General features: G+C 42.4%; 3 protein-coding genes across 3 annotated transcripts; all 3 read right to left on the bottom strand.

Moving 5' to 3' along the window:
* Positions 1-18,921: 18,921 nt before the first annotated feature.
* Positions 18,922-25,498, bottom strand: LOC139783941 (uncharacterized). Its single transcript, XM_071723110.1, has 7 exons — positions 25,447-25,498; positions 24,722-25,142; positions 20,973-21,237; positions 20,644-20,928; positions 20,258-20,593; positions 19,832-20,204; positions 18,922-19,745 (listed from the first exon to the last, which is right to left on the bottom strand). The coding sequence occupies exons 1-7, from the start codon at positions 25,496-25,498 to the stop codon at positions 18,922-18,924; spliced, it is 2,556 nt and encodes an 851-aa protein (XP_071579211.1).
* Positions 25,499-50,205: 24,707 nt separating this feature from the next.
* LOC139783940 (uncharacterized) lies at positions 50,206-50,817 on the bottom strand. Its single transcript, XM_071723109.1, has one exon. It carries the CDS (start codon positions 50,815-50,817, stop codon positions 50,206-50,208), a length of 612 nt encoding a protein of 203 aa, XP_071579210.1.
* A 223-nt stretch (positions 50,818-51,040) lies between these two features.
* Positions 51,041-67,106, bottom strand: LOC139783939 (uncharacterized). The gene is made up of 5 exons (XM_071723108.1): positions 66,141-67,106; positions 65,457-65,774; positions 64,412-64,955; positions 63,140-63,784; positions 51,041-51,690 (listed from the first exon to the last, which is right to left on the bottom strand). Exons 1-5 carry the CDS (start codon positions 67,104-67,106, stop codon positions 51,041-51,043), a joined length of 3,123 nt encoding a protein of 1,040 aa, XP_071579209.1.
* Between the last annotated feature and the right edge of the window lie 4,983 nt (positions 67,107-72,089).

The following is a 72,089-nucleotide window of genomic DNA, read 5'->3' as shown; positions in this document are numbered from 1 at the left end:
AGGATCTCTCCCGCGCAATCAGAGCGGCCAAGAAAAAGTCCTGGAAAGAGCTCCTTGCGACTCTAGAGGAGGATCCGTGGGGGCGTCCCTACAAGACGGTCTTGGGAAAGCTAAGGCCATGGACACCCCCTTTGACGGAGTCGTTGGACCCCCAGTTCGTCGAAAGGGTGGTGGAGGTGCTTTTTCCCACCGACAAAGGGGGGGAGGTACTCTTCCCGGAGTCTCCGGAATGGAGCGATGACCTGGGGGTCAGCGAGGAAGAGTTGGCGAGGGTTCTCCGCAGGGTCAGGAAACGCAAGGCTCCTGGCGGAATTCCAGGAAAGGTCTGGACCTTGGCCGCGGGGGGACTGACCGGCAGGCTGCGGCGACTATTCACCGATTGCCTGCGGATCGGCCGGTTCCCCAGTAGATGGAAAGAGGCCAGCCTGGTTCTCCTCCCGAAGCCGGGGAAACCCGCGGAGTCCCCGTCCACGTATCGGCCCGTGTGTCTGCTGGACGAGGTGGGCAAAATATTCGAGAGAATAATTGCCGAGCGCCTCGTCTAGCACCTGTCCCGGAGGGAGGGTAACGGACTGTCCGACGAACAGTTCGGCTTCCGTGCCGGGAGGTCAACGGTTGACGCAATTTTGCACGTTCTCTCCCGCACGGAGGCCATGATTAAGGGGGGAGGGTTAGCGTTGAGGATATCTTTCGATGTCTCCAACGCCTTTAACTCCCTCCCCTGGGAGGTCATAGGGAGAGTGCTTGTACTTCACGGAGTCCCTCCCTACCTTATTAGGATTATAAAGGACTACTTCCGGGACAGGGGGCTGTCCTACACGGATCAGGACGGAGTACTGAGGATTGGGCTCGTTGAGTGCGGTGTTCCGCAGGGGTCAGTACTAGGGCCCCTGCTGTGGATCATCGCGTACGACCTGGTCTTCAGGGTGGCACTCCCCGCCAATTGTTGGCTCTCAGGATACGCGGATGATATATACCTGGGGGTCGGCGGAGTGGGCTGGCAGGAGGTAATCAGGCTGGCCAACGTGGCGGCCGCATGCGTGGTGCGTTCCATAAGGGGGCTGGGACTTAAGGTGGCACCCCAGAAAACGCAGGCGACGTGGTTCTACGATCGCGCTGCGTGGGGGCCAGCGCCGAATGATCTCAGCCTTCGAGTGGAGGGTATTCGGGTCCCGATCACTCCCTCCCTAAAGTACCTAGGGGTATGGTTGGACGAGGGACGGAGCCTCAGCGAGCACGTAGCCCGCGTGGCCCCAAAGGCGACGGCGGTGGCTAATAGCCTCGCTAGGCTGCTGCCGAACATTGGCGGCGCTAGCAGGTACGTGCGTCGCCTCTACGTGGCGACGGTCCATTCGGTCATGCTGTATGCAGCGCCGTAACCGACGTTTTGTGCCCCGGAAAAAATCTCCCGGAAATCAGTTCCCGGAAAAAATCTCTCAAAAAAAAATCTCCCCATCAAAAAATCTCCCCCAGAAAAAATCTTTCCATCAAAAAATTTCCCCCGGAAAAAATCTCCCCAGCAAAAAATTTCCCCCGGAAAAAATCTCCCCAGTAAAAAATACATACCGTTAAACTAGACACATTAGTGTGTACTTTGCAAGGCACACTATGTGTCTAGTTTAATGATAGGCACCCCCCGCAGGGGGGCGGAACCTACTGCCTCCACGCATACACTTTCCACGCAAAACAAGGTGCCACATGGGTTTACAACTTTCCACGCGTGAAAAGCTCACGCATGTACTTTTCAAGGTACACTATGTGTCTAGTTTAATGATAATAAAGTCCCCCGCAGGGGGGGGGGCGGAACCTACCGCCTCCACGCATACACTTTCCACGCAAAACGAGGTGCCACATGGGTTCACAACTTTCCACGCGTGAAAAGCCCACACATGTACTTTGCAAGGCAACATTCCTCAAGAATTTTAACGCATCCAACAAAGCGCAAATAAATTAATAAAGTCGTCGTAACTAAAAACAAAGATTGGATTTTTGGATGGGGAGATTTTTTCCGGGGGGATTTTTCTGGGGGGAATTTTTGGATGGGGAGATTTTTTCCGGGGAGATTTTCCCGGAAGCTCATTTCCGGGAATGATTTTTCCGGGGAAATTACTTCTTAGAAACACGCAGCGCCGATCTGGACGGAGAAGGTGACACAGAGTGACCGCCTTAGGAGGCAACTCGCGGCGGCCCAACGCATTATTGCAAACAGGGCCGCCCGAGCCTATCCGTCTTCCACGTGGGGGCGACCACCCTCGCCGGGATCCCCCCGGTGCATCTGATCGCCGAATCACACGCAAACGTATATAGGCGGACAAGGGCGATCAGGGAGGGGGGGCGTAATCACGCCGAGGGTGCGCACGGTGCTGAGGCTCCAGGCCAAGGAGACCCTCCTTCGTGAGTAGAGTGAGTTTCTCATAAACCCCCAATTGTGGGGAAGGAGGGTTCGGGAGGCCATCCAATCGGTACTTAGGGAGTGGGTGGAGTGTAAGGGAAGAGTCCTTACGTTCCACGCGGCACAGGTGCTCACCGGGCATGGTTGCTTTGGTGAGTACCTGTACCGCATCGGGAAGAAACGTACCACGCGTTGCCACCACTGCCCGGAGGTGGCAGACACAGCGCAGCATACGCTCGAGCACTGCCCGGCGTGGAAGGGGCTGCGTCGTGACCTCGGGGCAAGCGTAGGGCAGGATCGGCCCCTCCCGGCCATCGTAGCTGCGGTGGTCGAGGGAGGAGAGGGAGAGGAAAAATGGCGGGAGTTTGTCTTCTTCTGTGGCACTGTTATGTCACAGAAGAAGGCCGCCGAGAGGATAAGAAGGAGGGAAGCTCCCCCTCCTGACGAAGAGAGTGACGACGACGGGGGGGGGGGCGCCGAGGCCGCGGAGAGGACCGCAACTCAGGCGGCGCCGCGGGCCTGCGCGGACTCGGGGGGGGGGGGGCGGCTGAGCACCGGCTGGGGGAGAACGGATGTCCCCGCATGAAGAAGGGAGGGGATCGGGGGGGGGACATCGGTTCCGGCAGGGAGCCGAGGGGTGTTTCCCTCCTCTATGCAGGCTGACGCCTGCATGGAAATAGAGGAGGGCGTGGATGATCCGGGATCTATGGATCCCTCTTTATCCCGCCCTCGACGTTGAGGTGAGATGCGGTCCGGGAGGGTTGGGGGTTCAGACGAGTTTCCTGCTTGTAGGGTTTCGTCCCTGTGCCCCCCCTCTCGGCACGCGCAGGGGCTGGTGCCCGGAATGTATTCTAGGTTCTGGCCCCTGCCCTCCAATAAAAGGCGCGGCGGGGGTTCCGCTATTTGCGGTTTTCTCTCTCTCTTTGCCGGCTGGGGGGTGGGCGCGTGGACGGGGTTACCACGCGTACACTGCTAACATCAGCACCTCCAGAGGGAGGGGTGGCGGGCTGGAGTTGGTGTCCTTCCAACTCGCCACAACGTTAGAAATGGGAGGGAGGGAGGGAGGGGGTTCACCTTTTTCTTTTTTTCGTGAGGGTGCCCTGTAGGGCGTGACGCGGGGGGACTTCCGGAAGGATCAATGCGTTTCCCGGGGTCCTCCCATTACGCGTCGTGAGGGACACTCGCAGGAGTTTTAGCCGGTAAAAATCCGGCACTCCCCTCGCCTCTCCCCGGAGGCGAGGGGGTTTTCCCCTTCGGGGGTTACTGCGAAAAAAGGGGGGCATTGGCGAGATTGTGACGCCAATGAGTGACTGAGTGACAGTTACGACGGAACGGTGAGTCTTTATTTAGAAAATGTTGAAATGATATAAAAAAAATTTATTAAGATGTACCTACGTGCTATAATAGTATCACAAAGCTATATGCGAAATCTGCTGTACAGAGCAGGGTAGCGATCATGTAACTTTTTCCCTAGAGCGAAAACGTGAAAAGTGAAAAGTTTCATGTAACTATCTCTTTCCATTGATGTTGAATAAAAAGAGATAAACTTTTCACTTTTCACGTTTCCGTCCTAGGGGAAAACATACATGATCGATCCCCAGAAGTGTCATTATTTTTTTAAATCGATTATATTGCAGTTTCCTGATGAATATTGTGTTAAAAAATAAATAAATACTACAGTATCTGTTAATTTGGCGACGAGGTAATTCTTTGTCGGGTAATTTATTGTTCTTGTATTACAAACAACAATCTGGTATTATCATGCTATTGAGATGTGTGGTATCTGCGAATATGGATGTGCGCGCGCACACCATAGGTATGTACATGCGTGCGAAGGTGTGAGTGAGCCGACGGGCCTAATCGAGTGAACGTCGGTAGCGCACGAGCAGTTACGTTCCGGGCGGCTCGTGAACGGGCATCTCTACATGCGATCAATAGGTTTTGGCCTGATAATGTACATATTGTGTGTTATACGATAAAGTATTGTCCCTGGTGAATACCGGTAACCATGTGTGTGTTATTTGCTATAATCCACAACACCACAAGATGTATCGCATGTTCTAACAGTAGCGATGACGGCTATGGACTGGTTAGATACCCGCACAATGAGTCGCTAAGGCAACAATGGATTGCTGCGGTTGGAAGAAGAGAGAACTGTCACCTAGTAATTCTCCAAAATTTTGCGAGGTTAGTAACAATATGCAGTATGCTCTGATTTTGCATTTCGGAAGATGAATAGATGCAATAACGTAATTTATTGTTAGACTCAAGTATATATTTGTGATTTTCTTTCTGTAAGTTCACTTCCAGCCATCGGAAATAGAATTTCGCTGGGCGCAAATAAATAAAACTTGGTGCAGTTTCTTCTCGTTTTTGTACGTGTCCTACAAAACTGTTAAGAAAAAACCAAAAGTACAGGAATGTTCCTTATCAGTGCCATTATTTTTTAACACAATATTCATCAGAAAACTGCAATATAATTGGTTTAAAAAAATAATGACATTTCTGCTTTGTGTAGCAGATTTCACATATAGCTTTTTGATACTATTATAGCACGTAGGTAACATCTTAATAATTTTTTAAATATTATTTTAACATTTACTTAAATAAAGACTTACCGTTCCTTCGTAACTGTCACTCAGTCACTCACGCGCGGATGACCGTGCTGTCATAACGTTACCTACCGGCGCTAAACCCTCTTCTGCATTGGCGTTGCAATCTCGCCAATGTCTCTTTCACTAATTATTGTCAGCCAATCACGGAGTGGCTGGTCACATGACCTGTTGTCGCCTCTCTCTCCTAGAGGCTCTCTAGTCGAGACAGATTACAAGACATTTAAGATTCCTTCAAATATCAAGCTTGCGGATCCAGAATTCCATAAACACTGACACGCTCATAAAAGCAGAGTTTTTTTGACTGACTAGAATCGGGAAAAGTCGAAATAATTGAAAGCTCGGAAATAATTGTCCGATATTACAGAACACAAGGTTTGGTTGGATAGTTGCCGGATTGTATACGGACGCACCTATTGCATCGCTACCGTGCAATTGCAACACAATAACTACGTTGACTTGTTCATTAGATCATTGCGAGACACTCAATCAAAACTTGCAGATTTTGGAAAATCGAGAAAACAACTACGGAGCTAACGCGATACAATCTTGATCGGAAGAAGCACGCGAGAGTGATAAATTCTTCGAGAAAACAACTATGCAAACCGACTACGGTCGATTTGTGGTATGACTTCCGTTTCTCGACGATCCAAAAACGCTAGACGAATCTCAAGAAATCGCGAATAGGCGTTTGATGCAACTAGAGCGGCGTTTTAAGAACGATGAAATATTGCGCGAAAGATATGTAGATTTTATGCGTGATTATCTAGACTGGACATATGTCACCAGTAAACGGACCTGGTCAAGACTAGAGCGTTGGGTAATTTATTTACCTCACCATGGCGTAATTAAGGAATCAAGTACGAGTACGATGGGCGGCAGTGTGGTCTAGTGGTAGAGCGCCAGACTCGTAATCTGAAGAACCAGGTTCGAGTCCACTAGAGCCATGTAAACATGGAATGTTTTTCCGAAAGCTGCGCCCTCCGTGTAAGATAGGCTCTTGTGCGGAGCAAACTGGGCTCCGTCTTTCGGAAAGAGACGTTAAGCCGTTGGTCCAAAGGGTGAAGTGAGAGGAGAAGAGTAGTATTGGATGAGAATTGAATAAAGGGTTGGGAACGTCCCTACAAAACGCCTTGCAACCCTGAGGGGAGTCAATAAACGTATTTATCTTAAGTACGAGTACGAAGCTTCGCTCAGTCTTTGACGCATCGAGTAAAACTAGTTTAGAGAAATCACTCAACAATATTCTTCATGGTTAAAGAAATAAGGTGAGGCAATTTTTGTGACGAGTTTCGTTCTGTTCTGCGCAGCCCAGGCACGGTGGGGGGATCCGCACAGTTTCCGCCATCTTTTTTCGCTAACACGTGGTTACGCAGTGTAGCATATGAGTAAAGCACGCATTGGTAAAAGTTGTTTACATCTAGTGTTATTTGAAAAAAGTGTTACTGTTATTGTGATTGAATAATAAATGTGGATGTATTGAAGGGTAATTCAATATTCAATTTTTCTTGTTTTTTAAGGCAATTATTATACATTATGCATTACAATGTGCTCTTTGCTTCCTGTTTTCTGCTCTTAACCTCTTTGCGATTATCTCGTATTTCGCAATTCCATCGCGTAACGTGATGTTTCTTGTCTCTTCTGAAGTTCGTCAATTTTTATCTTGGGCGACAGAGAAGAAAAAACATCGCGTTACGCGACGGAATTGCGAAATATGAGATAATCGCAAAGAGGTTAAGAGCAGAAAACAAGAAGCAAAGAGTACATTGTAGATTTGGCTTTAGTTTAACGACAAACATTAGAATTTCATTTCTGATATTTCAGGATTGCAGAAAAAAATGCCACGCTGTCCGATTATAGGGAATCGGAGCGGTACTGAAGGACGGAACAAAGCGACAAATAAAAAGATTAGTTTTTTTTAGCTTTCCAAAGACAGATATTTGCAAAAAATGGCTGAAACACTGTAAAAACCAAAACATCAATACAAAAACAGATCAGTTGGATCACAGTCCGAGAAAAATTATATTTAGAAGTTATTGTTTGCTTTTTTTGTTAACATAATTTTAAAATAAAAAAATATATCAATCAAAGAAAAATGGAGCGTTGAGCTGTAACAAGGTGTTGGTGTTCGTATATTCTATACTTAAGTAAAGAAGTAACGAATTATAATGTACATACTGTACATATACATATATTCCAACTTAATAGACTGCGCGCCGCAAATTTGTCGGACTTGAAACACAGCTATCTTAGTACATTAATACCCTTCCCTCCCCGAAATTAAATCGACACGATTTAATTGTTAAAAAAACTGTGAAGTTTTATTGTGTTGTGAGCGCACAACGTATTCGCGATAAAGAATGGCACCTGGCAACACCGAGGGCCGGATTACCTGGTAATCCGACCCTAGCGACGAGGACCGATGACGCGGAAGCCAGCACGCGTCGCGGCAATGACCATATATGGTCATTCGGGATTTCACCAGTCCGCTAGGACGTTGATCGCGAAGTCAAAATCGCTGACTGCTAAGTCAGCGATGCCGAGGCGATAAAAGCCCGCCCTTCCAAGGAACGGCGGGCAGTCTAGAACGTAAGACTAATCGCGCACGACCGACGTAACCTATTCTATAACGAGCGCCCGCAAGTCAGGGCAGTGAATCAAAGAAGCCATTTGTATTAATTAATTGAAGAGTTTATTAAAGTATCGTTTGAACAAGTGACTGGCCAAGTGATTGTCCCTTCCTCCCGGCGGATCCAGAACAAACTCTGTGCCGATCCCTTGAATCAGAGTCCGGCACAACAATTGCGAAAAATATTACCTCAGCCAGGATTCGAACCTGGAACCTCCCTCATTCCGTGAAGGGCGTCGTACCAATTCGACTACCGAGGCATGTGGTAATATTTATCGCAATAACCGGTTAATAATAATAAACTTGAAGAGACGCATGTTTAAGCCCGCGAATAAATATAATAATAAAGGCTCACAAGATTACAAATCAATCGAAGAAAAAAATATATTATTTTACAGGAAGAGTATGTTCCCTTCATTTTTTGCCAAGTGCCTACAAGGAACAATCTTGGGTACAACAGCAATTGCCTGATTCTTTTTGCCGTCTACGCGTTTGAAGGAAGATGCTGTTCCAACTGAACATTTGGCATTGGAAATTTCCGACGAAAATCGGAGAGTTCAAGATGAAAGGGACACCAATATTGGATTAGCTCACTCAGAAACTCAGGATTCTAGGTCTCCAGAAGAGTCTCAACAAGAAAACCTCAACGAGCAGAGCCAAAAATTGATACTTTTGTTACAGCAAGTAGAAGAATTAAGGAAAACGAATGAACAATTGAGGGAGACTAATGAAGGATTGATGCAAAAGGTAATTACGACAGATAAAAAGCTCAATAAAAAAGACAAAATAATTGAGAAAAAAAGATAAATTGCTTGGAAAGAAAGACAAGAAACTTGGCATGCAAGAAAGAAGAATATCCAAAGCTGAGAGTAAAGAGATGAAATACCAGAGAATATTACAAAGTGTTTTCACACTAGGACAATTGAAAATACTCTCCAATGAAAATATAAAAAAAACAACATGGTGTTCTGATGATATTACATCGGCCATATCTTTATGAAGCATTAGTCCCAAAGCTTATAGGTTCGTTAGGAACAGTATGAAAATCCCTCTACCAGCTATGTCAACCTTGAGAAATTGGGCCCGAAAGTTCGATGTTATGCCAGGTATTTTAAATGACGTCCTAGCCATTATGAAAAACAAAGCCGGAAGCTTAACAGAATTAAAGAGATTGACAGTATTAACTTTTGATGAGGTTTACATCCCCAATGACGTGGCAATTAACAGGAAGGATGAAGAAGTTATTGGGCCTCATAAAACATGTCAATTTATCATAACTAGAGGACTTTTCGGTCGATGGAAACAGCCAGTGTTTTATTATTATAATAAAACAATGGACAAAGAAACTCTGGAGCAAGTGATCAAACAGCTTTTTGTAGAGGAATGTGCGATCTAACCTCGATTCTTTGAACTGACCTAAGTCTGTTCTGTGTGGTATGTTTTCCGTTCTACATAACGCGCTACTCTAAGTTCTTACTGACTTATATTATTATATCTACCACGTTCCGCCACGACGACTGAAACGTAACGTCTTACTCTCACTCAAATTGTAAGCCTTTATTCCAATAAATACAAGCTAATTGTACACTGGCATTAATTATAACCATCAGGTTATGGGCTCAGTACGGTGCTAGTGCGAGAAAATTGGAGCACGATAAAGCAATATCGTAAAAAAGGGAGGTCAGTCTCTCAGCCACGTGTCAATTTCCTTTGCCAGTTTCGTGTCACAAGATGACGACGGAAGACTTTAAGTTACCACCGTTGACCAAGGATACCTATCAGCACTGGAAGTATGAGATGCGTTCATGCCTGAAAAGCATTGGTGCGACAGGAATTGTCGAGGGCACGACTCAGTGCCCAACGGGGTCTAGTGAAAAGGAAATCTGGACGAGGTTAGACGGCAAGGCGCAACGGGTGCTGACTTGTGCATTGTCTGACGACGATCATGCAGCAATTCGAGACTGTGAGACTTCACGGAACGTGTGGCTCAAGATTCAATCGATTTATGAGACGAAAACGAACGAGAATAAATATCTGCTCAACCAAGAATACCATCGGATGCACTTCGAGGAGGGTCAAAGCATCGCCAGCTACTGTGCTCGGCTGGCTGTAATTCGTCAAAAATTGAAGACGGTCGGCGAGGAAATGTCAGACTCAGGTTTGGTTGCAAAATTAATTAATGATTTACCACCGAGGTTTGATAATTTCAGGTCGAGCTATTACATATAAGCTGCGTCTGGTGTAACGCTGACGTTCGACAAATTAAGAGAACAGCTGATGCTAATCGAGGCTAACGTGTCTAGTACTGCAGCCAATAAAGACACAGGTGACGCTTTGGTGACACAGGGCAAAGGTCAGTCAAACAAGAGCTTGAAGAAGCAAGAAAAACGAACCTGTTTTCATTGTAAGAAGGCTGGCCACATCAAGCGTGACTGTCGGAAATGGAAGGCCGAGCAGGCTAAAGAGCAAGAAAAATCCACAGCAGCGGTAGCCTCTGGTCAAGCATTTGTGACAGCAGGCGAACCTTCTCAGGAGAAGATACAAGACAGATGGCTTGCAGACTCTGGAGCAACACACCATATCACCCATCGACGCGAGTGGATGTACAGCTTCGAATCCTTTGAAAAAGGACAGTTTGGAGTTACTGTCGGCAACAATCAGATAATCTATGCACTCGGACGAGGAGATATCGATGTGATTGCATCGATCGATGGTAAAAAGGTACAGCACAAGTTATGTAACGTTTTATTTGTACCTGATATAGGCAGAAATCTACTGAGTGTAGGCGCGGCAGCTGACAACGGTGTCGAGGCTCGACTAAGCAAGACTGGCATCAAGCTGATGTCCGGAAATAAAGCAATCGCTTGTGGTACTCGAATATCGGACGGTCTCTACTCTATGGATTTTGAGACAAGAGTAAATGCATCGGCAAATACAGCCTCTTCTGAAGCAGTCGACGAACAGGTATGGCATGAACGTTTCGGACATGCCAATTACAAAGCGATTCGACAATTGGCTAATGGCTCGGCAGTCGATGGCATGCAAGTGATTGGTAGGTCGAACCCTGACAAGGAAGCTGACCAGTTCTGCGAAGCGTGTGTCTTTGGCAAGCACTGTAGAAAGACGTTCAATGATTCAAACACTCGAGCGGACAAACCAGGTACGCTTATACATTTTGACATATGTGGGCCGATGTCAGTTGAATCATTCGGAAAAGCTAAATACATGGGGCTTTTCGTTGATGATTGTACGGGTATGCTATTCGTATATACAATGAGGTCAAAAGCTGATATCGTAGATTGCATGAAGGATGTCATCGCCGAAGCTAATGCAGCAGGACACAAGATTAGACGTGTACGTTCGGACAACGCCAAGGAGTTCATCGGAAACGACATGAAGAAGGTGCTTCGAGAGCATTCTATTCTACACGAAATGTCAACGGCGTACTGTCCACAGCAAAATGGTCGCGCGGAACGTCAAAACAGAACCGTCGTTGAAATGGCGAGAACCTTATTGGCAGGAGCTGAACTACCTCAAGGATTGTGGGGCGAAGCGGTTCACACGTCTGCACACATTCGGAATCTTATCCCGTTGGAGAGACTAGGTGGCAAAACTCCTATGGAAGCCTGGACCGGAAAAAGGCCAAATGTTTCGTACCTACGTGTCATAGGCAGCAAGGCATATACTCTGGTCAACGAAAGACGATCAAAATTCGAGAAGAAGAGTCAAGAGCTCGTATTAGTAGGTTATGCAACGAAGCAAAAGGCATATCGTGTTTGGCAACGCGGGACTCAGAAGGTTATTGTAAGTCGGGATGTGAAGATTGTCGAGCCGGAACCTAAAAAGCAGGCTGTGATTGTGAAAACAACAGATGTCGAAGAAGATGGATCATCAAGAAGCAACTCGCAAAGTGACATCAAAAGTCAATCAGATGTGTCAACGTCATCAAAGGGAGCTGAACCAGTCGACAACATAAGTGATCGGACGCGCAACAAGCTAAGGGAAACTGAAGTCAACAAGTGTATTGCAAATCGCACACGCAGCCAGGCTACATTAAACATCGCTACAGCTGCAAGTGCCTTTCTAGCTGGAGTCGTTATTCCAAATACAGTTGATGAAGCTAAGTCGGGACCATACAAGGATCAGTGGGAGTCAGCGATGAAAACAGAATTTGACTCGCTAATTAAAAATAACACGTGGACGCTGGTAGACCGTCCGAAAAATCAAAAAGTAATCAAGAATAAGTGGGTCTTTCGAGTAAAAACAAATCCAGACGGTTCGATTGATCGCTTCAAGGCGCGCCTCGTGGCAAAAGGTTGTTCACAAAAGGCTGGAGTCGATTACTCTGAAACATTCTCACCGGTGGCCAGATTCGATTCTATTCGAACACTATTGTCAACTGCAGCGACCAAAGATTACGAAGTTCATCAATTGGATGTCAAAACGGCCTTCTTGTACGGCGACCTTAACGAAACCATTTATATGGAGCAACCAGAAGGTTTCGATGACGGCTCAGGTCGCGTATGTAAAGTAAACAAAAGCCTATATGGGCTCAAGCAGGCACCTAGACAATGGCATGAAAAATTCGATGAATTTATGCAACAATTCGGTTTGAAACCGTCAGATGCTGATCCATGTGTGTACATCAGTGAAGACCTGTTCGTAGGAATGTATGTTGATGATGGCTTGGTGATTGGTCGCTCAAAGTCCAGGATTGATGAATTACTGGAAGCAATACAACGAAACTTTGAGATTACAAGTTCAACCGCGTCCTGCTATCTGGGAATCGAAATCATCCGTGATCGAAAACTTAAGAAGATTAAACTATCTCAAGAGGCTTATACGAGATCTGTGCTCACGAAGTTCGGTATGTTAGACTGCAATGGTGCCACGGTGCCTATCGATCCTGGTGTTAAGTTAAAGCGTAACCTGGATGCTGATGAAAGCGTTGGACCAATTGCAAATGTACCATACAGACAGTTGATTGGTTCCCTGATGTATCTCTCTATCGGAACTAGACCTGATATATCATACACAGTCAACACTTTAAGCAGATTCCTGGAGGCACCATCTGACGAACATTGGGTAGCAGCAAAACAAATACTGAAGTATTTAAAATCAACAATCAACTTGGGGATTGTGTACAATGGCGCCGATGACAATTCCAATCGACTGATTGCATACTCTGATGCAGACTTTGCGTCATGCTTGGATACACGCAAGAGTATCAGTGGAGTTGTACTTATGCTGAACAATGGACCAGTAGCCTGGATGTCTCGGAAGCAAAGCATAGTGGCAACTTCAACAACGGACGCAGAATATATAGCTGCTCATGATGCAGCCAAGGAAGTCGTATGGTTTCGACAATTACTTAAGGACATCGGTGTGGAACAGCATGGCCCTACCACTCTCTACTGTGACAACGCAGCTGCGGAGAAGCTGATTCAAAATCCTATCTTTTATAAAAGATCTAAACATATCGAAGTGAAATATCACTATGTACGGGACTTGTTCAAGCAGGGGATAGTAGACGTTAACCATGTTTCATCTCAAATGCAATTTGCTGACATTTTAACGAAAGCTTTAACTCGCAAAAGGTTTGAAAATAATCGAGAACAGTTAAACATTATGTAATTGACATTTAGCTCGAGTGGGAGTGTAGAGGAATGTGCGATCTAACCTCGATTCTTTGAACTGACCTAAGTCTGTTCTGTGTGGTATGTTTTCCGTTCTACATAACGCGCTACTCTAAGTTCTTACTGACTTATATTATTATATCTACCACGTTCCGCCACGACGACTGAAACGTAACGTCTTACTCTCACTCAAATTGTAAGCCTTTATTCCAATAAATACAAGCTAATTGTACACTGGCATTAATTATAACCATCACTTTTTGAATGTGGATTCACGGTAGTGGCTGCAACATCAGTTCTGGGAACAACAAACGCTATGGAACAAAAGCTATGGAACAAATTGAATATTGGAACAGGCAAAGATGAACATTGTTATTTTGAACACCCAAGTAACAATCAATACCGTATTTTTCTGACGCCTCCTATATGATAACATTGGCACAAAATCACTTTGTGGATCATGGATTTCTTTATAATGGAATTCACATAACCAAGAATCTCTTGCATCTACTTTTGAGAACGACAGCAAGTACAGATTTGAGAATAGTCCATAAGTTGACACAACATCATTTAGATGTAAAAGGCCCTCAGCGTCAAAATGTGAAACTGGCTGCACAAGTATTGTCCAACAGAACAGCGAAAGCTATTCAATCTTGCGCTGGAAAAGGTTTTGCTGGTTTTGAAAATTGCTCTGCAGTGGTTCGTGTGCTGGAAATATTCAATAAGTGGTTCGACATTTTTAACAGTAGAACGATGTATGGAAAAAATCCAGAACTTCACGGATTCGGCGTTCAACTTGAATCTCAATGTCAAGTATTGCAAGAAATGGAAGAGTTCATCACAAACATGACTGTTTTCGGGAAGAAATCTATGCTTCCTTTTCAGAAGGGCATCGCGCTGTGCTGTCGCTCGTCGCCAAGTTTATTTGCATATTTGAAAACGACCTATGGCCAAGAAAAAATCCAATTTCTCATGACTTGCCGACTAAATCAAGATGGGCTGGAGAATATGTTCTCTTACCTCCGTAGTATGGGGGGATATAATGATCACCTTAATGATCTACAAAATAGACTTCGGTGGTATGTTCTTGGGAAACACTTCACAGCTCTCTTTTCAGTTTGAGCAAACACCGTTCCAGACCCACTCGACTCAAGTTTGACGGAAGCACAGAATTTTCCGTTGAAGGAAAATTCTTCATACTCTGCCTCACAACAAAATGAAGATGAACTTCTGATAAACATGGGCTCGTTAGAATCTCCAAAAGATGTTGGAGAAAAAGAGGACTGCGAAATAATGGAAAATGAGATGAGTAAGATGACGTATGTGGATGATAGCAATCCGATGGAAACTGACGATTGTGAATTACTGAAGCTTCTTGAAGGTTTCAAAGAATCCATTGAACAAGGCGATGATTTTGAAGGTGAATATTGGGCGCGTCCAGCAGACCAAGCCGCTCACTAGCAGTCGGACGTAATTGACTCTTACTTTTAGAATCAACCAATTAACGCAGAGTGTTGATAAGACCAGTGTTGGACAAAATTTATTCTGAATAACGAATAAAATAAATTTATTCGTTATTCGTGAATAACGAATAATTCGATTATTCGTTATTCGAATAAGATAAATTACGAATAATTTATTCGTAATTCATCATTTTTATTCGAAGAATGTAACGAATAAAAAAAAATCAATGACGAAAAATGATGCACAAAGTAAAAATTAAAGTCCTCACTCGTGAATGTAAAGTTGTAATATAATTTATTAATATCAAGAATTAAAAGCCTTGCGATCCAAGCCTAGTTCTTTGACGGCCTTATGTTAGTTTCTGTATATATATATACTATATATATACATATAATTTTTCCAACAAACTGCGCGCCGATTAATGTCGGACTTTAAAACACAGTTATTGTTAGAATTAAAAACCCTTCCCTCCCCGGAATTAAATCGACTCGATTTAATTATCTAAAAACTGTAAAGAATTTTATTGCGAAAAAAATTACCTCAGCCAGGGTTCGAACCTGGAACCTCCCTCATTCCGTGTAGGGCGTCGTACCAATTCGACCACCGAGGCATGTGGTAATGTTTATCGCAATAACCGGTGATAATAGTTTGGAACGTTTTACTCAGGCGACGTGAATAAATAATAATAAGAGAAATAGGATCGACAATATACAATATCAAGAATTAAAAGCCTTGCGATCCAAGCCTAGTTCTTTGACGGCCTTATGTTAGTTTCTGTATATATATATACTATATATATACATATAATTTTTCCAACAAACTGCGCGCCGATTAATGTCGGACTTTAAAACACAGTTATTGTTAGAATTAAAAACCCTTCCCTCCCCGGAATTAAATCGACTCGATTTAATTATCTAAAAACTGTAAAGAATTTTATTGCGAAAAAAATTACCTCAGCCAGGGTTCGAACCTGGAACCTCCCTCATTCCGTGTAGGGCGTCGTACCAATTCGACCACCGAGGCATGTGGTAATGTTTATCGCAATAACCGGTGATAATAGTTTGGAACGTTTTACTCAGGCGACGTGAATAAATAATAATAAGAGAAATAGGATCGACAATATACAATATCAAGAATTAAAAGCCTTGCGATCCAAGCCTAGTTCTTTGACGGCCTTATGTTAGTTTCTGTATATATATATACTATATATATACATATAATTTATTATCGCAATACATATAATTTTTTTTCGCAATAAAATTCTTTACAGTTTTTAGATAATTAAATCGAGTCGATTTAATTCCGGGGAGGGAAGGGTTTTTAATTCTAACAATAACTGTGTTTTAAAGTCCGACATTAATCGGCGCGCAGTTTGTTGGAAAAATTATATGTATATATATAGTATATATATATACAGAAACTAACATAAGGCCGTCAAAGAACTAGGCTTGGATCGCAAGGCTTTTAATTCTTGATATTGTATATTGTCGATCCTATTTCTCTTATTATTATTTATTCACGTCGCCTGAGTAAAACGTTCCAAACTATTATCACCGGTTATTGCGATAAACATTACCACATGCCTCGGTGGTCGAATTGGTACGACGCCCTACACGGAATGAGGGAGGTTCCAGGTTCGAACCCTGGCTGAGGTAATTTTTTTCGCAATAAAATTCTTTACAGTTTTTAGATAATTAAATCGAGTCGATTTAATTCCGGGGAGGGAAGGGTTTTTAATTCTAACAATAACTGTGTTTTAAAGTCCGACATTAATCGGCGCGCAGTTTGTTGGAAAAATTATATGTATATATATAGTATATATATACAGAAACTAACATAAGGCCGTCAAAGAACTAGGCTTGGATCGCAAGGCTTTTAATTCTTGATATTGTATATTGTCGATCCTATTTCTCTTATTATTAGTTATTCACGTCGCCTGAGTAAAACGTTCCAAACTATTATCACCGGTTATTGCGATAAACATTACCACATGCCTCGGTGGTCGAATTGGTACGACGCCCTACACGGAATGAGGGAGGTTCCAGGTTCGAACCCTGGCTGAGGTAATTTTTTTCGCAATAAAATTCTTTACAGTTTTTAGATAATTAAATCGAGTCGATTTAATTCCGGGGAGGGAAGGGTTTTTAATTCTAACAATAACTGTGTTTTAAAGTCCGACATTAATCGGCGCGCAGTTTGTTGGAAAAATTATATGTATATATATAGTATATATATATACAGAAACTAACATAAGGCCGTCAAAGAACTAGGCTTGGATCGCAAGGCTTTTAATTCTTGATATTGTATATTGTCGATCCTATTTCTCTTATTATTATTTATTCACGTCGCCTGAGTAAAACGTTCCAAACTATTATCACCGGTTATTGCGATAAACATTACCACATGCCTCGGTGGTCGAATTGGTACGACGCCCTACACGGAATGAGGGAGGTTCCAGGTTCGAACCCTGGCTGAGGTAATTTTTTTCGCAATAAAATTCTTTACAGTTTTTAGATAATTAAATCGAGTCGATTTAATTCCGGGGAGGGAAGGGTTTTTAATTCTAACAATAACTGTGTTTTAAAGTCCGACATTAATCGGCGCGCAGTTTGTTGGAAAAATTATATGTATATATATAGTATATATATATACAGAAACTAACATAAGGCCGTCAAAGAACTAGGCTTGGATCGCAAGGCTTTTAATTCTTGATATTGTATATTGTCGATCCTATTTCTCTTATTATTATTTATTCACGTCGCCTGAGTAAAACGTTCCAAACTATTATCACCGGTTATTGCGATAAACATTACCACATGCCTCGGTGGTCGAATTGGTACGACGCCCTACACGGAATGAGGGAGGTTCCAGGTTCGAACCCTGGCTGAGGTAATTTTTTTCGCAATAAAATTCTTTACAGTTTTTAGATAATTAAATCGAGTCGATTTAATTCCGGGGAGGGAAGGGTTTTTAATTCTAACAATAACTGTGTTTTAAAGTCCGACATTAATCGGCGCGCAGTTTGTTGGAAAAATTATATGTATATATATAGTATATATATATACAGAAACTAACATAAGGCCGTCAAAGAACTAGGCTTGGATCGCAAGGCTTTTAATTCTTGATATTGTATATTGTCGATCCTATTTCTCTTATTATTATATAATTTATTAATTAATTTATTTATTAGTTAATTTATTAATTTGTTAATGATTTAATTGCGCTGAGTATGCGTGAATGCGTTTATTGCGATTGATTACAGCACGCTGTGTCGCTTACAAACTTCGTGAACGTTACATCGCCATCTTAACTCCACTACTACTGTGTCCAGCATGCGCGCTCCTTCTCCCATTGCACACGCTATTGTATCCTTGCGCGCACTACTTTCAGCGGACTCACGCTCGCCACGGCGCGTTCAGAAATTCATCTATAACATTTTCCGCCTCCCTTGAAAGGACGGTCTTTCAATAATATCCTTTGCATGTTGATTATAAAAATAAGTCCTCTAATGATAAATAAACCTGGATTTGGCTCCTGAAATCAAACTGAATGTATTTCTGCTTACACTTTACAAATAAATATCATTGCTTTGAGCCTAAAGTAAAGAGTTGATCAGAGCAGGGAAGAAATTAAGGATTTCATACTCCCTTAGATAGAATAATCTTATAAATAAAATAAATTGAGACTCCGATTGGCTAATCGGTTTACGAGCCTCATTTCATCACTCAAACTTTCTCCATGTCATCCATTGGAATCGGACATAGTTTCTTAATTGATCTTTTAAATTCGCCGTTTCGAGTCTTTACCGTGACGACTCTTACTACTCCGTCTGGACCTGGAAATAACTCGGTGACTCTGCCTAGAGTCCATTGAAGAGGAGGTACGTGATCCTCCTTTAACAAAACCCTCGTGTTCAACTGGATATTAGGAACTCCGGAATCTGCCCATTTATTGCGTCGCTACAGCTCCTGCAGGTACTCTGCTTGCCATCGACGCCAGAATTGTTGGCTCAATTTTTGTATATGCTGCCACCTCGTTAGACGGTTATCTGGAACCTCGTGATAGTTATGCTGTACAGGTAGAACGAGCGAGTCGCCAATTAGGAAATGGGCAGGAGTTAGCACGGAGAGGTGGGATCGCTTGATAGGGGGGTGAGGGGTCGTGAGTTTAAGATCGTTTCGATCTCGGCTAGAAGCGTGGCGTACTCTTCAAACGTGAGCACTCTTCCCTGTGTGACAACAGGTGCCGTTTCGCGATCTTGACCGCCGCCTCCCATAAACCACCAAAATGTAAAGCGCGGGAGGGAATGAAGCTCCATGCGATCTTTTGCTGCGTAAGATTAGTTTGAATCTCGTCTTTTTCTTTCTCGAGGAATGCGTAAATTTCCTTTAATTCTCGGGCGGTTCCCACAAAGTTTGTCCCGTTATCGGAGAACATCTGGGAGCAGATGCCGCGCCGAGCAGTGAAGCGACTTAGAGCTGCCAAAAACGCTTTTGTCGTCAGATCTGATACGAGTTCCAAGTGAACTGCCTTAGTGCTAAAGCACGTGAAAATTGCGATATATCCCTTAGAGACATGTATTCTTCCTCGACGCCGACTTTTGCGTACTTGCAGCGGTCCGGCGTAATCAATGCCAGTGTTAGTGAAACGTTCGTATCCAGCCACTCTTTGCTTAGATAGGTCGCCCATCTTAACCTCCGAAGTCGTTGAACGAAGTCTGAAGCAATTCAAGCAATTTTTTACCACCTTACGCGCTTCCCGACGTCCACTTAAGGGCCAATATCGATATCGCACCACACTGAGGAGTTGCTCCGGGGGACAATGATGCAAACGTACGTGTTCCTGACGCATGATCAAGCCCGTAACATGATGCCTAGCGGGTAGAACGATGGGATGCTTTCGATCTACCGAGAGACTCGAATGTCTGAGCCTCCCACCGACTCTAATCAATCCCTTGTCGTCTATAAAGGGATCTAATGCTCTCAATTTGCTCTTACTCGACAAATTTCGACCTGAAACCAATACTTCATAATCTTGGGAGAAGATATCCCGCTGAACTAATCTTGCGATCATTTCCTCTCTTCGACTATTAACGGACCAGTCCTTTTTGTTCCAAGCGCGTTGTGCTTCCATTTTTTGCACTGAGCGATTACTCGCTTGAGCTTGCTGTACGTCGAGAACCTTATTAGCACGTTCGACGTCTCGTTCACTACTAACGTTACAGTTGTCGATTTAAGTTCCGGCAAGGCTGTTTCTGGTTCTTCCATTTTTGCTGGCCATGGACACTCGCTGGTCAGCCAATGCGGGCCGTGCCACCAAAGCTTGCTTTCAGCCAATGTGTCAAAGCTGACTCCTCTCGATAGTAGGTCCGCTGGGTTCTCGGTCGTTGGCATGTGATGCCAGGGGATGTTCTTCGTGATCTCTTGAATTTTTGAAATGCGGTTAGCTACAAACATTTTTAGCTTGTGAGGCTGGATTTTTATCCATTCCAACACAACTTTCGAATCGCTGCATAATCTTGTACTTTGGATTCGTTCACTATATGCCTTTTTGCGCTGGCATACAGACGTGCGAGCAGAAGAGCGGCTTCTAACTCTAATCGGGGAATTGTGATGGTTTTGAGCGGTGCTATCTTGGTTTTAGCACAAATTAAGTGCCACTGAATAGTTCCCTGATCATCTTGACTTACTGCGTATAAGCAAGCGCCAAACGCTCGCTCCGAGGCGTCTCCAAATCCGTATATATTAAACGTCGTCGACTGGTTCGCCGGAACCACGTTTCGTGGTATCTGGAGCGCGTTAATCTTTACCAAAGAGGCGTAGTAGTTCTTCCACGCTGTTGAGAATTCCTGAGGTATGGGCTGATCCCAATCAAGGTCGTTCGTCCACAATTTCTGCATGATTATCTTACCGGTAATAAGTGAAGGCCGAGTGGGTCGAAGACTTGCGCTATTCTCGATAACACAACTCGCTTCGTAATTGCTTGCGTGCTTTCCAATTTAATTTCATACTGCAAACAGTCGGACTTGGCGTTCCACAAGAGTCCCAATGTTTTAAGGGCTCCTTCCTTGTCGATGATAAGCAGCACGTCGTCTGTCTTGCATTGCGCAGCAAGGTGCTTCAAAACTCGCGGATCATTCGAGCGCCATTTACGGAGATGAAACTGGCCTCTCTCCATCAACTGAGACAATTGTTTCTGCAATTTGATCCCTTTTCAATCGTTCTCGCTCTACTAATCACATCGTCCATATAACTATCTTCGAGGAGGGCTAATGCGGCCAGTGGCAGATCTCTGCCCTCTTCTATTGCCAACTGTATGAGACTTCGTATAGCCAGAAATGGCGCCGAGGTTGTGCCGTAGGTGACGGTATGCAACTTGCATAACCTTATCAGTTTCTTCGGGCTTTCCCGCCAGAGGATTCGCAGCAACCGTTGATCCCTTTTATCGACGCGTATCTGTCGAAACATTTGAGCGACGTCTGCCGTTACCACGTACTCGTGAGTCCTGAAACGAAGGAGTATATCGTACAGATTTGTTTGTAGTGTTACGTCCTGGAGACTCCTCGATTCCCCTTTTTCGCGAGAATTCTTAGGTACCTAAGATAGCCCTTAGGTTTAAGATAAGTAAACTAAGCGCAGACGGTTATTGATCGGCGAGCGAGGTTTGATCTCGCATTCCTTTTTTTTACGATCAAACTGCCTATGTGCTTGAGGAACTAAAAGCGACCTCCCAGACGAATTCTATCAGTTGTCTGGCCCACCCGGCGACATGACGCGCGAAAGGGGCCTTAGTCGCAGATAAAATTGGTAAAAATCTATATTGCATCGAGCGAGGTTTGCTCGTACGATGTTTCCGACAAAAAAAAACAAAGCCTAACACGTGTTCTAAAATACACATGGTGGAAGTTTCTGTTTGCACTTAAGATCGAGAGGTATGGATCGTCTGCTAACATAAGAACAGGGTCGCGAGATAAATAAGGACCCCTAATAAAAGGAAAATCGGCGATAGTCGAAAACAAATGCGTCATGCGACACTGGGAGAAGCAATGAGTTGCACCCCAATAAGGCAGTGGGGGCCTTACTCACCAATAAACGGCCGTGAAAACCGATAACCGTCTCTAGCTCTCTAGGATAGGTGAAAAACTTAAAATCTACCTCTTGGGCGAGAAACATCTCGCCCAATAAGAAATTTTCTAAACAGAATTAGAAGAATTCCACCAACCAAAAATCCCAAAAATGAAAACCAGACACACCCCACATGAAATCCACCCCTTCCATTCCTTACATTTTCCTATATAAACCCTAACATTGCGGCACTCCCTCTCAAAATCTTCCGAGTCTTCTCAAGCCTCCCAAGTTTAGTCTCGTGGTTTCTCGGCATTATAATCGTGATCTCCTCCGTTTTGAGTCACGATTCAGCATTTATTGTAAAGTCAGTGCCGGACATTAAACCGCACACGATCTACTCCGTCTCATCCCTCAACCAAGGCTCATCGACGAGGAGGCCCCCTCCAAATTCACCAAGTAGTAAGTCGTATACACACTTCCTCTTATTTCCCCTTTATTTTTGTGTTCAGAAAGTCTCTCGGGTACATGATCCTTCAAATCCTCTAGCCCCTTTTGGTTCCTTTTTTTTAATTATATATTATTCCTGAGTTAGCTGATTCATCGGCTGGCTCGGAGTAATCCCTTTTTTATATTATTCCTGAGTTAGCTGATTCATCGGCGGGCTCGGAGTAATCCCTTTTTTTACATTATTCCTGAGTTAGCTGATTCATCGGCGGGCTCGGAGTAATCTTTTTCTATATTATTCCTGAGTTAGCTGATTCATCGGCGGGCTCGGAGTAATCTTTTTCTGCATTATTCCTGAGTTAGCTGATACATCGGCGGGCTTGGAGTAATCTCCTTTCCTTTCGCTGCTGGGAACCTCACCAGATCCCCTCTCTTTAATTCTAATCCCTCCAAACCGAGTCGACTTCCCCGCGGTTAACGGTTTTAAACAATTAACAAGCTATTAACTTGTAGTGGATTCCCGCGGTCCCCCCTTTAAGAAATCTCGAAGGGCCGTAAAACACGAGCATGATCGTCGGAAGCACCAAGAGCGAAGGAAATTAGAAAAGCAACAAATTAGCCCCGGTCCCTCGTGTCTCGCCACTCCACTGCCTCTACCAGCCTTTTTGGAGGAACCCTGTTCCTCACAGGAGGATCGCCCCGTCGTCCCACCTTGCCCTATCATCCTACCATCTCGCCATGTTCCCGCACTTTCTCGCCCAGTTTGTCGGGTCCCCCCTTATCGCGTGGTTCCCGTCAACCCCGACCCAGCCTCTTTGTTAGAACCTCCCGATTCACCCTCCTCTTCCCGAACCTCGTCCCCGACCCCCTCGACCGCCTCCACGGTTGACATTCCCGACCAAGAAGACGATCCCGTAGTAGTTACCCTCGATTAGTAATTAACACCCTCATACCATAAAATTATAATTACATATATACATCACACACACACACACACACACACACACACACACACACACACACACACACACACACACACACACACACACACACACACACACACACACACACACACACACACACACACACACACACACACACACACACACACACACACACACACACACACACACACACACACACACACACACACACACACACACACACACACACACACACACACACACACACACACACACACACACACACACACACACACACACACACACACACACACACACACCACACACACACACACACACACACACACACACACACACACACACACACACACACACACACACACACACACACACACACACACACACACACACACACACACACACACACACACACACACACACACACACACACACACACACACACACACACACACACACACCACACACACACACACACACACACACACACACACACACACACACACACACACACACACACACACACACACACACACACACACACACACACACACACACACACACACACACACACACACACACACACACACACACACACACACACACACACACACACACACACACACACACACACACACACACACACACACACACACACACACACACACACCACACACACACACACACACACACACACACACACACACACACACACACACACACACACACACACACACACACACACACACACACACACACACACACACACACACACACACACACACACACACACACACACACACACACACACACACACACACACACACACACACACACACACACACACACACACACACACACACACACACACACACACACACACACACACACACACACACACACACACACACACACACACCACACACACACACACACACACACACACACACACACACACACACACACACACACACACACACACACACACACACACACACACACACACACACACACACACACACACACACACACACACACACACACACACACACACACACACACACACACACACACACACACACACACACACACACACACAGTTAGATTTATGTTATCTTAATCAGTAACAAACATCATTTAATTGTAACAAATGTCAGTTAGTTCTATGTCAGCAACACGTACTATTTATTTGTAATAAATGTTAATTTGTTTTAAGATTTAATTAAATGTTCCTCTTATTTTAAATAAGACCTAACCCTGTACCATCATTCTCTCGAAATCACACGAGGTCCGATCCTGAGTTAAAGGGATTGAATTCCCTGACTCGAAAGAGGACCAACGATCGCACCGCTCACGGAAGGCGTCCTACCGTCCTTACGGACGTTGACCCTTCCTGAGCCATCGAAAGTGCGTTCGGGCTCGCGCCACGCGCCTCAGAGCGTGTACCTGCGAGCGATATTCTTAAGCTTTTAGTTGCGTCCTTCCTTACCCCGACCACCCTGGTTGGCCTTTCCTTTGTTTCCCAGTTTTTCTTACCCTAATCCTGGGGTTGGACGTAACAGTAGATTGGGACCTGCTATAAGCTTGTCGTTCAGGGAAGTGCCAAGTGTCGTTTCTGCCGACGCGTCAAATACGACCCGGAGTTTTGTCGTTACGCTATCCGGTCGTAGAACTGCTTGATGAGGTAGAACGTAGGATTCAGACTCTTGATCCTCATCGTCCGAAACCACTGACATGTGATCCTGTTCTTGGTAGTTTCTCATGAACTTGACATATTCTGCCTTTAGATCCGGATTCTTTGCAAAGCGACGCTCTAATGCGAGAAAGCGTCTCCAGGCGAGCTGCTTTGAATCTCCTAACTTGATATTTGCTCGTGTCGGTAATCTTACGATAAACCTTCCCGTTGAATCTCGCTTGAAGGTCTTGATGAAATACTCCTCGCATGCTTTCTCTTCTTCTGAATATTGTTAAGTCCTAACAATTTCCTCTTGTGTCCAGAAACGTTCTATCTGTTGATTCAACATGTCATTTGTTATAGTTAAACACGTTCCTGATGAATTGGGATCAGCGTCGATCATCTCTCCGACAATCCAACCAAACATAATATTTTGCAACGCTGGCTGGCCCTTAATGCGGTTCTTTGGTGTTCCACAAAGTATTTTCCAGTATAAACCAGAGCCGATGAGCAAATCGATAGTGGCCGGTTCATCAAACCCGGGATCTGCCAGGCAAACATCTTTTGGTAAAATAATCTTGCTTACGTCGATCTTGCTCTGAGGCAAGCGCTCCGTAATAGTCGGCAATACCAGACATTCTAATGTCGTTGTAAACTCCCCTTGAGTTCATTTGATTCACTTTGGTGTCGGACACATAAAACAACCTTCGTTCGAAACGCGGATCTAGCTCGCGGCTGGGCTGGGTTCGAAGGAGGTGCGGAGGAACGGACGCGCGGTGAGGTTCGGCAAAATGAAGTGTATCGTGGTTTACAACTAACGTGACAGAATTTATTATATAATGGACGGTCGCGATATTTACAGCGGATTGAGCGCACAGTGTAACAGTCGCGGTATGCACAACGGCGCGGTGCGCGCAGGACGCAGAGTCGGGGCGCACGCGGTGCGCGCGGGAGTGCACGCGGGTGGTGATCGTGACGGGCGATCGGCGTGTGACGGGTGGCGCGAGGTAAGGCGCGGGGCGCACGGGCGCGGGTACGGCGGCGAGATCGCTGCAATTCGGTGCGTTCGGTGGCAGGCGTATCCGGTGAGAAGCGCTCGGTGGAGGCAGAGAAGCGCTCTGCCCCCGTTCGGATACTTCGTGCGCAAGGACGCCGGTCGGGTACCGAAAAGCGCTCGGGGAAGATAGAGTATGCCAGAGGCTCTCTACCTTCGTCCTGACGTGCGGGCGCGGTGTGGAAGAAAGCTTGTCGTCTCTCGAGAATCGCTCGGCGAAGACAGAGAATGCCGGAGGCGCTCTACCCTCGTTCTGACTTGCTAGAAAGATGCGGGAATTCAGGATCGGTGCGGTCGGTCGGAGCGGTGATCGGGAAATCGCATTTAGCGTTAAAAACGCTCGTCTTTTATACCCGGCGCGGCGGCGTTACGCAGTGGCGGGGGTAGCGACGGCGATCGCGAGCGCCGGGATGGTGCGGCGGAACGGTCGGAAAATACGGCGTCCCGACGCCGCGATCGCGTTCGGCGGTCTTCGGTCGCGGTCGGCATCGCTCGGCGCGTCGAGACGGTTGCCGCGGCAAGCCCGTTCGCGGGCTTCCTAACGTTATATGCTAGCGTTTAAAATGTGGGCACACGTGCCCTGTCTTCGCCCTGCGGGTGGTCGGCCGGTCGGTCTCGGCGGGATGTTATGCCGGAACGATGCATATTTGGGGGTGCATCGTTACAACTTTGTATCCCCTGGTCGGTCTTGTCCCCTGGAGAGGGCGGCAGAGGCGACAAGAGCGTCGGCACTATCCAGCGAGGAGACGTCGATCTCCGTACTCGTACGTCCCAGCGAGTTATCAGCTCCTTCGGTGGTCGAGTGTAGCGTACCGGGGGTAGGTCCAACGGTATCAACCTCCACGTCACAGGATGCGGGTCCTGTTGCTGTGCCGGATATTTTGGTGGCAGCGATGAGTGTGGGTTGGTCGATGTCACCACTCTCCGCGGTGGGAGCTCGATACGTCGGTTATCCAAAAAGACTATCACTCTCAGTACTTCTAGAGGAAGTATGTGAGCCGTGAATGCTGAAAGAGCCTTCTCTGTGCGGTCTTATATACACATCCTCGTTGAATATTGAATACGAGAAAGCTCAGCCGCCTATCGGTGAAAGCTTGTTGTGCTCTTCTTCATGCTGGTAGCACGTGTTCACCGCGCGCGGCCGGTTGCCGTGCCGCTGGCGCGCTCGCTCCCGGCAGGGCGCGTACAACGGGTTGTTGCTTGGCAGGGGCGCGCTCGTATGCGCTCGGTGTGGCGGTTGAGCCGCCGTCTGTTCGAGCGCTCATATCCGCCACAGGACCCCCTTTGTTGTGTTAAAGTCCTGCTTGAAATCGGACGACTGGCTTCCGTGTTCTGATGTTCCGCGTCGTCTCTTCCCGCGGTTTCCCCTTCGCTTGTTTGGCCTCGATTATCGGCCTGCTTTCCGTGGTTGGGATCGTCTCCGTATCTGCAAGGCTGTACGCCGGTTTGAGACGTTCTACGGAGATGTTTGTAGACTTGTTTCCCATTTGGATGGTGAAGAATCGCTCCGTCCGTTTGATGACTTCGTACGGTCCGTCGTAGCGGGGGTGGAGTGCGCCTGTTGGCGCGTCGTGTCTTACGAAGACGTAGGGTGTCTTCTTCAGGTCCTGGTGTACAAATACGTCCTTCCTGCCATTAGTGCCGATCCTAGGTACTTGGCCGCCTTTATGCAATCTCACTTTTTGCCGCCCCGTTGCTCCCGTACTTTATACTTTATATAGGATAGGATAAATAAATAAATTCACTTGTAAAATATGTGTAATGTATTTTATTTTAATAATTATTTACACAGAAAATAACAAAAATAATCTTCACATTTTTTAAAATATTCTAAAATTAAATTTAAAAAATAAAAAATGTACTTACGTTTTTAAAACAAAATCCTTCTGGCTTTTAGGGATGCGAATTCGTCTATCATTTTTGTTACGTCTATACTTTCTGACAAATCATGTTCAATGGAAATAAGTGCAAGACTAAGAAGATGCGCTTTTGAAGGCCAATATTTTTACCTCGCATATTGGATCCATTGTCGTAATTTTGCCCCCTAATATTTTGAACATCCAACCCATAATTTGACAATTTTTCTAACAGGAAGTTATACAATCCTTCACCAGTAGTATCCTTGACAGGATAAAAATCGCAAAAAAATTCTCGTATGTCGACTTGTTTATTTGAAGTATTTATACTTACGCATCTTAAAATAAATGTAATTTGTTCTGTATGACTTATGTCTCGTGTACAGTCGAGTATAATAGAAAAATAGTTAGAAGATTTTACAATTTGTATTATTTCTTTTTTAACACCTGCAGCTAATAAATGTATTATTTCGTTTTGAAAATGTCCTAAGTAATGTGGCATATGAGTTTTAAGTTTCTTTGACTTTTTAACATTATTTAAATGATCTAACATAACAGGATCAAATTTAGCAATCATCTCAACAGCCTTTAAAAAATTACCATTGTTTCATTCATATAATTGCGAATTTGTTCCTCTAAAAGCCAGACATTGACCAGCTAAAAATTGCACAATTAAGTTTTGGAAAAGAAAGAGGGATGATTTAGATAAGAGTGGGGGGGAAGAGAAGGATGCAGTATTCAAGAGAAGCAATATGACGGCAAGGTCGCCTAAAACGGAAACGGAGGTAGGTGAGAAGGAGATGAGGGAGATAATTGGCGAATTGAGAGAGGGCTTTAGGAGCATGAGAGAAGAGTTAAGGGAGGGCTTCAAGGAGCAAGGAAGAGAAGTGGAGAAGATAAGGAACGAGTTAAGAGCGCGAGAGGAGAAGTGGAGCGTGGAGAGAGAGGAGTTTAAGAAGAGAATAGAGGATTTGGAACGAAAACTGGAAGGGATGAGAATGGAGCCTAAGGAGGGAGGGCATGAAGGAGGAAAAGGTGCAGAAGGAAGCGCAGGTCTGAGAAGGGGGAGAGGAGAGAGGAACCTAATTGGAAGGAGAGGGTGGAAATGCTGGAGAGGAGGTACGAAATGAAGGAGAGGGGAGAAAGGAAGAGAAATTTTGTGATAAAAGGAGTAAAAGAGGAGGCGGGAGGAATAAAGGAGGGAATAGAGGAGGTGATGAAAAAGATAGGAGTGGAGGTTAAGATAGAGGAAATCAGAAAAATAGAAGCGGGAAAGAGAGAGAAGGGAGGTATGGCAGTGGTAAGAGTGGGAAGTGAGGAAGAGAAGGCAAGAATAATGAGAAATAAGTGGAAATTAAAAGATGAAAATACTTGGATCGAGGAAGACCTAACATGGAAAGAAAGGAGGATAAGAAGAAGGGTAATTCAGGTTGCATGGAAGGCAAGGGGAGAGGGTAAAAGAGTGCGGATAGGGCAGGGAAAGGTATGGATAGATGGGGAATGGTGGGTATGGGATGAGGTAAGAGACATGCTCAGTGATAGTAGAGGGAGGTGTTGGGAGGCAGGGAAAGGGAAAGAGGAAGAAGACAAAAGAGATGAAGGGCAGAAGCAGGGGGAGTAGAAGAGGGAGAGGGATCGGACAGGACAGATATAAGAGGAGTAGAAAAGGAGAAGGAGATGAGGGAGGAACTTGAGGAGAGAATGAGAGAGATGGAGGGGGAGGAGGAAGGGAGAGGGGGGAGAGAGAGGAGGGAAGGAGAAGGAGGAATGAGAGGAATAGGAATGGAGACGAGAGAATAAGAGGTGAAGAGGCTAGAGGGGGGGAGGTAGAGAGTGGTAATACGGAGGGAAGAGGAGAAGAGGTGGGGGGAAGTAAAGTAGTTTGGAGGATGGTATTCTGGAACGTAGCTGGTTTGGAAAATAAAGATAAAGATTTCTGGGGGAAGGTCTGAAGAAAGAAGATGTGTTAGTCATGGTAGAGACTTGGATAGGAGAAAAGGGCTGAGAAAGAATAAGGGGAAGGCTGCCAAAAGGGTACGAATGGGGAGTGCAAATGGCGAAGAAGAAGAATAAAAAAGGGAGAGCAATAGGAGGGATGATAATGGGAATAAGAAAAGGGATAAAAGAGAAGGGAACGGAAATAAAAATAGATAAGGAGGGTTTGATAGCAGGAAAGGTTAGGATAGATGGCGAGAATTGGAGTATTATAGGGGTATATGCAAAGAAAGAGGAGATGGAGGAGATCTTACAGGAGTTGGGACATATAATAGTAGGTGAGCCCAATAGGGGATTTTGGGATTTACTCGAGCGCGACAGATTAACATATAGGGGGATACCTTGCACCCTGTTGAGTACCTCCACTATATATAAGCCCTTAATATAGGATCACGCGTCTAGGGCAGCCGATCAGAATAGTAAAAAAAAATCGATCGTTAGAAATACTCGAGCGCGTCAGATTAAGGTAAGGTGGGTTAATAACATGCTGAAAAGTGTGCATTTCAATAATCTGACGATTTGAGCGTGACGTAAGGGAGTGGGAGGGTCACAAACTTGCAAAAAAAAACGTCACCTTGACATTCTCGAGCGCGGTCGATTTTTTTTTTATTTTGAAGAAAATAATTCAAGAATAACGGAAAAAATATAATCTGCCGATTTCCACAAACCGAAGTAGCACAAATCAAGAAAAAACCTCTAGATATTCTAATGAATTCAGAAATTTTTCAAAAAGAATTTGCAGATTTGGGATCTAAAGATTATAATATAGATGAATCTTTTAACATCATACAATCTTTTATCTGCCACTTGTATGGCTTAAAAAAATTAGATGATGTCAACAGAGCTAGAATTGAAATCTTCAATAAGACATACAAGGTATCAGATACATCACAGCCCTTCTCGTTAAATGTTCGTAATTACGATGCTTGTTGCTTGCCACCATGTCAATCGGAGTTACTGCAGCAATTATTACGAACAAGATATATTATTGCATGCTTGTGGAGGAATGCACACAATCCAAACAGCATCGACATGTCACCAACAGATTACGGATGGACAGATGTAAAAGGCAAATTGGAAATGACTTGGTTCGTTGGTAATCAATTACCAGAAGCGTACGAAGATGTAGTCATAACACCTGATATTCTAGGAGATACTCCAGATTCAGGTATATTTTCTTTTCAAAACTTTGATAACACGCTTTTCATGAAATAAATAAAATATTAAGTATTATAACGATTTCTTGTTACAGATATGCAAGCTGAAGATGAAATTGACGAACAAATCGAACCAGACTTGCAGTACGACGATAATTCCACGGATGAAGATGAAGATTAAAAAAAAATATTTTTAGTTTTTTTTTATTTTATTATTTTTTGAAAGAAATAGATTTTTTTATTTGCATTTTATTTTCCATGTATTTTATTTGTCACATTTAGTAATTTAAAAAAAAAAATTTTTTTTAATTAAAAAATTTTTTTTTCAATTCGTCAGATTAACCCTTAAATGCCACCCGGGGTCCAGCGGACCCCAGACCCTTTGAGAATGATATATTTTCAAATGTTTCCTCCAAAAATGGAGCTCATATTTATTTATTTATTATTTTTTATTTTTTTGATTTTGGAGCCAATATTTTGACTGTTGGCGATCTTAATTTTTTATACTATGTTGAAATTGAAATTTTAACAATATAAGCATTTTATTCTCTTTTCTAAGCCTTGAACAACATTGAAAATAATTTTCATAACTAAATATCAAAAAATCAATAAGTAAGGAGACATTTTTCATGCTGGGGTCTTTTAGACCCCATGTGTCATTTACGAGATTCTTGAGAGGTGTGGCATTTAAGGGTTAAGAAAATCCCTCCAAATAATCGTCAGATTATGAGTCAGCACGACTAGGACATCAAGCTGAATCACCTGTATAATAATCTGACGCGCTCGAGTATTTCAAAATGGCGATTTTTTTTTTGCATTATCAAGATGCCGCCATGAGCTTGCGTCATGTCCGAATCGTCAGTCTTTTGAATGGGAGCTTCTTTCGGGTTCACTTAACATCCCCTCTGAATATCTGACGCGCTCGAATAAATTTTTTTTTCCCGTTTTCAACCCTTCCATACAGCCACCCTCACCATGCAAACCGGCAGATTAACATACCTCCAATATCAGAGACACGTGGGGCATATACACTATCAATATCTGACGCGCTCGAGTATTTTCATGTGACTATTTTTTTTTACATTTTTGAAAACCTGTAGACGCTTCCCCCACCGGTGAAAGGGTGTACATTATATAACCTTTTTTTCTTTCTACCATCTAATCTTCAAAATCCAATAGGTTCCTACGACGCTCGAGTAAATCCCCATTTAGCCTTCTGGGCTCACCTACTATAATGGAAAAGAAGGAAGAAGGAAGGTTCACGATAATTGGGGGAGATTTAATGCGAGGACTGGTCAAGAAGGTGGGAGGATAGAGGAAGAGGAGGGGGAGGAAGGTTGGGAGGGGGAAGAAGTTCAAAGGATAAGAAGATAGACAGAGAGGGGAGGCTGCTGGTAAATAGCTTAGAGGAGAGAGGATGGGAGATTTTCAATGGAAATGTGAGAGGAGACGAGGAGGGGGAGTTTACTTTCACGGGGGGAAGAGGAGATACGGTGATTGACTATGTAATAGGGGAATGAGAAGTAAGAGAGAAGATAGAGAGCATGATAGTGGGGGATAGAGTGGATTCGGATCATCACCCCTTGGAAATAGTAGTGAGAAGGGGGAACGAGGAGGAAGGCAGAAGAAGTGGATGGAAGAAAAGAAGCAGGGGGGTATGGAACGAGGAAGGAGCAAAGAGGTTTATTGAAAAAATAGGAGAGATGGAAGAAAAAGTGGAAGAGTTGAATAAAGAATGGGAAGAAATGGAAGCAAGAATAACAGAGGCAATAAAAGGGGTAGAGAAGGAGATGGAGGGAAAGAAGAAAGGGAAGGTAGGATGGTGGGATAAGAAGTGTCGAGAAATGAAGAAAGAGGCAAGAAGAAAATTAAAGGATTGGAGGAAAGAAAGAGGAGAGGGCAGCGGTTACAAAGAAAAGAGGAAGGAGTTTAGGGAGCTGTGTAAGAGGAAGAAGGAAGAAGAGAACCAGAGATGGGAGAGAAAAGTGGAGGGAGCAAGGAGGAAGGCAGAGGTATGGGAGATAGTAAACAAGGAGAGAAAAAAAAGGAAGGGAATTGAAGAAGGAATAGAAGAGGAAGAATGGAAAGAACACTTTATGAAGTTGTTGGGAGGAGTAGAGGGGAGGGTGAGGAAGGATGGGGAAGGAAGGTGGGAGGGAGGTAAAGGAAGGAGAGGAGGAAGAGGAGATAAGTCTAGAAGAAATGAGGAGAGTTATAAAGAAATTAAAGGATGGAAAGGCAATGGGAAGGGATGGGATTGCAGGCGAGGTTTGGAAGCGAGGGGAGAAGGAGTTGGAGAATTGGGCATGGAAATATATCAATAGGATATGGAAGGGGGGAGGATGGCCGGAAAATTGGAAGGAGGGAATAATTGCGCCAATCGTAAAAAAAGGGGAAGGAAAAAGAGCGGAGAAGTATAGAGGGGTAACAATAATGCCGTCTTTATATAAGGTACACAGTCATTCTGGCGGAGAGGTTAAGAGAGGAGATAGAGGGAAAGAGAATAGTGCCACAAAATCAGATAGGCTTTAGAAGGGGGATGGGAACCATAGACAACATCTATGTGCTGAACTACTTGGTGAACAGAAGGCTGGAAAAGAAGGGGGGAAAATTGATAGTATTGTTACGCGCGCACTCGCGAACGCGTACGCGTACTTCCGGGATCGCAGAAATAACCACTCTCGTTATTACAAAAGAACTCGGGTTTATTAAAGCTCAGAACGGAATACAATAAAGAGATCTGGGAAAACCGGTCCGAACGAAACGAGTCACCAGATCGATCTCACAGGCGGTAATTAAATCAATAATTGTCCCGTTGTCAAGGGACCGCTTCGCGACTTCTGCGGAATGACCGCTCGCTTCAGCTCGGAGTTAAGGGCCGTTTCAGCGCGGGCGTAACAGTATGTTTTGTGGACCTTAAGGCGGCGTTCGACTCGGTGGATAGAGGAGTACTATTAAAAGCAATGAGAGAAAGGGGAATAAGGGAAGAGCTGGTGAGGAAAACGGAGGAGATTCTAAGGGAGACGAGAAGTAGGGTAAGAGTAGGAGAAGGAATGGGAGAAGAGTTCTGGACGGGAAGGGGTGTAAGGCAGGGGTGCCCGTTGAGCCCGCTGTTGTTCAACGTGTTGTTGGCGGATATGGAACAGGAAATGGGCAGAGTGAAATGGGGAGGAGTAATGATAGGAGGTAAGAGGGTGTATACCTTGGCATATGCGGATGACGTAGTGTTAATGGCGGAGGACGAGGACCAAATGAGGAGCATGTTGGAGAGACTGAAAGGGTATCTAAGCAAAAAGAGATTGGAACTGAACGTGGGGAAAACAAAAATAATGAGGTTTAGGAAAGGAGGAGGAAGGGATAGTAAGAGAAGGTGGAGATGGGCAGGAAAAGAATTAGGAGAGGTGAAGGAATTTTGATATTTAGGGTACGTGTTTCAAAGGAATGGAGGACAGGAAGCGCAGGTAAGGGAAAGAATCAAGAAGGCGGCTGCAGTGATGGGGAAGGTCTGGGGGATAGGGAAGAGGAGATTTGGGAGAGACTGGGGAAAAAGATTGTGGCTGTTTGACAGACTGGTGTGGACGGTGTTGGGATATGGAGCGGAAATATGGGGATGGAAAGAAAGGGAAGGAATGGAAAGGACGGAAGAGAGGTATATCAGATGGGTCTTGGGAGTGGATGGGAAAACACCGTGGTATCTGGTTAGGGAGGAAATGCAAAGGGAGAAGTTAAGAGGGAGGGCAGGGATGAGGGCATGGAGATTCGAGAAAAAGTTAGAGGAAGGTAGAGGAAGTGAACTGGCGAGGTTATGCTGGGAGGAATTGAAGGGAAGGGAAAAGGAAGGGAAAAAAAGCTCAAGCTGGGAGAGAGAAAGAGGAAAATTCTTCGAAGACAGAGAAGTAGAGTTGAAAGAACTGGAAAGGCTGAGAGAAGATGGAGACGAATGGTTTTACAAACTGTTTGGAGGAGATAAGGAGTTGCAAAGGAGAGAGAGATGGGAGAGGATCGAGAATTCAGATTATAATAAATGGTACAAGCTAATAAAAGGAGAGGGTATCCCGGGATATATGAAGAAGGGATGGGGAGAGAGTAGATGGAGAAGGGTGGCGAGATTTAGATTAGGGAATGAGATGAGAGAGAGCAGATACTGGGAAACGGAAGAGAAGAAGAAATGTAGGTTATGTGAACTTAGGGAGGAAACGTGGGAACATGTGTGGGAAGAATGTAGGAGATGGGAATCAGGAAATGGTAGTTGGCAGGAAGCGGTGGGATGGGTTTTAGATGAGGAAGGGGGAGGAGAGGAATGGATGATAGAACTAGAAGGGGAAAGAAGGGGAGGAAAAGGGGAGCCGGAGGATTTAGAAGAAGGAAGAGGCGAATGGAGAAAGGGGGAGGGGGGAGGAGGTAGGGAGAGAGAGGAGGAGGAGGAAAGTGGAATAAAGAAGAGGTGAACAATGAACTTTGTTACAGATTACCCAGGATGGAATACGAGGGGAAAGCAATAGCAGAGGCGGTGGAAAAAATGGTAGAGGAGAAAATAAGGAAGTTGTCGAAGGAGAAGAAAGAGGTTGATAGGAGGAAAGAGGAGAGGATAGAGGAGCTTGAGGAGAAAGTAAGGAAGATGTCGAAGGAGAAGATAGAGGTTGATAAAAGGAAGGAGGAGAGGATAGAGGAGCTTGAGGAGAAAGTAAGGAGATTGGAGAGAAAGGTAGAAAGAATGGAGCAAAGTGGAGGCAAAAGGAAGAGGGAGGACTGCGACGAGAGAGGGGCTGAGAAGAAGAAATGGTAAGCGGGGGTGGGCGAAAGGAACGAGGATGAGCTAAGGAAAAGGAACGTAATTGTGAGGGTCGAGACGGAGAAATGGGGAGGCAAGGAGTCGAATTGGGAGAAGATGAAGGAGCTATTTGCGGAGGGGTTAAAGGTGAGGGTGACGGTGAGAGAGGTGGTAGTGGTGGGACAGAGAGGAGCCTGGATAACCATTGGTGAAGCTGGGTGACGAGGAGAAGAAGTGGCGGGTGTTGGAGGCGAGGAGAAAGGCAGGGAACAGTATAGGGGTGAAGATTCATGAGGATAAGTCGGTGGAAAGGAGAGATAGAGAGAAAGAGGAGAGAGAGGAGAAAATGGAAGGGAGAAGGCGTAAGAGTATAGGGAGATCGGAGGAAGATGAAATCGCAAGCAGGATGGAGGAGAAGCTACTCATGAGCTCCGATGATGAGGAGAAGGGCAAGAAGAGAGAGTGGGCTAAATAGGGAAGAGCGGTGACGGGAGGGAGGGAGGATCAAGGATGGGGCCGTTGCAGAAGCGAAGGAGGAAGAAGAGGAAGATGGTCATGGGAAGTCGGTTCATATTAATAAGTGATTGTAAGAGGTTTGGGTACGTTCCTCGCAAAAAACGCCTTGTAAACCCTATGGGGAAATACAATAAATAGCATGCATACATACATACTATTTTTAAACAAAAAACGTCATTTAAGCAAAATTGAAAAAAATTCCTTAAAATAATCATGAAAAAAGAGCTTCAACAATATAAAGAGCTTATAAAGAAACTCTTGGCAGAAGTTAATAAAGAATCCAAGCTGCAAAGAACCTAGAATAAGATTAATGTAACATATGTTCTAATAAAAATAATTATGGGTATAAAAGTGAATTCTGTAAAATAAACTACAACATATGTGATAACATTTCAAAGAAAATTAAAAAAATATATTTCAGAAATTGTTTCGAAACGGCAGAGAATTTAGAGGAGGAAAGTCTAGGCTCAATCAGTCATGAATCTTGTAGAATGTAACTTGTAATGTGAATAGAGCTTTATTGCATTTCAGGTACAGTGTGAGATTGTCTTTAGGTTCCTTTAATGCCTGTGCACACAGGCACAGGACTTCTCAAAAAATATGCTAGAACAAGAGCTTTAACTTGGCTGCTTGTCTAGCGTTAAGAGGCCGACCAGGAAGGTCTTCGTCGTAAAAGACCGTTTGGTTATTGTTGGGATCGGTCTTTGCCTCCTTTTCCGGAGTTTTAGGGGCCCGATCGAGGGGTAACTCCGGGATCACTGGGGAGGGCAGGTCCGGCTTGATGGTCTTCTGGTCCTTGCTCCTCTTCTTCTCCTTGCTCCGTTTCGTCTTCGGCTCAGTTTGAGTGCCGATCGTTCTCCATGCGCCCGGAGGTAACGGCCTCAGAGCCCGAGGGTCACCCGGAGCTAGGCTCTGCCCTGGTGGACGGGTGAGTCCCCGGTGTGACTCGGGGAGGCTCACTGGCATGAGCAGCCACCTCGGCTCAGGTGGAGGCGCCGGTTTCCATGCCACCTGCGGTCTCCTGGTTAGGGAGGGCCTCCTGGCTCGCCTCCTTGGTCGTGGTCGTCGTCTTCCTCCGTTAAAGCCTCGTGTAGAGGGGCCCTTAGCTTCTACCACCGAGTGGTGAACTTGTGATGTTCGACGGGTGGGAGGGGCGGACTCTACCGGGTCTAATAGTTGCCTCAAGTCAACCCTCTTTCTTCGCTCTGAAGAGCCGTGGCGATGCTTTGCTCTCTCCAGAATGGAGCTGGATTCGCAAAAATTGCTCTCGATCGCTACTTTCTCCACACCCGGCTTGTTTAATGTCACGGGGGAGTATTCACTGCGAGAGAGAATATTTCCTTGTGGGCAGGCTTGCCCTTATATTCCTTTATGTCGATATTATTGTAATCGCGAAAGTCAGCCGCCCCGCGGCGACATATGTTACCCGCGCTCGCGGCGCGGGGTGTTGTTGTGCTCGGCGAGGTCGCGCAGAACGGGCTGCCGCGCTCGCAGGCGTGCCGTTCGGACTACGGATCCGAACAGAAATAGTAACAAAGCTTGAAATATAGACTGTTGGCTGTACGGTGCAAATCAAAAGTATCTGGCATAAAGCTGCTCAGTATCTGAAAAAATAATTACAAATATTATTAAAAAAAAGTTATGGTCACAGAGTAATTATAACAACATGGGCCAAATAGAATATATTAGGAGAGCCAAGAAATCAGGAATCATTATAAAAGTTGACAAGAGTAAATTCGGAAAAGTAAAATAAAAATGGTACTTTCAGTCCTGAAAATATAAATATAAAAATATATACATATTTACAATAAATAAAAAAAGTCACCGTTTTGATAAAGTATTCAAAATATACGATATGCAAATTTAAAGGATATAATTCTAGGCTATAAAAAACAAAATTGTTAATGTATTATTACTTACTCTTTCTTAATATCGTGTCGATATTCAATATTCGCCACTTCCTATTTCCACTATGGTATAAATACTATTAGTACTATTATTGGATTTCCTGCCGGTTTCTTTCTGGTTTGGACTGTTTGGACAACCAGGACAACGTTGCTAGTCACGTGGTACTGTCAGTACTGTCAGTAGTCCCGCCAGAAAGAAGCATGAGACATGAGAGGCGCAGTGCCGATGATTTTCGTCGGACGCTTTTTCGCAGTAGAAACCCTCTAACCAGAGTCGCGCAATGATACGTAAAGGTTAAGTCGGCGACGCCATTTTTCAGCAAAAACTGGAAGCCATGGCTAATATAATACAACTATGAACATCATCACAATATGTAAATAAAAGATACGTTCAACATGACACATTAACCTAGTAACATATGTGCGTCTAAGCCCTTGTCGGTCTACAACCTTGCTTTAAAGGATATTTAAGCTCTAAGCCGTAAGAAATTGGCCAATCACAGTCGAGTATTATCCTCACATTCCACTGTGATTGGTCAATTTCTTACTGCTTAGAGCTTAAATATCCTTTAAAGCAAGGTTGTAGACCAGGGCTAATGCCCATTTCTATCAATGCGGATTAACATTAATCTTGGTTCAACTTAATTTCTATCCTTTTCTAATTTTAAGAATTATAAAAAGATAGAACGTAAATTAAACCGAGATTAAAGTTAACCCGCATTGGTAGAATGGACATAAACAGTTGTTAACAGAATTGGTTTATAGTCTATACAGTTGTCAGAAATATTACATAACATTTTATTTCTAAAATGACTAATTGTACTGCGCCAGAGTGTAACAACTCCTCGAAAAAGGGATATATTATGAGTCTTTTCTTTAGAAATTAAATTTCGCCATGGCTATTTCCGGTTTTTGCTGAAAAATGCCGGCACCAATCAAAATTGGAACCCTGATTGCGTGACTCTGATTAGAGGCTCAGTAGTTCCAATTCCTAAAAGTGGATGTATGACGCTGTAAAACACTGCGAAAAAGCATCCCACGAAAATTGTCGGCATTGCGCCTCTTATGTTCTAAGATTTGGTTGCTTGCTCAGTCGGTAATAATAGTATAAGGTAATATATATAGACTATTGGACTCCAGCCTCAAACTAGAAAGAAAATGCCGTTCAAAAAACGACATTTTGTAAAATATTAAGACCACGAGGGCGGCCTTCGCCCCCCCCTCTCACGTGCGGGGCACGCGTTTGCCCTCCGCCAGGATTGGCACTCGGGCTGCCATGTCGCTTCAGTTTGGGCGTTAGGCGACCCATGTGACTGCGTAAGCGGGCAATGAAGTCTGCTTCGTCTGTCCCTTGCTCGTTTTTGGTCGTGCTGAAGAACTCTCCTGGTAGATGGATCGGTTCTCCATACACCATCTCTGCGGGTGTTGCTGCGATGTCTTCCTTCAGGGCTGCCCTGATGCCCATGAGGACTACTGGCAGGATTTCGGTCCACGCGTCTGTCTCATGGCATCTGATGGCTGTCTTTAGTTGCCGGTGGAATCTCCATTCCATTGGCTTGTGGATGATAGGCTGTGGTCCTCTAATGCTTGGCCCCGGTTAATTGCATCAGGCGTCGGACTCGAACTGGCGTCCTTGGTCGGTGGTGACTCTTTCTGGAATCCCGTAGCGGGCCATCCATTGTGAGAAGAGTTGTTTCGCGATGGTCTCTGCCGTGATGTCTTCTACCGGAATTGCCTCGGGCCAGCGTATGAATCTGTCTATGATTGTCAGACAGTATCTGAATCCTCTCGACGTCGGCAGTGGTCCCACGAGATGCAGGTGGATGTGTTGGAATCTGCGTGTCGGTTGGAGGAATGTCCCGATGGAGGGACGGCTGTGCTTCCCGATCTTGGCGCGTTGACACTGGAGGCATGCCCGTGTCCATTGCTGACAATCTTTGTTGACTCCTGGCCATACGAATCGTTGCGTGACCAGTCTTGTGATTGCCTTGATTTCGGGGTGCGATAAACCGTACAGGCTTTGAAAGACCTGCTTGCGGTATGGCGCTGAGACGAACGATCGCTGTGTGCCATTTGTGGTGTCGCAGTACAGCATCGTTGTCGTTCCCGGGATGTTGACTTGTGTCAGTTTTAGTGCTGATGTATTGTCCCTTCGTATGGCGGTGAGCTCTTCGTCCTCGCCTTGTGCTTTTGCCAGCTCTTCGCAGTCTATTGCTGTCCACTCGGGATAAGGCATCGGCTACTACGTTGTCAGCGCCTTTAATGTGCCGAATGTCCGTCGTGAACTGGCTTATGAACTCGAGGTTGTCGAGCTTGTCTTGGCGAGCTTTTCAGCGGGTTTTGTATCTTCGCGTATACTAATGGTTTGTGGTCTGTGTACACGATGAAGTGTCTTCCTTCCACAAGGTGTTGGAAGTAGAGATGGGCGATGTTAATAAAAATGATCGATTATGAAATAATCGAAGTTTTAACGTAATCGATTGTCCTGCAAGCGAATTAAATAACAATCGATTAATTTGCAAAAGCATCAGGAAAAAAATCGATTATTAGCTAATAAATTATTATTTAATAAAAAAAATGTTTAAGCTTAAATTGAGATCTAACAGTAATTGTCGTAATGCTAGTTAGTCTAGTTGCCAGCTAAACGCCAGTATTGCCAGTAAACGGCTCTCATGAACTCTATTCTACAATTCTACATTCTACAATACAATCCACTTGGCTTTTTATATAATAGCTAATTTGCCACATTCTCTGGCTCTGGAATTTCTGACTGTAGAATATCTTTGCCTTGGGTGTGCGTTATTGCTACGTCTCCGGAATAAGTCTGGAAAAAATGTAAAAAATATATATAAAAAAACAATTTAAATTCCGTATATATTAGGAAACCAACATAATAAATAAATAAATACGTAATTTATAATATTAGAATTACGTGAATAAGGAAAACAGCCACACTAAATACTGGATACATAACTATTGGACAATAGTAAAGAGGAAGGATTAGGATTAGGACGGTGCATGCATACTAATTATCGACTGTTATTATTATTATTTACTATTATTAATATGTAACATATATGTATATTGTATAATTCCCTGAAATCTTTACGACAAGGAACTTAAAGAAATTTTTTTTAAAAACTACTAGCAACTAAAAGAAACTTTTTTTAAACTGTGCTAAACTAAATGGAACGTTTTTTCACAATCGATATATCCATCACATATAAATATAAAACCTAACGTTAGTAACGTTATTGCACAAAATTATAACAGTAAAATAAAGTAGTAGATAATGATGTTTTTTTTTAGTCTAGTCTCCAACTCTCTTCACTAAGTGAACCGAAGAAGAGTAGACTATTTAGTCGCTTTCCACTAACAAGGGAACGGTTGGAAGTGTCCCTACCCGATTTGGATGCGCTTTGGATATGTTGTTGAGCATCAAAAAATATTAGACACGTATTTTTTTTTAACGGCTTATCTCGACGTTTAGGGGTTGAAACAACCCCTCGAAAATAACGGATTTTATAGCTTTTAGCGAATATCTTCGGAAATATAAGGCGTAACGACAAAAAATTTATACGAAATGTTTATGGCTTTTTGTGCTCTTTACAATGGCGTAATCAGATTTTTCAAATTTGTCAAATTTTTTAATTTAACCCCACCCCCACTTATTATTTTTGCCAAATATAACAATTTTTCCAACGCAAATTTAAGAGCGTCGAATTTCAAATACATCCATGTATATTTTTATTATGATATCATTATTCGATTTTTGGCAAGACGAGATGATATGTGGTATAGGCGTCGCGCGCTGTAGGTAGGTGTTGCGTTATTTCTGTTCAGTTGCGCCGTACGCTTAAAAATTTCCATTTCAACTCCGGGATGACCGAAAGCGCTGATGCGAAGGCCAGCGCAAGGCGCTGACAGCGAGAGGTTAACGCTATTTCGAGAGTCCTGGACTAGCAACGGAATGTCGACTCCGACATTATAAATACCGCCGAATTGTAAGATCGGGCGGGCAGTCGCAAATCATAATCTGAACGAACACGTGCGTCACATTAACCGCTACAATAATATACTATCCCGGTTACGGCACAACAAAATCAACAACCAAATTCACGCATTTGAATATCATTTGCTCGTGTCATAATTCCGGAAAGCAAGCATTTCAGATCGTAAGTTTGAAGTGTAAAGAACTGTGTGTTGTACGCTGTCGTTTTGTGAACATGTAAGTGTATTTTTATTGTTAACTTTTATTGGTTTCTTACGCTTGTTACTTTTTCCTTTGATATTGAATATTTAATATAATTTTTTATTCAGCTTTTGCTCAATTCTTTGCCAGTTTTGCCAATGACTATATAATCTTCTGGGAGAGGTGCACTAAACGGTGTCCAAATGAACCGTGTCCAAATGAACCGTGTCCAAATAAACGGTGTCCAATTGATCGTGTCCAAATGACCGTGTCCAAATAAAACGGTGTCCAAATGAACCGTGTCCAAATAAACGGTGTCCAAATACACAGTGTCTAAATAAACCGTGTCCAAACACACGGTGTTCAAACGAACCGTGTCCAATTGAACCGTGTCCAAATGAACCGTGTCCAATTGATCGTGTCCGAATGATCGTGTCCAAATGAACGGTGTCCAAATGAACCGTGTCCAAATAAACGGTGTTTAATTGATCATGTCCAAATGAACGGTGTCCAAATGTACCGTGTCCAAGTACCTCTCCCAGAAGATTATATAGTCACTGGCAAAACTGGCAAAGAATTGAGTAAGAGCTGAACAAAAAATTATATTAAATATTCAATATCAAAGGAAAAAGTAACAAGCGTAAGAAACCAATAAAAGTTAACAATAAAAATGCACTTACATGTTCACAAAACGACAGCGTACAACACACAGTTCTTTACACTTCAAACTTACGATCTGAAATGCTTGCTTTCCGGAATTATGACACGAGCAAATGATATTCAAATGCGTGAATTTGGTTGTTGATTTTGTTGTGCCGTAACCGGGATAGTATATTATTGTAGCGGTTAATGTGACGCACGTGTTCGTTCAAATTATGATTTGCGACTGCCCGCCCGATCTTACAATTCGGCGGTATTTATAATGTCGGAGTCGACATTCAGTTGCTAGTCCAGGACTCTCGAAATAGCGTTAACCTCTCGCTGTCAGCGCCTTGCGCTGGCCTTCGCATCAGCGCTTTCGGTCATCCTGGAGTTGAAATGGAAATTTTTAAGCGTACGGCGCAACTGAACAAAAATAACGCAACACCTACCTACAGCGCGCGACGCCTATACCACATATCATCTCGTCTTGCCAAAAATCGAATAATGGTATCATAATAAAAATATACATGGATGTATTTGGAATTCGACGCTCTTAAATTTGCGTTGGAAAATTGTTATATTTGGCAAAAATAATAGGTGGGGGTGGGGTTAAATTAAAAAATTTGACAAATTTGAAAAATCTGATTACGCCATTGTAAAGAGCGCAAAAAGCCATAAACATTTCGTATAAATTTGTTGTCGTTACGCCTTATATTTCCGAAGATATTCGCTAAAAACTATAAAATCCGTTATTTTCGAGGGGTTGTTCCAACCCCTAAACGTCGAGATAAGCCGCTAAAAAAAATACGTGTCTAATATTTTTTGATGCTCAACAACATATCCAAAGCGCATCCAAATCGGGTAGGGACACTTCCAACCGTTCCCTTGTAAGTCTGCTTCGTAAGTCTGATTTAACAATTCCAGCTTTTGAGAACATACGCTCTGAAGGTACCGAAGTCGCAACTACAGATAAATAACGCATTGCCACTGTAAAAAGTGTCGGATAGGTGGGTTTAAGCGTTTGCCAATGCTTAAATGGATCTTGATTTCGCGGAATGGGTGGCTGGTTTAAATATTGCTGTAACTCAAGATTCATACCACCAGGCTCATCGACAGATGGTGTAAATGGTGTGCATGAGTCGACTAAACTGTCATGAAAACCCCACACGTTGTACTCATTAGTTTTGCTTTCGGTTTGCGATTCTAGATGGTCTACTGTATTTGATTCCACGGTATTATTAACAGCGACAGTCTTTACTTGACGGTTAATGTATGATACGGCATCGGCAACATCTTCTGGTGACTGGAAATGCATGCGTTTATATCGCGGGTCCAGAATAGTTGATACTGCAAGTATCTGATATGATTCAATTTCTTCAAAACGTCGTTGGACTTCAGACAAGTTGCTGTCTTTGAATGCCTTGCCTTCAACAGTGATAGAAATGCAGTTTTTTTATGGTGGCTTCCATGCAGTGTGTGGGGTAGGATATCGGGTGAAAGTGCGTCGATTCCCACAATAACGAATCTTTTCAATTAGGTAAAATCTCGCTAGGTTTATTCATGCTCTATATACATATAAAATATTTTCTTAACGTGTACGAGTAGGTGGTCGTGCGTGGCAGTGTAGGATATCACTGTATAGTGTAATATTCTCATTATGCTTCTGTGAATAATTCTTTGATTATTGATCTCTTTTTCATGGAGAGATTCTTCCGGGCGATAAAAAGATTCCGTCCGGGAGTCCCTGGCTTGCCCCTTGGAGTAGCAGGAACGGGACTCAATCGAGCTCTAGGAAGTCGAGGTCGTGGAAGAGTCTTAAAAACGTGGTCCGTCTGTGTTGCCACAGAATTCCCAGGTTCACTTGGATTAGGTAGGTGCCGGATGCACGGTACTCTGGTTGGTAAATTGATAAGGTGTAGCTTCCACGGTAGGAACGTCTCCACCTTGGAGATTGGAAAAGGATCCTTCGTCTTGGTAACCGGCTCAGTAACCGGAATGTTAACCGGGATAAACTTCCACCTCGTCTTGGTCTCAGGAGTCGGGATCGTCACCGGGATAAGTTTCCACGGCAAGGTCTCCACCTTGGAGATCAGGATAGGTCTCTTTGTATTGGTCCCAGGAATCGGAGTCGGACTCGGAGTAGAAAGAGGCAGCGCCTTGGTCTCCACCGGTCTCGGTGTTGCCTGTTGGGCTGGGTCACTAGGACCCCGAAAACCTTTCCGCGGCAGGGTGTCTGACGACTCTTACCGAAGAGAGTTAATGCCCTGCAAGGCAGGTATAAACGAAGGCCCCGAAGGAGCACGCTCCGTATCCAAAAGGAGGCCCTGAAGAGCACACTCCGTACGTCAGGGGCCCTGGTAGTGAGCACGCCCTGATCAAAAGAAGTTTTGCCAGGGGCCCTGGTAGTGAGCACGCCCTGACTGGCTATCTCGAAGAAAGCTGAAGAAGCCCCGCTGAGCTGCCCTTTATATAGGAGTCGATGTCGAATCTTCCTTACGAGTAAGGGTACCGGCGAATGCGCCGCGTAGCGGGCGCGCGCCGAACTCTCCCATCGATCGATACCGTGCTACCGCCCGCGCCGCGCGCCTCCCGTCATACTGCCCGCGTTGCGCGCGTACCGTCGCGAGCTAGTGGTGGACAGCTGACCGCCACACAGTGAATTAAAGGAATCACCATACTACTAGTTGGATACGAGTCACCACTTATCTCGGTAGTAACAAATTCAATTGGACATTGGACCTAAAAGTCATACAGTGTCTTCTAAAATATTGATTTCCTCGCGAGAAAGTGCTCTGGGGGCCGTTGGGCACGTTAAGAACACAGGATAGATGTAATCTTTTAGTTCTAGAAAACGTTCTATCATATAATAAGTTGAATTCTACCGCGTTGGCATATCCTGCTTCAATTTCAATGCCGTACTGTCAGTTTTTCCATCACGTATTTGCAATTGTTTTAGTTCGTCAGATGCCACAACGCTCCGTTTTGTCACAAACACGATAGACTTTACTTTGGCAATAATTTCACCGATACGAGGGCTCAGTTTCATAGCGTCTGGAACTAAGTGGGACACAATATGCGCAATACAAGGCAGATGCTTTGCAGGACCAAATCCGTCTGTAATTGCTTTCTTCATATTGGCAGCGCTATCAGTGACGACGGCTGTGATACTCCCTATATCTATACCAAATGACTCTATTACAGATATTAATGTCTCTCTGACATAGTTGGCAGTATGACTCTGCATCAGTGGAAAAACACCTATCGTTGCGTTTGACAAGACTAGCTCGTGTCGTAGATAATGAATTGTAACGCCAAGGTAGCTTTGATTGCTCACATCCGTCCAAATATCACACGTTAATGTAAACGTAGAGCTAAGCTTTAGATCTTCTTTAAAACTGTTTTTCAAAAAGTCATACTTAGCATCAATCAGGCGAGTTATGGTTCTTCTGCTAGGAACGGTATATAGCGGGGCTGCTCTATTCATGAGCCATTTAAAGCCCTTTACAGTATATAGCGGAGCTGCTCTATTCATGAGCCATTTAAAGCCCTTACTGTCCACGATGGATAGCGGTAGATTTTCTGATGTAATCATAAACAGAATATCATTCGTGAGTTTATTTGCTAAAAAACCTCCATCTATAAACAGGGAAAAAAGAAAATATCACGTAGCGCGACTTGAATTTTACTTGATTAGACTTTAAATCTAATAATATCTTACTGACCCTTGAAGGAATTAATTCGTGAAAATGATTCTGTGATCTTACTTTGAGTTTCTCTCCGTTTAACCTGCAAAAACACAGACATCAAATCAAATCATAAATAATAACATTGATTTTACATTTATTTTAATTTGAACATTTTTTTATACTAGCATTTAAAAAGTTACTGTAAGAAAATAGTATTATAAGGAAGGCACAAAAGCTACAATAGTATCATAGAAGTGAAAAGAAATTATAGTATTGTTCTAAATCACAGTAATGCTATGGAAAAAAAGTGCCTTTTCAATATTGTTCCGAAGTTCTCTAATTGTAAGTAATTGCTTCAAATTAGATTTTTTCAATCGCTTTGTAATAAAATTCCAAAGATAAAGCCATGTGATCTATGTTAGTATGTATGTAATGATTTATTGCATATCCCCGTAGGGTTTACAATCTTGTACCATGTGGCGTTTTTCAGGGACGTACCCAACCCTATCCAAGTCAAGGGGCAAGGGCGTTTTTAAAGGGACGTACCCAACCCTATCCAACTCATCCATTACCATTACCATTTCCTTTGGACCAACAGTTTAACGTCTCTTCCGAAAGACGGAGCCCAGTTTTTCCATCTAGGGATACCTCTCTCCGCTAGATGGGGGGGGGGGGCAGCGTTTTTGCTGAGAAATTCTCAGTGGCCTAGCGGGATTCGAACCCGGTTCTCCGGATTACGAATCTGGCGCTTTGCCCACTAGACCAGCCGTCACCCCCTATGATCTATGTTAGTATTTAGTAATTTTTTTTTACCTAGCGCCTATCTTTAAATTTTGAACCCCAGCGTGAGTGTGAAGACTGTAAAGTCGAAGAAAGTTTACTTTGACACTCCATGTCAGTATCTGTTTCACATATTATTGGATCATTAATATTGCTGTCTGATGAATTATCCATCAATGGGGTGCGCCGTCCTGGCATTTTCAATAAAGAGACCTGGTAAGAGATATTAGCAGGTGTTTCTTTATTCAATTCATCCTCCTTCATTGTGTTCTCAGTATTCTCACTCTCAAAATTTTCCGTTGAAATGTTCGATCGTTTAAGCAGCGTTGGTCTCATTGACGGATTTGATTCTGCGTGCATTTTGTGTACATTGTTGTAGTGGTTGTGCATATTTGTTGTATTACCTTTATGTTGTAATACTTTCGTACAAATAATACATCGAGCAGAGGTTGAGTCCACTTTTATAAAATAGTTCCACACATCGCTCTTTGCTCTAGCTTTCTTTGTATTCATGATTTATGACACTAATCCACGATCGAATTAAAAAGATATCATAATTATAATTTTGCAAAACTTGTTATATTTTACTTTCTCTATATCAGTACTTACAGCTTACAGCTATATCAATATTTGCAGGTAGAGACGTAGACTGTAAAGAGCCTCTAAAAGAAAGAAGTGTCAACAGGTTAGGTCACGTGAATGTGACTCAGATTTACGCCAGTCAATCAAAATTTGCTTATAGGAGCTATTATTATCTTAGCCAATCAGAGGACTGAGAGGACGTTGTCACGTGACTTGTTGGCGGCGTTAACGCCTCTCTCTCTCGTAGTTCTAGTGTATTGATAATATACCGGCTACCGGTCATAGTTCGATGTCAAGAATCGATTATGTGAATTTTAACATCGAACAATCAATTAATCTAACCTAAACACATCGAATAATCAATCAATCGAAATAAAAGACATCGACCAAAAAATTGATTAATTGTATAAAAAACCATCGTACACCGATTAATCGTGGCAACATCGCCCATCTCTAGTTGGAAGTGTTTTATTGCCGCATATATTGCCATCAGTTCCCTGTCGTATGGGCTGTACTTCGTTTGCGCTTTCGACAACTTCTTGCTGAAAAACGCTAGTGGTTGCGCTTGTTCTTCCACCAGCTGGTGTATGACCGCTCCTATGGCGGTGTCAGAAGCGTTTGTTGTCAGAGTCAGCGGAGGATTGGGTTGTGGATGGGCTAGAAGTGTCGCCTGGGTAAGGCTCCTCTTGCAATGCTCGAAGGCGTCTTCTAGTTCTGGTGTCCATGCGACCGGCGTTTTTCCTTTCTTTTGTTTTCCGGCGAGTACGTCATTCAGAGTTGCTTGTTCTTTTGCTGCGTCTGGTACGAATCGGCGATAGAAATTGATCGTGCCGAGGAATCGTCGAAGTTGTTTTACGGTCTCGGGTTTCCGGAAGTTCTGTATTGCCTCTACCTTTTCTGGGAGTGGTCGCGTCCCATTCTTCGAGACGAGGTATCCCAGGAATCGTACTTCTGGTATCCCGAAGGTACATTTGGCTGGATTTAGTCGTATCCCGTATTGTTGCAGGCGTCTGAATACTTCCCTCAGGTGGCGCTTATGCTCTTCCTCGTTCGTGGAAGCTATCAATATGTCATCGATGTAGGCATAGCAGAAATCTAGTCCTTGCAATAGTCCTCGTTGATGAAACGTTGGAATGTTTGTGCTGCGTTTCTTAGGCCGAACGGCATGTATATGTATTCGTATAGGCCGAATGGTGTGATGATGGCCGTTTTCGGTATGTCCTCCGGATTGATTGGTATTTGATTGTACGCCCTGACCAAGTCTATCGTGGAGAAAATGGTCTTCCCGTGGAGAGACTGAGAAATCTTCGATATGTGATACCATATGCAGTAATGCTGCCCATGGACTCTTTAAGGGCCGGATTATTCCTTCCCGTTGCAGTAGGTCAAATTCTATTTTTGCCGCTTTCAGTTTGTCCGGCGCCAGGCGTCTTGGTCGGCAGGCCTCCGGCGGGCCCGGCGTGGTATTTATATAGTGCACAGTGTTATGCGTGCCTTTTGGTGCTCCTGTTTGTCGCGTTATCTCGGAAAATTCCTTCAGTATGCGATGGTAGGGTGATTCCTCGTTTATCGCTTTTACTGATGTGGTAGGCTATTCCCTGGTGCGCCCTTTTGCGCATAGGCCTGTTTGTCCGTCGACCAGGCATCCTCTCCTGACGTCGGGTAGCAGGTAGTAGTGTGCCAAGAAATCGGAGCCTATGATTGGTGTTGTGACGTCCGCAATAATGAATCTCCATGGAAATTCTCGGCGTAGTCCAAAGTCGGGTTGAAAGCTCGTGCTTCTGTAGGTCGCTATTGTGGACCCATTAGCTGCGTAGAGTTCGCATTTCTCTTTTCGGCCTCTCTTATTCCGGTGGTGTGGGTAGACGCTTACGTCTGACCCGGTGTCTATCAAGTACCGTATTTTGGTCTTCCGGTCAGTCAGGAAGAGGCGGCATGGTCGTGGGCTGTCATCGTTGGCCGCCATCAACAACTGCCCTCTGTGTTTTCCGTCTTAGTTTGTTTGTAGGTACACGGTTTCTCTGATTTTCGTGCCTTGTCTTTGAAGATTCTGTGATAGAAGCAGTGCTCTGTTGTGAATCCTCTGGTGTGGCTACGATTGCGGCTGCGACTGCGGCTGCGGTTTTGTTCTCTGCTGCGGGACCGGTCATCTCTCCACCGCTTCTTTTCCTTGGAGAATTGTGTCTTTAGGGCTGCTACCTGTTTGGTTAGCGCCTGGATCTGTGTTTCCAGGGATGCTCTCTCTCTGTGCTTGCTGGCTCTACTGTCGCGGCGATTGCGCGGTCATTGACTTCGTGTATGCGGTCGGCTTGTTCTGCGACCTCCTCTAATCGGTTTCTTTGGCGTGTCACAAGGATGACCTGCATCTGAGCTGGCAATCTTCCGAGCCAGAGTGTTCGGAGTAGGCTATTTGGCACAGCGGTGCCTGCTAGGCCTTGTAGGTGGCGTAGGAATTGTGATGGCTTCCTGTCGCCGAGTTCCTCGTGCTCCAATAATTGTCGCGTCCGTTGCTCCTGAGATGCTGATAGTCGCTGTATGAGCATCCGTTTCAGCGTCCCATATTTATCCTCCGCTGGTGGAGACGTGACAACGTCTTTTATTTCCTTGGCGAATCTCGTGTCTATCTGTGACAGCGCGTACGCATATCGTGTTGTGTCTTGCGTGATTCCGCATATGATGAACTGGCTCTCCAGTTGAGCGAACCACAGCTCCGGTTCCTCTGGCCAGAATGGTGGCATCCTCAATCCCACACGGTTTATATGTAGCTCCTCTTTGGCTTGGTGGGGGTTATCCCTCTCTGAAGGCTTTGGTGTCGCCATCTTGTTCTCCGTTTTTCCGTTCTACGTCGGGGTCACCAGTTATGGCGCTGTGGCCACTTATTTCGCTCGCTGTAGTATATTCGCTAGTAGGATTTCAAGAGGCGCAGTATAGTCGTGAAGATATGAGTTGTGCGTTTATGCTGTACACTATATTTACGTTTATTCTTATATCTAAGTATTTACAATAGTTTATGTAGCCCTGAAAAGGGCCGATTGTACCGCGCTACGGCGATGGCCGCTCACTCCAGGTGATGGAGGGCTGTGCCTGCGTCCGGTGGAGTGGCTGTTGGCCCCACCGGTTCAGTCGTCTCCAGGCCGGCGGTGTTCCCGGTGGCGTAAAGGGACGCTCAGGCTCCTCGGTCTGCGTATGCCGAGAGGTCCGTGGTTTCGGAGGGTCCGTCTGTGTGGCCCTCTCGCTGGAGAGGTCGCTGGTCTCCCAGTCGCTGTCTGTCTGCGACTCGTAGTCCGCACAGCGTGGTAGGTACTGTGTGCCTCTATGTACACGTGCCGGTGGAATGGTTTGTATCCCCTGGTCGGTCTTGTCCCCTGGAGAGGGCGGCAGAGGCGACAGGAGCGTCGGCACCGTCCAGCGAGGAGACGTCGATCTCCGTACTCGTACGTCCCAGCGAGTTATCAGCTCCTTCGGTGGTCGAGTGTAGCGTACCGGGGGTAGGTCCAACGGTATCAACCTCCACGTCACAGGATGCGGGTCCTGTTGCTGTGCCGGATATTTTGGTGGCAGCGATGAGCGTGGATTGGTCGATGTCACCACTTTCCGCGGTGGCAGCTCGATACGTCGGTTATCCAAAAAGACTATCACTCTCAGTACTTCTAGAGGAAGTATGTGAGCCTTGAATGCTAAAAGGGCCTTCCCTGTGCGGTCTTATATACACGTCCTCGTTGAATATTGAATACGAGAAGGCTCAGCCGTCTATCGGTGAAAGCTTGTTGTGCTCTTCTTCATGCTGGTAGCACGTGCTCATCGCGCGCGGCCGGCTGCCGTGCCGCTGGCGCGCTCGCTCCCGGCAGGGCGCGTACAACAGGTTGTTGCTTGGCAGGATCGCGCTCGTATGCGCTCAGTGTGACGGTTAAGCCGCCGTCTGTTGGGGCGCTCATAGCCGCCACAACGGATAAGGTAGACATATCCAATAAAATTATATTTAGAGCGATTAAAAGAATAAAAATTGAGCGAGAATCTTTTCGTAAAAACAGCGTTAGACTTTGGAATAAATGTTCGGGCTCTCACTCGCTACTGTAAAAAAGTGACCTACGAGCAACTACTTGATCCTGCGATTCAAAAATCGTCACCACATTTTTATTTAAAAAATACACGTCTAGTTAAATATATGAGTTTGTCTTAAATTATTGAGTATTTTCTATTTCAAACGCTGCCGAGGATAAAGTAAAGGCCTCAAATAAAAAAAAAAGATTAAGGAATTAAGAGGACAAAAGTAACTCATCACATTGATTTTGCAACGGACTCAAAATCAGTTTGATGCCACCGTATATAAAGAAAAGTCAGCAGGAAACTTGTAAAAAAATCTACACAAAGTGCCTACTACTTCTCTGACTTCAACGACTAGACAGTTTTTTCAATATTATATATTAATAATAAATAATATTATAAATAAGTATAAAAATTAATAAAAATAATGTGTTTTTTATTATGTGGACAGATAGCCCCTCGAATGTGGACAGATAGCCCCGCATATGGGGCTATCTGTCTACGCTTGACTTGTCCACTTAAAACATTCGCCTCTTTAAAATGTTAAAAGATCAACGATTCTAATTATGTTTTTTTTTTAATAGCAAGGTTGAAAGGTTATACCATTAAAATTTTAGCCAAATATCTTTATTAGTTTTTTAGTAAACTTGAAAAAAGCGTAAAGTGTGGACACATATAACCCCGGTCTCCCCTATAGCGTCTGCGAGAGGCATCGCAAGAAAACAAACAACATTTAAATATCTTACGTAGGGTATTTTTCAACTACTTGTTACAATGGTAGAGACATCTGTTTCTTAAAACTTGAGATAGCAGTACTGTGGACACATAGCCCCCGTAGACAGATAGCCCCGATCTCCCCTATACTACTGATATATACTGATACTGATATATACTCATATATACTACTCATAAACTATCTTTATTGCTTATCCCCGCAGGGTTTGCAAGTCGTTTTTATAAGGAACGTTACCCAAACCTTTACACTACTACCCTTTCTCCTCTCACTTTAACCCTTTGGACCAACGGCTTAACGTCTCTTTCCGAAAGACTGAGCCCAGTTTGCTCCGCACAAGAGCCTATCTTGCACGGAGGAGCGCAGCTTCGGAAAAACATTCCATGTTTACATGGCTCTAGTGGACTCGAACCTGGTTCGAGTGGTTCCTCAGATTACGAGTCTGGCGCTCTACCACTAGACCACACTGCCGCCCTACTCATATATACTAACAAACTCCATTTTAATAAACATTTAAAAAAACATGGGTTTTCAACTTTCCACACAAAGCGATGTCTGTCTCATACCGCCCGTTGTTTACTGTGAGATCTATTATTGTACGGTAATGTCTAATCGGGATTGTGCCTGATCGGCAATATGTTTGATCGGGACTGTGTTCAATCGGGAATGTGTCCGATCAGAAAATATCGTCGTGTCCGATTGGTAATATGCGCAATTGAGACTTACTCAAAATTTTTAACGTGTAATTTAAATAAGTACCCGGGTACCTATGTCGACAGAAAAATTAAGAATAGTTTCTTACTTTGGAAGTGATAAAAAGTAGAAAAATTCCAATTATATTGTTTATCTGATTGTGAGTCAGAATATATCACATAATATTGTAAATAATTGTTAAATATAGTCCATTAAATTAAAAGGTTAGTGTTATATTAAATACTAATAAAAAATATATATTTTGAATAGGAGCAACCAATAATAATCAAGATCCAATATTCCATCGTAGTATTCAGTGCCAGTGTGGAGCTTTTTATGTGCGCTTTGTCAGCTGATAATTTAATGCATACGGTAACATATTCTTCGTCAATTATAATTTTAGATACGAGCTACAAAATAACATGTTATTTCTTTTTATAGAGTAATAAAATTTGTCTGGGAGCGTATGAGTCGCAATGGTTTCAGGGAAGCGTGAACATGCAGAAAAAAATCATTCAAATTATATTCAGATCGCAGAAGCCCGAAGTTATTCGTATCAATGGTATTCTTCCAACTTTGTCGTTACGTTACTACGCAGGGGTAAGGATGTTGCTTTTTATATTTTTATGGATATATAATAAATAATAGGTAGATTCAATTACAATCAGCGGGAGGACACATTTCTTTGGATCATACTATTACTACTGGTTGACCACTACTGACCGACCCGACATTAACTTTTGACCCAAGTGTTGACGCCTATTAATTATTTCTTTTTTTGCCGCTCGCATTTTGTCAACAAGCCGTCAAACGCTGTTACGTGCCGCAATTGCCTAGAATTAAAAGTTTCTAACAAACTTTTTTGAGACGATTCTCTAACAAATGATGCCTAGTATTATAACCTTAGCATAATATTAGATCTGTTATTGCGCTTGTTGTGCCATACCGCAGAGTAGTTGCTCAGGGTCGATAGAGTCCTAGATAACAGAGAAGCGACATTGAAATCGATAGGTGCAATTATTGTGATATATATCGAAAAGTCACCCTCTTGTTTCTTCACATTTGATAGCAGAATCTGGGTAGAAGACGTAAAAACAGGTTAGAGCAAGATGATATGTAAAGTATATTTTGGGTGTTTACAGCCATATATTGAGATTATAGCGGAGCTTGTCTCTATTTCTCTAATGTGTTTGCAAGAAACAGACCGTCTATATCTGAATATATTTGTAAACATTAAATCTTATTTATTTTACCGTAGTAAGAAATAATATGTCGCTGAACCGTGATTTAGTTAGCCAATCAGACCATTCCCTTCAATGTCGCTTCTCTATTATCTAGGACTCTAAGGGTCGACACTAGGGTTCGTCGTTCCGCGAGGAGTCAAAGAAAATCAACACTTCGTAACTTTGTTCAATTAAATTTAATAAAGTCAATAAGCTCATCTTCGCCAGTAAATAATTGAAAGAAAGAATTCTTTAAGTCGACCAGACTGGCCAAATTTATTAATTACAAATACGACCTTTCGACCACTATTTTTGGTCCTTCTCAAGTATAAATCTGTAAATCACACATACAATAAGTAAAAACATGTATTACGAGTCATGGTCAACCTGAGTGATAAACCAAAATGATAATGAATAGAAAATACCTAGGTTACATCGATAAAAGTCACGTGTCAAAAAATAAAATAGGGGAGACAGTGGCGAAGAGTCGTCACTATTTCTTCGGTGCTGATTTTTAACAACAAATAATTTTAGTAAAATGTGGTGTACCGTTGTAAAGAGTGAACTCTTGGCTATAAAATTTATAAGGACATTTTTGGTCTACGTCGCTTTGTTCAACTGGTATAGAGTGAAAAAGGTGCAAAAACGACAAAGGTGCAGAAATTTAAATGTCAAAATTGCCGGGGCGGAGTCGTCACTCCATTCTCGGACTGAATTTTAAATAAAAATTCATAATTCCGATCATGAAAAATGATAAGATACATTTTATTAATTATTTTTTAATAAAAAAATGGAAACATTAATTAAAAACACGATGGCAGAAAATAATTACAAGAAAAGCCCACACACTTATGTGCCCTACGCTCGCACGAAATGTACATACTGTTTCTCGTCAGCTTTATTCTGTCATCTCTGAGCACACGCAGCACATATTATCCAAGTCCTCGCCGGAATCCGACCACTGCTGCTTCTTTGACATTGATTTTCGCCCGAAGCCTCCATGATATGGCTTGGTGACGACTTCGCCTTGGACACAGATTTTATGTTTGATCGCTCATGAAATATTAGAAAATAAAAAAATTTCACTAGATTCGTATTCAGCATGCATTACTCTTCAGAATCACTTATCTCGAGATTCGGAGAGAAAATAATATTTAAAATAAAAGGCCGTCAAAGACCTAGGCTTGGATCGCATGGCTTTTGATTCTAATTGATTGTATATTGTTACGATCCTATTTCTCTTATTATTAAATATTTAAAATATTTAAAATTTTCGACGCGCAAAAAATTTTACTTTTGACCTCCGAAAACACGTTTGTCTTAATGAAAATCACAACATGGCATATAATCTCACTAAACTCCGTTGGTCACATGGGCACCATAAGTAGTGTTTACAATATTAATGGTGAGTTCACACAACATGCAGATTTCGAGATAATTGTAGTGGCGACTCCGCCCCGGTGACGACTCCGCCCCGGTCTCCCCTAATATGAGTCAACAAGCCTTCCTAATTTTATGTAGTGAAGAAAGTTGCCGACCGCCATAGTGGACGTCAGATATTTCAGCATTTAGCAAGGTAGCAAGTAATCACCGTGATTTCAAAACAGACACTGGCGACTAAAGAGATAAATTATTGAGACAGCGATGTATGGTAAACAATATTAACAATATTAATCTTGCAGTACCTATTTCAAACAATACCAGCAATGACATTAATTTGCAATAACAATGTGTGAAATAAATAAAGATATATAGAAATAAATAACATGTTAAATAAATAAAGGTAATAAATAAAGACTACTAGCAAAATTTACAAATGTGTGAAATAAATAAAGACATATAGAAATAAATAACATGTGAAATAAATAAAGACATGTGGAAATAAATAAAGACAGACACTACATAGCAGCAATCACCGCATCATATAATACATTTAAATTTTCCGTATCTTTTTGCATATTCACCGTGTCATCGTATTTCTTAATAAAAAAACATCTCGGCTATCTCTCTTTTTCTATAGTGGTCTTCACTGTGTAGCACTTCTGGCTCAGCCCAATTAAAATCGTACCCGTTTGAAAGACGGTGTCTGCTTACCACTGATTGGCTATTCTCATGTTTCTTAATATCTGAACGATGTTCATTAATACGCGTCTCTAAGTGTCTCTTGTTTTGTCCTATGTAAGAGGTATTACAATCGTTGCAATTGATCTTATACACAATCTCGGTCTTCCTAACATTATCAAGCACATCCTTTCCTCTTTTTGTGATAAAATCGAGTTTTTTCAGAACAGTGTAAAGGACGTCGAAATTAATGCTTCGCAAAATATGACAAATATTATCGCTATGGCCTTTGACATAAGGGATTTTAATGTATTTTTTAATGTCGTGGAAATTATTGGTGACATTATTAGTATTGGATGTGTTACTCCGGTTACTAAGTTCTTTTAATCTATTATTAATATGTTTATTTTTATTAACTAATCAAATTGGGAAACAGTTATTCGACAGTTACACGACGGGGCTCCTGCACATTTCTCTCGGCAAGTACGCGAATTTTTAAACGCGCATTATCCGGACAGATGGGTGGGTCGAGGTGGCCCAATCATCTGGCCGCCGCGATCGCCAGATCTTAATGTGCTGGATTATTTCGTGTGGGGCCACATTAAAGCCGTAATCGAGCACAGGCGTGATGGTACAGAAGCTGAAGTACGAGAAGCAATTCTCGCAGCTTTTAATACCATCACGCCAGAAATGGCGTATCGCGCGACGCGCAATATTACTCGAAGGGCCGAACTTTGTTTACAAGAACGAGGGAGGCACTTCGAACAATTGTTGCATTAAATTTTATAAGAGTGGATTAGACCCATATATACTGGGGATACCACTTAAAAAAAAATGCGCCGTGCTGTATACCGCAAGGTGGCGAGGAAATGACAGCATAATCAAATTAGAATAAAATGCCATTTACGGTCCGAGTTTGGATCTTATTGTTAGTAGCCTAATAATATTTTTTGTGCACTACATAAAATTTTTCGCAATAAATTCTTTACAGTTATTTAGATGCTTAGCGTCACATACTACGTTTACGCGAAGTAAATTATCGTAAGTTACTACAAAATCCCGTTTACGAGAAGGAATTATCGTAAGTTACTACAAAAGTAACGCTCGCGTAAACGTAGTAATAGTTAAATCAAATCAATTTAATTACGGGGAGGGAGAGGATTTTACTACTCCAACGGGAGCTGTTGTGTTGCAAGTCTGCAGACAATTTAGTCGGCGCGCAGTCTACTAAATTGTTGGAGAAAAAATTATGTGTAATACACAAAAAATATTATTATTAGGCTACTAATTGTAAGATCCAAGCTCGGACCGTAAATGGCGTTTTATTCTGACAGCATAATATTTTTTATTTCGTACGCGCGCGCGAGAGAGAGAGAATAATTCGACGCGGAGCTTTAGCGTTAAGCCCCTTGCACAATAGGCGATAGCGATAGCGATAGCGACAACGATAAAGTTGCCGACAAAGCTATTGTGCAAGGAGCTTTACGCGCCGCTCGCAAGCCAGCGGCAGCGTCCCTTCCACTGCTTCGCCGCGCGCCTAGTACGGGGGTTACGGTGGGAATGCGGGACGTCTCTTCTGGCCGCGCCGGCTTCTACTCGCGTGGATTGGCCGATCTTTTTCAATTAATTTCTCAATAAGTAGGGGAGACCGGGACTAAAAGGTCAGTTTTTTTTTGGTGCCGATTTTTAACAACAAAATAAATAATTTTAGTTAAATGTGGTATACCACTGTAAAGAGTGAACCTTTAGCTACAAAATTTATATAGGAAATTTTTGTCTACGTCGCTTTGTTTAACCGGTATAGAGCAAAAACGACAACGGTGGAAAAATTGAAATCTCAAAAATGCCGGGGTTTAAACGTCACACTGCATTTTCAATACATATACGTACATCTAATCCTGAAAAATGATAGGATACATTTTAATAATTGTTGTTTAAGAGAAAAATATAAAAATTTATTTATAATTTTTATGCGAAACATTATTAAAAAATAGTTACGAGGGTTCCTCTTTCCGCAGAAGTCACTCGCCCGACTTGTTTCACTCCTCGACGTCCGATGACTCTATTCGGTGTCTGAACGGTTGTAATTCCCGTCTCATCCATATTCCATATGCAATGAGCCTGGAAATGCCTTGGAAATGCATCTGGACTGTTTACTGACCGATTAGCCCCAAACACAAGTTTCAGGTTTGATCGCCCACGAAATATTAGACATCAACGATAATGAAAAAACTACACTGGATTCGTGTTCAGCATGCATTACTCTTTATAATCATGTACCTCGAGATTTGGAGAGCAAATATTATTGCAGATATTACAAAATTTCCACGCGCAGAAAATGTAACTTTCACCTTCCGAAAACACGTTTGCCCTCGTAAAAATCATAATACGGCAGGTAACCTGCCGAAACTCCGTTGGTCACATGGGTACCATAAGCAGCGTTTACAATGTTAATAGCGAGTTCACACAATATACAGGTTCCGTGATATTTGATTTGACGCTTCAACCCCGTTGACCTTTTAGCCCCGGTCTCCCCTATTGCGAATTTCGCAAAATGATAGAAGACTTTTCTACTCGGTTTAACTCACTCTACTTGCATACAAGAGGTCCGGCGATTATTACCAGACACCCTGTATGTGTATTTATATCCGCGTATGATATAGAAAATTGCAATAATAATATTAAATATAATAATAGTTATAATATATAAGCCAGTCAAGTTACGGTTTTAAATCGAATTTGTATTCGGGCTCTTAATTTATATGCCATTTGATAGTAAATGGCACTGATAAAAACATATCAATTTTGTGGTTCGTCAACCCCGCTCGTTTTTGTAAAAAAAAAAGAAATAAAAACCAACCGAGAAAAAATAAATTTATGTACAATAATTATATAAGATTATATATAATTGGCCATATATAATTAGATCCGAAATTTGGCGCGATATGATCTTATATAATCAACTGTGATCGTATGTAATCAGATATGATATGATTCAATATGTAATATTATTGTATCTAATCAAATATAAATATACATATACAGTTATATACAATCATATATAATTAAGTCACATTTGCAACCCTCTACTAGTTATGCAAATTATTGCAACTTATCAATGACCAATTTTGTGTTACAAAATTAATGCAAAAGTGTTGCAAATCCAACAAGAAACAAGTTAAAAATACATTCACACACGACGTCGAATTTGCAATCTTCTATCTGTCACGCAAAATATTCAAATCAAATATTTTCTTCTTTACTTTTCGATGATTGTATTAATGTACTGAGTATTTATTGATGGAATGTGGGTTAAGGAGATCGAATACAATATTTTGACTTCGACGATTGTTACATTTAGAAAGTTTTAAAGAGGAAAATGATGGTTTCTTCATTCAAAATACAACTACTTTACGATTTTTGCAGAATTGAAAAAGGGAACAAGTCACTCTGGAGTTCCAAGTTTATATACCCCCAACTAATATTGACACTCGAAGTATTGCAATACATGTACATAATTTTTGTACGCTTTTCGAATCGCGACTTTCAACCAAAAACGTCATTAAATAGATAAAATATTGTTACTATAATTGTCTGAAATAATTCGTTACACATTAACTTTATACGATTCAAAGACCGCTCAGCGTATACGTTAATTTTCAGATATTTCTTTAGGATCAATGACAGTTTCAACGAAGATAAAATAACTTTTTTTAATTTTTAATGGACCTCTTGTTATTAAAAAATTGTAAATAATAAATTGTCATTTTGTTATCACATAATGTCTATAAAATTATGTTTTATCAAAGAAAATAAATAAATTACATTTTGTAATAAAACTGTAATAAATATAAAAATAATATAATAAATATAAAAAATATAAATATAATATAATATAATATAATAAAATGTAATAAATAATGCATGTATAGTAAATAGTGTATATTGATCGATTGCATCTCAGAAGTACGTTTTATTGTATTTTCTCGCAAGCTTTTTCTAATCATTGTGTTAGAAATATGTTGGATTGTGTAACTTCTATTAAAACAAAAGAAGAAATAATGATCTTAAGGAGGGAGCGGCACATCCATTTAAGTCTATTTTGTTCGAGAGAGATTGCATATATTTTCTCTTATAAGCTAGATAATATTTGTTTCAGTAGATAAAAACATATGTACATACACACAATAAATCAGTGACGCAATAGATACATTAAAAGAACATAAATATTAGTTGGTGAATGATCCCTTTCTTTATCTGATTTCAATGTGGTAGTATTTCTTAAAAACACTTCAGGGTTCTGTTCGTTTTCATCTTTTAATGTTAAGTCATTATAAGAAGACTTATCCAAGCATATAAACCTTTAAAAGTACCATAAAATGGTTACTATAATTATTCATAGAAAAGTATATCATGAAAAGGATCATTCATCTGAAATTATCACCCACAGAATACATACTAAATATCAGACAGTTAATTAAAGAAATGGTAAAGTATGAAATATTCAGTTTCCAGCGTTGGAAATTATGACTCAATAATTCTAAGCGAGAGATGGTAAACAAGATCACCACCGTAATGATTGTTATCTTTTTAACGCAATAGATAGTCGTGACAAATCCTTAATATGTTTAAGAATAACTTAACTAATATGAAAATAGAATACAGAGTTTCTTTTACATTTATGTGCACTTTTCACAAGAATCGTGTTTCTCAAACTATCAAAATGACTCGTAATGGAATTGACAAACTTGTTTGATTGCAATCAATTAAATGAAAAGGTATCTTGTACTGAGCTCAGCTTTTCGTTATAAAACCAGAAAGGTTTGTTATCATAAGAAGGACTTTCTTTCCGAAAGATGACCTTCCTTGAGGTAAACTAATTTCGTGGCCTCTGTAAGAGAGATTGAATACAAGCCGACTGTAACGCACGTTACCTAAGGCTTTGTTCAACTAGCAAAACATCGATAGATTTCTTGGTTTACCTCACAAACAGCAGAATCGTCGCTTCTGGATAGGCACATCCTTGAAAGGATGGCGTGACTGGCTTGCGCCGTAATTGAATCCCTCTTATTAATGTTGATAATAATTAGCTACGAGGGAATGCTTGAAACAGTAACGGCAATAGTCGTCCTTCCTTTCTTCGAAATATACTGGAATACTGGCCCTCCTTCCTTCGTGTAATTAACTGAGCGGCCAGCTCTCGTGCTTCGTGGAACTTCTCGCTCGGATGCGGGATAAAACAATGTCCCTTTCGATGAAGTGATTAACAAATCTCTTGGATGATGCAACATCCGTTTTACTAACTGATCGTATACACGTGCGACTTGATCTACGTTTCGGTAACGAATGGCCGTTCGCGCTTCGACGAGATCGAGCATGTTCGGCCCGCGCATGCGCCTACAGCCTCACTCTGCCCGGGCTCGCATCGCAACCGAGTCACGGTCGGCTCACGTGACCGACGTCCCCCGAACAATGCCGACTGCGCCGCGCGCTTCTATATATGAATATACTTATATGCTAGGACATATATATACAATCTCTCTTTCTAACACATTGAGTATAAACGAAAATTCGTTACGAAATATATAACATTAATTAATAAATCGGCAAATGCAATTTCAAAACATTTCGTATAAATGTCACAGAGTTATCGCGAAATACGTTTTAAGAAATATTGATTTAACAAACTTTATACAAAATTTACTTTTGAAAAAAATTAATAATTGTATTCATTACAGCTCGTATAGTAAAAAAATATACACTTTTTTCCATTAATTTTCCCACTTCAATCCATGATTTAACAAATTGAAAAAATGCGTATGTTGAACAAAAGGTATATCTATAAGTTTTACGTAATAAATACAAAACATACGCATACTGAAGATAGAAATTAATATCAGAAAACTTTCGCACTGTCGAATCTCCCACTTTTGATAGCAACTGTACACGGCATCGAGCTCAAGAAAATCAGTATTATTGTATATGTAGGTAGGTTCGGAAGGATCGACACTCAAGTAATCACAAGACTTCTTTATTAAGATCGAGAATCTCAAGGCGGTGTGTAGTGTTCGCCATTTTGCAATCGAACCCTCCTCGTGGCCGCTCACGTCTGCTCGCCACTTACATATATGCCTCGAATCGACCTTCACGCTCGACGACTATATCGATAGTATCGCATATCGCAACCTAACTAGCGCGGCAACTTAACCCTACATAACACTTCCTTTCCTTATGAAAATAAACTACGCGTACACTACGTAATAAGTAAATAAAATTGAATAGTTGTAGGTTAAGTCATGTAATAACATTTCGATAATTAAACAACACTTTAAGGTAAATAATAATTTTTCAAGTAATTTGGCTTCTTAGGCACACGCTCTGATCTACGCAAAACCTGCTCTTGCTCTTGCCCTTGCTGTTCTTGCCCTTGCCGCTCTTGCGGCTGTTCACAGGCATCTTCGTAAAAAGACTGTTCCCGCGAAACGTCTTCGACTTCTTGCTCCTGGACAGGAGCCTCCCTATTTTCCTCAACTTCCCCCTCCTCAACATGAGGTGGTGGACCACAATCTGTATCAATTTGATCTTGCTCATTATTCGGTGTAGCTTCCCCAATTTTACGAATTTGGTTAGTATGCCGTCTCCAATCTCGTCCATCATCCAAATGAATTAAATAATGTAGTTTCCCTAATTTTTCCTTAACTCTACCAAAACGCCATTTTTGGTTACTTAAGTAATCCCTGCATGCAACTCTTTGTCCAACTACAAGACTTATAACTAACTTATCACTATTAATATCGGATTTTTCCAAATTAAGCGGTTTTAGGAAATCCAATCGTGAACGAATTTGTCGTCCAAACATTAATTCTGATGGCGACTTATTTGTGGTTGTATGAGGAGTTCGCCTGTACTGTAGTAAAAACTTTTGCAAGTTTAGTTGTACTAGTTCCTTACTTGTACTCATGCGTTGTAAAGCATTTTTCATTGTCTGCACAAATCTTTCTGCCTGCCCGTTAGTTGCAGGATTGTATGGTGCTGTTAGTTTTGATTTGATATTATTTAACTTTAAGAAATTTTGAAATTCTGTAGAAGTAAATGTACGACCGTTATCTGTCACTAGAACTTGAGGAATACCAAATGTTGCAAAAATTTTCCTACATACTTGAATAGTAGATTTAGCCGTGATATCTTGCATTAAATGCACCTCCGGCCATTTCGAATACGCGTCCACTAAAATAAAAAAATTATGATCTAAAAATGGACCTGCGAAATCTAAATGGATACGTTGAAAAGGACAACTTGCTGGTTCCCATAAATGTTTTTCGACTTCCTTAGGATTATTACGTAATGAATTACAATTTCGGCAATTGTAAGTTAATAATTCTAAATCCTTATCTAATCCCGGCCACCAAACACAACTTCTAGCTAGATTTTTCATTTTAACTATTCCAAAGTGACCTTCATGTATTTCCTTAAGAATTTGTGATTGAAGTTTCTTAGGAATTACTACCCTATGGCCACGCATAAGAATGCCTGCTTGAACATTGAACTCATGCTGTTCAATATTAAACCTACTTTCTTTAGATAAGGTTTCACCAGATAAGATTGCGTTTTTAATTTTTTGCAAATCTGAATCACAATCAGTTTCTTTAATTAGCTCACTCATTGTAATAGGCAAATTTTCTATAACTTCAATTTCAAACGCGTCGGCCACATCAAATCCGTGATTTGATGTCTCTGGTATAGGTAATCTGGATAAGCAGTCGGCATTTCCATGCTCTTTAGATTGTCTGTACACAATTTTGTAGTTGAAAGCTCTTAGAAATAACGCATAGTGCTGCATTCGTAAAGCACTGCAAATCGGTAAACTTCTTGTTGGATTGAAGATTTGAACTAGTGGCCTGTGATCCGTTATTAATGTAAATTCGTTAGCGTACAAATATTGGTAAAACTTTTTAATGCCAAAAATTATGGCATACGCTTCTTTGTCTATCTGCGAATACTTCTTTTGCGTATCCGAAAGTGTTTGAGAAGCATAGAGGATCACTCTTTCTGTACCATCTGGATAGCGATGCGACAGAACTGCACCTACACCATAGGAGCTTGCATCTGTAGCCAAGATCAACGGCAACTTTGGATTGAAATGTACTAAGTAATTCTCGTTTTTGAACTCTTTCTTTGCTGTAATAAAGGCTTCCTCTTGAGTCTGCCCCCATATGAATTTAGTATTCTTTCGTAAAAGTGTATTTAAAGGATGTAATATTGAACTTAAGTTACGTATAAAACGACCATAATAGTTAATCATGCCTAGAAATGCACGTAATTCAGAAACTTCGCTAGGACGAGGCATTTTGTCAATAGCTTCTAATTTCTTAGGCTTTTTGTGAATTCCATTTTTATCAATAATATATCCGCAATAGTGTATGCTATCCTTAAAAAATTCGCTTTTATCCCAATTAATGTGTATATTGTATTGTAACAACCGATGAATAACTTTCTGTAATCTCTCAAGATGTTCTTTATTACTAGAACCTGTAACTCGAATATCATCGAAAAACACCACAACTCCTTCTAAATCACTCAAAATCATTTCCATTACTCTTTGCCAAATGCCTGGTGCAGATGCATTTCCGTATAATAAACGTGTACTTTTGAAAAGACCAATATGTGTACTCAACGTAAGCAAGTGTTGAAAATTCGGATGTACTTTCAATTGCAAATATGCATCTTTCAGGTCAATTTTTGAAAACTTAATGCCTCCAGCTAAAGAAGAGAAAAGTTCCTCTATGGTTGGAACAGGATGCTTATCAATGACCAAATTGGGATTTAATGTAACGCTGAAGTCACCACATAATCGCACTGTATTATTTTTCTTCAAAACAGGAACCACAGGTGTAGCCCATTCTGACGTTGTAACTTTTACTAAGATTCCCGCTTCGACTAATGAATTGATTTCTTTTTCAACTAATGGACGCAATTTAAATGGTACTGGCCTTGCCTTAACGAATATCGGTTTCGCATTATCCTTTAATGTAAATTTCGCTTGTAATCCAGTAATACCTTTACCGTGTTGGATAGAACGATCATAAGTATTCTTTAGTAAATCAACTTCCGAAATAATCCTTGTAGAAATGTAATGTAAGGAACTTGTAGGTTTCAATAGATTAATGCCGTTCTGTAAAAATTTATGAATCCATTCGCGACCTAAAATCGAAGGTCTATCAATATCTGTAAGATACATATTTAGTTGAAATTTCCTTTCGCAATGTACAACTGTAACAGTCATAAACCCGCATGTACGCATCTCTGTTTTACAATATGTCACTAAACGCAAATTAGAAGGATGGATGATCGAGTTTGGAAACAAGGCACAAGCCAATTTTTGACTTACGAGCGTTACGGCGGCTCCACTGTCCACCTCAAACGTTACCGGCTTCCGATTTACTTGTAATGTAATTTCGAATTTGCCCCGTCTTTCAATATGCTCGACCATACACACGTCCTCGATGGCACGCACATTTTCCTTCCTGGAGAAGCACACCTTATTAAGATGCCCCTTTTTGCCGCAAGAGTGACAAGCTATCTCTTTACTTAGGGTACATTTTGACGCAAAATGATTATCGCCGCATCTGTAACACATAATATTTGAAGCGTTAGCTTTGTACAAAGAATTCGAGGTTTTCGCGGTTGCACTCGCTTGCCCCTTCCTCTCAGGCTTCACATTCTGCTGCTTCTTCTCTGGACGTCCCTTCGGTTTGAACATCTTCTTCTTTTCCACTTGTAGGCACTCCCCCGTGGATTTCTTTGCTTGTAATTGTACTCCTCCTTTCTCGGATAATTCCATAGTGATGGCGATCTGGCACGCCTTATCGAAGGTTAAGTCTTTAACCTCCAAAAGTCGGGATTGAATTCGCTTGTTGGAGACCCCAAACACCAGTTGGTTTCTTAACGCTGTTTTTAGGTAACTGCCCATTTTGCAGTTAACACTTAACTTGTGTAATGCAGCGATGAATTGCTGTATTGTTTCGCCATCCTCCTGTTTCCTTTGATGAAACCGAAAGTTTTCCACGATTTCCAATGGTGTCGGCTCGTAAAATTCTTGCAATAATGTAGTTATTTGTTCGTACGATTGCTCGTAAGGATTCTCTGGATCCAACCGATCGCTCAGCATGTCGAACGATAGTGCCCCGATATAGTGCAAAAGGTAGGCGACTTTACTTCCTTCGGTAACCTTGAAAACGCTCAAGGCGCCTTCAAAACGCTGCAGCCAACGATTCCATTGTGATGTGGAAGGATCGAACTGCTCGATGTTAAACGTACTCGGCACACAGCCCGGTGAAGGATTGGCCATCGCCATGATGTAATTAGTGGTGAGAGACACGTGTTTGTGTAAATGTACCAGTCTTGGTAATTACGATTACTTGGTTATCCGTAATGCGTCAATCCTGCGTCCTCGTCGCCAATTTGTTGTATATGTAGGTAGGTTCGGAAGGATCGACACTCAAGTAATCACAAGACTTCTTTATTAAGATCGAGAATCTCAAGGCGGTGTGTAGTGTTCGCCATTTTGCAATCGAACCCTCCTCGTGGCCGCTCACGTCTGCTCGCCACTTACATATATGCCTCGAATCGACCTTCACGCTCGACGACTATATCGATAGTATCGCATATCGCAACCTAACTAGCGCGGCAACTTAACCCTACATAACAAGTATATAAATTATTAGCAAACGTTTTCATTACTTGCTGTTAAGTACAAGCTTAGTCTTAAGCCTGATCACGTGAATATAGGTAGAAGCGACACATAGAATTGAAAGTTGTTAGACAAGTATAATTCAAAATAAGTTATAAAGGAACCATAGTAAACGCGCTTTCAAGCAGCGTTCTTCCGTAAATATACATGTATATATACCTTTTTCAAAAAAGGTAAAAAAAAGGCGCCAAGTACACGCGCAATGTATGTTGTAAATCCAAAACTCCTAAATAGTAGTAGCTTTATTTCTCCCTAACAAAATAATTCACAAAATTGCGTTACCTAAGTCAACCCAAGTGATATGTATTTCAAAAAAAGATGTGAAATCTTTAAATTGCGCCAATTGCAAAGAAAATATATATGGGGCATTCTCCGCGTGTCGGAGTCCTCTCCTGCCCACTTCAATTTTTGACATAATTCAACCAACCAGGGCTTAAAATTTTCGTTGAAGTGTCTACTTTTTAATGCCATGTGGCCTTTTGTGAAAATTCAAAATGGCGGACTGATGCAGCGCCGAGAATGAAGAAAGTAAAAAAAATTAATTGTATATCTTCTAAAAAAATGCAGAAATGTCACTTGATTCGGATGAAACTCGGTACTAGGCGGTTTTCGAGGTCGTTGATTCCGAATCTGGTCGAAATTTGGAAATTCAAAATGGCGGATTAAATATGGCCGCCCGTAATGCAGAAATGTCACTTGATTCGGATGAAACTCGGTACTAGGGAGTTTTTGAGGTCGCTGATTCCGAATGTGAAGTCGAAATTCGGAAATTCAAGATGGCGGATCCAATATGGCCGACCGAATGCAGAAATGTCACTTGATTTACGTGAAAAAAACTGTCGCTTAAGTAGCGCCAAAAGCTGTCGCTGTAACACCGATAGGATGATTAGAACAGTTTTACGGTATTATTTTTAAGATCTAGATATTACATTCGTATTTAGAGACCTTCAAAAGTCCCTAACAATAATTTTGCATTGGTTGTTATAACTATTATTACGATTTTTCCTTGAAGTAATGGATAGTTTAGTTAGTTAATAATAACACGAAAGGAGGCGATGAGAGCCGTACATGCTTTTACAGAATTGCTTTTCCGGTGGTTCTTCAGTCGTTCAATACGAATTTATAGCTACGAACACGTATTTTTTAAAGAAGGTACCATAAAATCATTCAAACTATCCTGTCGGTCTCAGAGCGACAGATTTTGGCGCTACTGAAGCGACAGTTTTTTTCACGTGAATCAAGTGACATTTCTGCATTTCGGTCGGCCATATTGGATCCGCCATCTTGAATTTCCGAATTTCGACTTCACATTCGGAATCAGCGACCTCGAAAACCCCCTAGTACCGAGTTTCATCCTAATCAAGTGACATTTCTGCATTACGGGCGGCCATATTTAATCCGCCATTTTGAATTTCCAAATTTCGACTTCACATTCGGAATCAGCGACCTCGAAAACCCCCTAGTACCGAGTTTCATCCGAATCAAGTGACATTTCTGCATACGGGCGGCCATATTTAATCCGCCATTTTGAATTTCCAAATTTTGACCAGATTCGGAATCAACGACCTCGAAAACCCCCTAGTACCGAGTTTCATCCGAATCAAGTGACATTTCTGCATTTTTTTAGAAGATATACAATTAATTTTTTTTTACTTTCTTTATTTTCGGCGCTGCATCAGTCCGCCATTTTGAATTTTCACAAAAGGCCACATGGCATTAAAAAGTAGACACTTCAACGAAAATTTTAAGCCCTGGTTGGTTGAATTATGTCAAAAATTGAAATGGGCAGGAGAGGACTCCGACACGCGGAGAATGCCCAATATATATATCTTGCTTTGAAAAATAAAATCTATCAAGAGACACGGTAGTGTCTCGCGCTAAATACGCGCGGAGCGAGATCGACCGCGACTCTTTACGCGACGCGACGATTAATTCAAGGTAATTGTTTTACATGTAATTATCCTATATCAAGAGACACGGTAGTGTCTCGTGCCAAGTACACGCGAAGCGAGACCGCACCGTGACTCTTTTACGCGACTAAGTGCATGTGATAGGAATTATATTGTAGTAGTTTACGTTTACGTGAGTATTACTTCTGTAGTATATATGTGTGTGTGTGTGTGGGTGGGTGGGTGGGTGGGTGGGTGGGTGGGTGGGTGGGTGGGTGGGTGGGTGGGTGGGTGGGTGGGTGGGTGGGTGGGTGGGTGGGTGGGTGGGTGGGTGGTGGGTGGGTGGGTGGGTGGGTGGGTGGGTGGGTGGGTGGGTGGGTGGGTGGGTGGGTGGGTGGGTGGGTGGGTGTGTGTGTGTGTGTGTGTGTGTGTGTGTGTGTGTGTGTGTGTGTGTGTGTGTGTGTGTGTGTGTGTGTGTGTGTGTGTGTGTGTGTGTGATTTCTGCTCAGTGCTCTGAATGTCATCTAGTCATACATATAAAGAATTTTCGATGGACTTCTTCAGAAGATAGGATACGAAGAAAATCCTAATGATGACGATATCACAAAGATGCTAAGGCTAGATGCCACGAAATGGGCATGTACCGTCGGTCACGCAGAATGCAAGAGAAAAGCCGCCGTTAAATTGAGCGAACATCTCACGAATCCTGATACCTACAAGTAATTTCTTACGATCTTCTTATGATCCTGATTATCTCGTAATTTGTGTTTTTGTAAGTGTATTTTATGCTTTGATAGAAGGAACAAAAGCAGGAAAAAGAAAGAGCGTTAGTGGCAAAGCAGGTAGAAAAGAACAAACAGAAGCGACAGATTCAAGCTTTGTCTTTTAATCTGGATGAAGACGAAGATGAAGCTGAGATGTCTTCTGACGAAGACAATGCCGAAAAATCCCCGCAGTCAGAAAATGTGCAATTTAATGGCCCCGCGATTAAGAAAAATCCAGATGTAGATACAAGTTTCTTGCCAAATAGGGAAAGGGAGGAGGAGGAAAATAAACTTAAGGAAGAATTGAGGCAAGAATGGGCTAGAAAGCAGAACGCGTTGAAGGAAGAAGAAATTGAGATCACATTCAGTTATTGGGATGGATCTGGCTATCGTCGGAGTGTTATAATGAAGAAAAGTGAATGTCTCAGTAATTTAGAGAATTTTTAAGTTATTAAAATACTTCAGTGTCACTTTTGGAGTAACATTGGCGTGATATATAATGTTCTGCTGCATAAATTAAATTTTCACATACAGGTAATTCTATCTATCAGCTTCTTCAGAGATGTTTAGAAGTTCTGAGGCGTGAATTTAGCGAGCTTAAAACAGTAATGGCAGATTAGTTAATGTATGTCAAGGAGGATCTTTCTTATATTACCGCACCATTATACGTTTTACGATTTTATTGTAACTAAGATAAAGATACTAAATGATAAAACTTATGAAGCAATATCACAATGTTGGCATGTTATTTTAATGTATGTAATATTGCGATTAGGCACGAGGAAAAAGCGAACCTCTGTTCACATTTGACGTTCACGATGATATTCGTGTTATGCACGATGCTTCTGTCGAAACCGAGGAATCACATGCCGGAAAAGTTTTACTTAGGTATTTATCATTAAAAGAATAGTTTGTATAATTCTCTTTTATGTTATTTCTCATTAGATCATGGTATGAGAGGAACAAACACATTTTTCCAGCAAGTAGATGGGAACCTTTTGATCCAACGAAAAGTTACGACAAGTATACAGTGTCGGATAAAAATAGGAAGAAAGATAAAATCTGATAAACTTAGATTCAACAAATTGTCCAATTTCGTTTAAATGATTCAGATTCAAAGGACTGTAATTTAGTAGAGCTACATAATCGAGTAAATGAATTAAATATTATCACATAACTGAATGAATTAAAATCACAGTCCTTAAAAATACAATGTAGCTACAATATATATACATATATATATACTAGCTGGTTACCCAGGCTTCGCCCCGGAAGACATATGTAATAAGACACGCAAAGAGTATCTCTCTCTCTCTCTCTCTCTCTCTCTCTCTCTCTCTCTCTCTCTCTCTCTCTCTCTCTCTCTCTCTCTCTCTCTCCTCTCTCTCTCTCTCTCTCTCTCTCTCTCGGCTCGTCCCTTGTTCTTTGATCGTTCGGCTTAATTAACATGCAATTCTTCTGGGATACGTTTTGATGAACTCAACGCTTATTCCTTTCGTGGACATATAGACTTGCTTGCACGTGAAATTGGATAACATTGTTTCTGGTATAGAACTTCTAGTGCTTTCATTCCTTATTATTAGTTCGTAAATTGCGCTGCGCCTTAGTTCTTAGTTTTATATACACTATTTAGTTCTCTTTAGTAATACTGCTCCTTATCTTATTCTTTTTCACTGTACTTATTATTAGTTAAGTTGCGTTAGTTCTTAGTTTTTTACAGGGTATATTATTGAGATTGCTGCTGCTTGCCTTATGAGAGAGAGCATGCACATCATACTAACTTCTGACCGCTATATTTCGCTTTTGTTTATATCTTATTATATCTCTGCATCTTGTAACTGCTATATTATTGTAATTGCGATATTATTGTAACTGCTATATTACTTTTTTTTGCCCTTTAGCCTTTGCTTGGGCATAATAAATTATATCTATTA

The sequence above is a fragment of the Temnothorax nylanderi genome, unplaced genomic scaffold (genome assembly GCF_030848795.1).
Source record: "Temnothorax nylanderi isolate EJ_2023f unplaced genomic scaffold, tnyl_v1.0 TNYL_tig0562_pilon, whole genome shotgun sequence".
NCBI classification, from domain to species: Eukaryota; Metazoa; Arthropoda; class Insecta; order Hymenoptera; family Formicidae; genus Temnothorax; species Temnothorax nylanderi.
Note: the sequence above shows the minus strand (reverse complement) of the source record. Positions and strands in the feature narration are given on the sequence as shown.

What these genes read in the sequence shown, in the direction of transcription:
- LOC139783941 (XM_071723110.1), bottom strand. Translation starts at nt 25,498, where the DNA reads ATGTCTGGTATTGCCGACTATTACGGAGCGCTTGCCTCAGAGCAAGAT. An exon ending in CGTCCAACCCCAGGATTAGG is followed by an intron (nt 21,238 to 24,721) that starts GTAAGAAAAACT and finishes CCTTCGTTTCAG; the next exon opens with GACTCACGAGTACGTGGTAA. An exon ending in TCGGCCTTCACTTATTACCG is followed by an intron (nt 20,594 to 20,643) that starts GTAAGATAATCA and finishes GATTGGGATCAG; the next exon opens with CCCATACCTCAGGAATTCTC.
- LOC139783940 (XM_071723109.1), bottom strand. Translation starts at nt 50,817, where the DNA reads ATGGCGACACCAAAGCCTTCAGAGAGGGATAACCCCCACCAAGCCAAA.
- LOC139783939 (XM_071723108.1), bottom strand. Translation starts at nt 67,106, where the DNA reads ATGGCGATGGCCAATCCTTCACCGGGCTGTGTGCCGAGTACGTTTAAC. An exon ending in GTGGAGCCGCCGTAACGCTC is followed by an intron (nt 65,775 to 66,140) that starts GTAAGTCAAAAA and finishes TTTACATTAAAG; the next exon opens with GATAATGCGAAACCGATATT. An exon ending in AGAGCAAGAGCAGGTTTTGC is followed by an intron (nt 51,691 to 63,139) that starts GTAGATCAGAGC and finishes AAGACCGCACAG; the next exon opens with GGAAGGCCCTTTTAGCATTC.